Source organism: Carassius gibelio, chromosome A7, assembly GCF_023724105.1.
Source record: "Carassius gibelio isolate Cgi1373 ecotype wild population from Czech Republic chromosome A7, carGib1.2-hapl.c, whole genome shotgun sequence".
Lineage (NCBI taxonomy): Eukaryota > Metazoa > Chordata > Actinopteri > Cypriniformes > Cyprinidae > Carassius > Carassius gibelio.
Genome location: NC_068377.1, coordinates 40318777 through 40390865, shown reverse-complemented (window position 1 = coordinate 40390865; position 72089 = coordinate 40318777). Strand labels below are relative to the sequence as shown.

General features: G+C 39.2%; 2 protein-coding genes across 2 annotated transcripts in view; both read left to right on the top strand.

Moving 5' to 3' along the window:
• Window positions 1-34560: 34560 nt before the first annotated feature.
• On the top strand, window positions 34561-49193 carry LOC128017568 (fucolectin-4-like). Its single transcript, XM_052602972.1, has 5 exons — window positions 34561-34588; window positions 35119-35398; window positions 35492-35631; window positions 47058-47140; window positions 49071-49193. The coding sequence occupies exons 1-5, from the start codon at window positions 34561-34563 to the stop codon at window positions 49191-49193; spliced, it is 654 nt and encodes a 217-aa protein (XP_052458932.1).
• Window positions 49194-69524: 20331 nt separating this feature from the next.
• The window catches only part of LOC128017567 (fucolectin-like), a 13265-nt gene continuing 10700 nt past the window's right edge, over window positions 69525-72089 (top strand). Inside the window, exon 1 of the mRNA XM_052602971.1 lies at window positions 69525-69666. Within this exon, the coding sequence (XP_052458931.1) occupies window positions 69525-69666 (142 nt within the window). The remainder of the gene's footprint in view (window positions 69667-72089) is intronic.

The window sequence follows — 72089 nt, the reverse complement described above, 5'->3', positions numbered from 1 at the left end:
GAAAAAAGTTCTTCACCCAAGGCAATGGGGAAATGGAAAAATTATTACCACTTTAGTGTCTTTAAGAATTTGTGGTCCGATATATATGTAATTCCTAATAAAGTCAAAGAAACTCACTTTAAAATAATAAACAGATACTATCCATGTAATGACTTTATTAGTAGCCTAAGTTTAAAGAAGGGTTCTCGCCATTATGCAGTTTCTGTGAAGAAGAAAATGAAACAATTGTACACTTATTTTTCAGTTGCAAGTATACGAAATTATTTTGGTCCCAAGTTCTTGGTTTCTTTTTGAGTTATTTTATACGTTTGTAACAATAACTGGTGTAATGGTCTTGTTTATGGATTGTGATTCTGGCTTATTGGAAATGGATAATATAAATTACATTTCTTAAACTATTTGGAAAATACCATATACATAAACCAAAGTGTATATCGACTGTACCAAATGGTATTTCCCACTGATCTGAAGATTTTTATGACATAACTTCAATACCGGAACAATCGAAAAGCTCTAAAGACATTTACAATGCTGAAAAGGATACTGAATGTAATAGAAACATGATTGATTTGTGATATAGAATGTAGAAGTTTGTTATTTTTGTTTGTGTTGGATTCAAATGTCTCTGTATTCACCTTTGTTTTGTTATTTGGTAAAAAAAAAAAAAAAAAAAAAACTCTGTAAAATAGACTCTGGCCCGCCTATATCGGATAACCCGATGTGATTGGTGCAGCTCAGATAGAGGGGCATATTTAATGAGCATTATACCAGAGTTTAATACTAATTACTTTTTTTTTTAATTTGTTCTATATTTCATATATTTATATAATATATATTCGACAGTAAAATACATAATAAAAAAAATAAATAAAACATTTTTTCCCGAGGGTACGCACAGAGTTTTTTTATTTTTATTTTATTTTATCCTATTTAAAAATATAAATTATTATCCATTCAGCAAATGCTTTAAAAAAAGCTTTAAAAACACTTTATTGTATTCCAGATGCTTTTAAAGTACTTCCCACTATAAATTTTATGGGCAGTTTGAATTTTAAATATTGTCATGAATTATTTGTATTCCCATTTGTAAAATAGCCAACAAATTAATTGTTGCGGGCTAACCCGATCTCATGATGAAATATAGCACGGTTTTCTGCTTCTATTTGGCGTAATATGTATATGAAGAAACTTACTTTGGCATGCAAAAGACTGATAAATTCATAATTAATGGCATGGCTGGTTCAGTCGACAGAAATGCGGGACAGACGGGCCTATAATAACTGCTGAAATGTTTGCAGGAGAAAACTCAGGTCAGTCTGAGCGCTCATGGTATGCACAGTCATCTTTAAGTTTCTAAAGAGTAATCGACGATGCGATCGCACATTTCACAAGATCCACTTCAGCTGTCACTAGCCAAGGGTGAATAAGCCTTGTGTATGTGCTTTAACTAAATACTGAATCACGCGCCACACTCAAGGCCATCGCTTCAAATCGCCTGTCCAATTCAGCCAGAAATGACTCAGTCCACCACATTTTTATTAGCGAGTTTATAAAGAAAACAACGAATATTTGTTAACTTGCTAAAGCTGGAAAATAACGAAAAGAGAGTCCTCTCATAAATAATTCATTTAACCCAAAACGTACTTTTTCTAACCACTAAAATAATAAAATAATACAAATAAAATTAGAAAATGTTAATTTTTTAATTTTTTATATTTTATTCATAGCTCAGACAAAATCATTATTGGCTCTCGTCTGGGGGGGGGGGGGGCAGTGCATTCATTTTTGCCCCTTCATTTCTATGTTCTATGTTCATTTCCTATTATTTTTATATTTAGGTAAAGCAGATGGGATACTGATTGCAGTTTTTGCTGCATTTGAATACGCTACAGCGTATTTCTATTCAATAAGATCTATTCCCGATAAATTTAAATTGATTTATTCCATTGATTTTTAATGGGAGATGGAGAAAAATTATGTGGAATATCGTGCTTTTCCAAACCGTTTTAGCATGTCAGGTTTGTAAATAATATTTAGCCTCTGCTATATTTAACTTTAATAAAACACCATACATAACTTTCTAAATCACTTTCTAAATCAGTCATTGATTGCAGTAATCAAATGTGGACTAGTTTGAGGATACAACCGAAGAATAAGAAGTTAAACTAAGGTATATAAAAAAACGTGTTCCAACGTGTCTTCACACGTAAACAACACGTTGGGAAGAGGATCAGTTACTCGCGCTTCCGACCGGTCGCCATTGGAACGTGTTAACAACACGGAAGCACATGTAGGAACGTGTTACATATGATTTTATTTAAATATTTCACTTGAAAAAACACAGTTTTACTTGCTTGGAAACTGTGTTATGTGCACAATTTTTCTCCCCATAAAGAAATTCTGTGGAATAATTTGAACATTTTAATCCGAAACAAATCAGTTTTTATGGCTAAGTGGTATGATAGAGGTATTGTTTTTGTTTTGGATTTATTTAGAAATGACGGCAGCATATTGGAATATGAAGAATTTATGACTTTGTATAATTTTCCTTTGCCTGCTAGAACTTTCAGTTCTGTCATCAAAGCTTTGTCTCCAAGTTATGTGCATTTATTTAAAACACACCTTTTCTTTAATGAGAGAAAAACTATTTTGCCCAAACTTTTATTGGATGGAGTTAGTATTCTTGATAAAAAATTTAATAGTAAACTTATAAAGTTATTGTTACATTACACTGTTTACACATCCCCTCGATGTAAATTTTTCTGGAATAATTTTTTGACTGTATTCACTGGAAGAAAGCGTGGTTACTCCCTGAGAAATATTGTATGTCCAATAAAATAAGAGAGGTACACTTTAAGATTCTTCATAATGTTTACCCAACTAACTCACAAATTTCCTCTTTTGTTGATATCTCTGACCTTTGTGTATTCTGTAAAGTTGAGAAAGAAACTTTGTTTCATTTATTCTACCACTGTAATCAGGTTAAGCCTCTTTGGCAGAGCTTGGGTCTTTATCTTTCTCATTTTGTCAAATGTGATTTCAACTTTTCATTGAAGGATATATTCCTCTATTTTTCTGGGAGTGACTGTGCTATTGATAGTGTTGTTAATTTCTTTGCGTTGCGTTGTAAATTGTTTATTCACAAAAACAAAATTTCTCAAGACTTTGCCTAGACTTGAGGCCTTTATTGCTGAGATTTCCCTTGTTGTTAAATCTCTTAAACCCATTGATAATAGTAAGAACAAGAAGTTTCTTAAGTACTATGTACAGTTTTTTCCTATTTGAGGAGGCTGTTGTCTTCTTTTCTTTTTTTATTATTATTATTAATGTTTTCATTGCAGTGCTGTATGTTGTATTTCTTTGTTAAAGGAATATCAATAAAAAAAAGAAAAAAAAATATTTTATTTAAATGATCATTACATTTTTTTTGGCTCATTGTTTATTAGTTGCAGACATAAAAATCAACGAACCTTAATTACAAAATAAGATATATTCAGCTGATCTTGTCTAAATATACATATGTTTTTAATAAACCTTTCCACTTTAACATTTATGATGATTATTTGTAAAAGATTATGATAATTTAGTAATTTTATTAGGATTGAGTAAGTGTTGAGATCTCTAAGTTCTTGAAACAAAAAATCATGCTTGATTAGATTTACTTTTTATTAGGCCTACTTTATTTGTTTGATATTATGTATAAAAAATAATGCATGTTTTTAATCTATAGGACAGTTTTCCTGAATTGCTAAAATACATTTCTTGGAACCATCACCCACTTTCTCAAAAATTTAAATACAAAACCAAATCTTCAAACTACATTCAGAGACCATCTGATGCTTTTCAAAATAAAGAAATTTACTCAAAACCATTTTATCTGTGCTCAAAATCAAACAATGCTTTCAGATCATACACAGCTCAATATCATAAACACTGCAGATCATTCATTAGATCATTCAGTCCAAATATATAAATCTAATATGAAAACCTTCTGGATCAAAAAGTAAAAAATAAAATAATAGACTACATTTATTTTGAGTGTTTTTTATGGACTGTGGGAACATTGTACATTGGGCAATAAAATTAACAATAAAAACTAGTTAAAATGATTATACTGGTCAAGACTATTGAATGTCTGTAGCCTACAGACTATAGGTAGTATTTCTGCTCTTTGAAAGTAAAACACATAGCCCCACAAGCACAGGATTCAGGAAAGTTGTTTTTGGGGTACAATATTTAGGCTATATGTATTGCCTATCATGTCCATTAATAGCCTTTACACATCAGCTTGTATACTTGTATGGTTAAAAAGCTGCAAATTTCAAGACGCTGACGTCACGTCAGGTCGTCACGTGGGTCAGCCGTTTGAAAGTTGAAGATGTTCGGATAGACGTTCGGATAGACGTTCGATCGGTTGGTCGGTCGTTCGGATGTTTGATTTTGGCACGGAGTACCCGCCATAGGCAGTGGAGCCAGCGAGAGCATAAATCTCACTTATGCAAAGACAGGTCTAGCACGATATAATACTGGACACTAGATAAGCCTCAACAAGCAAGTGGTTCCAGTACCCTGATAGCTTTAAGTAAAGACCTTCAGAAAGGCATTTAGTGGGACAGAAACCCCTTACAGAAGAATAGAAGTAGCGAAGGGTGCTCTCTTATAACAGCTAAAAATATCAGCATGCCCCTTTAAAGCAATACGACATATGGTCAATACTCAAATTCAGGCAAGAGCATTAGCCCTTGTCCAGATAACAGCTGCATCCAAAAACTTAGGCAGGTTACTTGCTGCCTCGCTGTCGTATCAGGCAATGACTTTGCAGGCAGCGTTTTTACAGGAAGGCACCTCACGAAACTGATTTGGGACAGGCTTCTGAGGCAGAGCAATGATTTAATGATCTACAGCAAAATATAGAGAGCTTTGGATATTTCATAACTGCAATATTAATTTCTCGCTAGAAATTACATAAAAAGTGGAAAACGTTGATCAAAAACATACATTTACACTAGGGCTGACCGATATGGACAAAATTTCATATCTCGATTTTCATGCCAGATATCTCGATATCGATACGATATTACTACATGTTCTTTTGCTAAGCACGACCTCCACAACACGTCACTGGTTTACATCATCTTTTCTGAATCCAAAATACTTCCAAATTATGGAAGATGATTTATGTTTTGGCACCAAGTCATATTCTGCACTGCCACCGGCCGCATTATCTCCCGCACTCTCTATGTACAGTGTGCATAGACGTTGGAACGGGGGGGGGGGGGGGGGGGGGGGGGCGGAGCTGCCAGAGACAGGCGCGCTCAGAGCCAGTGTTGTCACTTTTGTGAAAAAATCATTTTCAATTTTTAAGACATAAGTGTTCATTGACTCGATTGTAAAATCGAATTTCCATGTCTAAAAAAAAAGGTTTCCTTTTTCAACGTCAAATAACGGACGAACGTAAAGAGAGCGCTGGAAACGCACAAGTCAGCAATATTTCTTATTTATTGGCATGAAGTTTCGTGAAGAAAAGCAAACAGCAACAGGAGTGCAACATTCTCCAAAAAATATATATGCAGAGGGGCAGCTGCCATAACAAAAGAAAAACATCACAGCAGGCTTCAACCCGGCTGCATTTATGATTTAGGCAATTCAAAAATCTCCAAGATTATTTTTAATAATGATTCAATCCATGTAAAAAAAAAATAAAAAAAATAAAACTTTAAATGGACTTGAGAACAGGCCATGTGTGTTTTTTTATTGAACGTAACCGACACTAGGCAGGCATATTGTAATGCGCAAAAGGCGCAAAATAAGGCCATTACAAATTTATTGGACAGGAAAACAAGTCGATCAACATTTTCGGGGTCCAGAACAGAGCGTTTTTATATGTCCAGCTGTTGAGAAAACGCGCTCCGACCGCACTGATGTCCCAGGGACACTCAGGTACAGCTGCGCAAGGTGGGGGTATCAGGGCCAATTTCCACCACAAAAGCCGGTCGCTCTCAGCTTGCAATGGTCCTTTTCATAACTCGTCTACTGCGCGCGAGACCTCCAGACGCGTGTAAATGCGTCTTTTTTATTGAAAATGGGCCTTTCACACAGGACGCGGTATGCGCGGCGCTGCACTATAAAACCCATTCATTTCAATGGCTTGCGCCGCGCAAGGACGTTTTGTTGCTGCGTCGACCAAAGTGCAAGCGCAGGCGTTTAAAGACTCTGTTTGTCCATTATTTCTTTCTAAAGATACACGACAATGTATAAAGGGCTCCATTACCGTCTATGTTACATTATGGCCCCGTATAAACAGTTTTTGTAAAAAATAGGCTAACGATTGCGTCATAACCACTCGGCTCTCTGTCGCATTACCGTACAGACAGGAGGAGAAGCTCGCAGGCAATTAACTTAATATGGCGTACTGGCGTTACATTTTAAAATACTATACAAAATAATTAATCAGAATACTTACTCCTGCTCACTCACGACAAAGAACTCCCCGCTCAAGCTCGCCGTCTCTGCAAGATTAACGATGGCAGTTTGCACACACAGCCACTTAGAAGATTTACATCTGACAGACAGGTTGCTGACGTCGTCAAGCTTCGTTTGAGTCTGCGCGTCAGAAACAGAAGTGCTAAAAAACGCTAAAACTGGGCTTCATTTGTCTCAATTGAGTTCCAATGGGGTCGCTGTGTCCATTTCTTTTACTGTCTATGAAAGCAACACTGAACCCAGCTGCTGCGCTGTGTCACGTGACAAGCAATGACGTGTCACCATGGAAACGCCCCCCCCCCCCACAATATAGTTCCCACGTCCCTAGTGTGCGCGCGTTGGCTGTAGCGGTGCAGTCAAGGTCACTTGTAAAACTGATGTTTGTTGTGAATGCCAGAGTTGTATGCAGGGCGAGCACAGAGAGGGGAAATCTATATCGTCTATATCGTTGCTTTTTTCGATATTAATATCTTGAAAGTTCATATCTAGATATAGATAGTATAACGATATATCGTTCAGCCCTAATTTACACACAAAATGACCACCGACCACTGTCACAGAATAGAATACACAGGATTGTGGGATATCAAAGGCAGTGAAGGATACATCTATGCTGCCTTCAAAAACTGCCCAGATGAAGGCATTTTAGGAGACAGGAAGTAAAACTAACTTTTAATTTGGACGTGTCTTGATGCCTTCCTACCTTTAAATGTGTCCTCCAAAGGCAGCATTTTTCCGTTTTCGGATGCAGCCAAAGTTTAGCGCATATATGAGCAAAATTTATGATCTGTACATTTAAGTATCAAGCACTTTATCGATACACCAGTTAGCTTGAGCAACAGCATATCACTGATTTAAACACAGTGTGTTGGCAATAGTCGATAAGTTTAATGAAAGCATCCTCAATAGATGAGTGTATACTCATAGTACTTAATAGGTAGCCAGTGTCAGTGTGCGGGATAGACAGAGGACTCAGATGCAGAGTAGTGAAACGAGAATCCTTTATTCTCACCACAAAACACAAAATAACATAAACAATAATATTAATTGCTCAGGTGCACACAGAGATATCAGAGCTGGCCGGCACACTGTGGACCACTCACGTGGTCGGATCTCCGAACTACGGGTCCTTAAATAGGAGAACAGAGGGTAAGACTGAAGCATAGACACCACACAAAACACGGGCAAAGCCAAAACAAAGGAGTGGGGGGGCGAGCGTCAGGTGGGGGAGACGTTTAAAACCCCATTACTTCAGACATTTCGACTTTTACACCAATTATTAATACTAAACACAAACTCAAACACGTAATCAACAAATAAAACATTAAACACAAAAATACTACATTCAACTATTTAATTTATATACACGCAAAAACAAGGTACCCCCTACTAATATAAAACAATGGTTTGGGTGTTTGAGTTTGTGTTTAGTATTAATAATTGGTGTAAAAGTCGAAATGTCTGAAGTAATGGGGTTTTAAACGTCTCTTATTACCCATTTGAGAAGTCCCATGTGAAGGGGGTGGAGTCTGGCCTATATAAGGGCAGGCCAGATTAAAACGTATCACTTGTTTACCAAGTCGGAGCGAGAGAGCAACTGTGGTGCCTCAAGCGATCTTTTTGTAACGCCTGTATATTGTGGATACTTACCTGTATATTGACTTTTTTCATTTGGATTATTCCCTCTTTATTTTTCTGTTTGTTGTTTCTTTGGTACTTTGTTCACCTATATATATTTTTTTTCACCATTGACTGTGTATATTTTTTGGCACTGTAAATAAATTGCACTTGCACATAAGTGCTATTGCGGGCTGAGCCATCATTTAACATCTTTTACGGACATTCACAACGTCCCCAAGCGAGTGGTGGTTCTCGCTTTATCACAAAGACAAAGGTATACACAGAGTTTTGTGTTCAAGTTGACAGACTGAGACAGCAGAAAGCGGATCATGTTTGCTTTCATTATATTACAACAGCATGGTATTGTGAGTGCACAAAAATAAACCTAGAGTCTTTACAGATTTGAAAGATGTATTACTCTTATCTGTATGACCAAAAGTTTGGGATTATTTTATGAGCAAGTCAAGTCTGCTTTATTGTAAAATTTCCACATGTAAAGTACATACAGTACATTTACATTTAATCATTTAGCAGGCGCTTTTATCTGACTTACAAATGAGAATAAAAGAAGCAATCAGACCAATAAGAGAACGACAACAGTATACAAGTGCCATGACAAGTCTCAGTTAGTCTAGCACAGAGCATGCAGCAAGTGTTTTTTTTTTTTTTTTTTAAGAATATGATAGAGAAGAAAATAAAATGTAAGTGCTAGTATTAGTTGGTTGAGTGCTGGCAAAAAGATGAGTCTTTAGATGTTTTAAAATGAGTAAAGACTCAGCTGTTTGAATTGAGTTTGGGAGGTCATTCCACCAGCTGGACAAAGTCCAGGAAAAGGTCCGTGAGAGTGATTTTGAACCTCTTTGGGATGGCACCACAAGGCATTGTTCACTTGCAAAAGGCAGACTATAAGATTGAACAAGTGAGTTTAGGTAAGTTGGTGCCATGCCAGTGGTCGTCTTGTAAGCAAGCATTAGTACAGATCCAGTAAGATGAGTATTGAGGATTTGGAAGCTGCTCTTGCCAGTCCCAGGGCTTCAGTAACCGAGAGCAGAGCAGTCTCAGTTGAGTGGCCGCTTTTTAAGCTAGATTGGTTGCTGTCATGGAGGTTGCTCTGTACAAGAAACATAGATAGCTGGTTGAACACAACTCGCTTAAGTGTCTTTGCAATAAATGAAGGGATACCATTCTGTAGTTTTCTAGAAGTGGTGGATTTAGAGATGGTTTCTTAAGCAGTGGGCTTACCCGAGGGAAATGTTCCAGAGTGAAGAGAGGAGTTGATAATGTGAGTAAGTGAAGGTATGACTGAAGAAGAAATCGCTTGAAAGAGGTGAGTGGGGATCGGATCAAGTTTACAAGTAGTAGGATGAATGGACAGGATAAGTTTGGAAAATAGTGTCAGTTAGCACTGTTCGTGTACAGAGCTGAAATCTGAGAGAGTGAAGGAAGTGAGGATGAAACCATAGGCGAGATGGAGAGAGAGAGAGCGAAGGTTCCGTTCAAAGGTGACCTACGTTGGAGTGTGAGCCGCTTCAGGAGTAAGTGCTAGGTTAGCAGTAATGAGGAAGCGATCTGAGGTGTGCAGTGGAGCAACTGAAAAGTTGTCCGCGGAGCAACAGCGTGTATAGATGAGGTCCAGTTGGTTGCCTGATTTGTGAGTCGCTGTAGTAGACATTCGCTTGAGATCAAATGAGGTGAGCAGAGTGTTGATGTCAACCTGGGGTTTATCAAGGTGGATGCTGAAGTCACCAAGCAGCACCAGAGGAGTACCATTCTCAGGAAAGTTTTATAGCAGCACATCCAACTCCTCCAAGAAGTTTCCCAATTGACTTGGGGGACGATAAATGACCACAAAGTGGATTTTAACAGGGTGGGTTACAGTAATTGCATGTGATTCAAATGAAACGTTACCTGTAGGTGATGGATGAAGATCGAATTTCCATTCTTTTGATATAAGTAGACCAGTACCTCTACCCCTACCTGTCATATGAGGGGTGTGGGAACAAGTGAAATTAGTGGAGAGGGCTGCAGAAGTGGCAGTGTCTTCAGGTTTGATCCAAGTCTCACTTAGTGCCATGAGGTTGATACTGGAAAGAGAAGTAATAGAATAAATTAAGTCTGCTTTGTTAACAGCAGACTGGCAGTTCCAGAGACCAACTGGAATAGAGAGTGTAGTAGTAGAGGTCAGAGGGACAGGCCCTAGATTACATATATACAGATACTTGAAATTGCATTACTCTCAAAACTTTGGTGCAGACAAATAACACTAAAAGTAGAACATTAAATACAACAAAGTACAGATAAAATATAAAGTACAACTATACAAATATGTCTTGTAAAAAGATAAGAAAAACATCACAAGGCACATGGCAGATAGAGTACAAACCAAATTGACCTTTCCCTATTTTATGTGGACATTCCATGGGCATAACAGTTTTCTTACAGTACAGAATGTATTTAATATCCCCTTGCCCTCAACCTATCCATACGTCCTGCAGAATTTAATTTTTTTTATATAGTTTTGTATGATTGGCTTGTTTTACTCATGGGGACCAAAAATATTTATATATTTACTGGTGTTACTATATTTGTGGGGACATAATGTAGGGAATTCCATAATGTAGGGGATACAGATAATACACTGTAAAAGTTAAGTGTTATTTATTATACAATTAGCAAAAGCTTAATAAAGGCCTCTAACATTAGTTTGCTTTAGTCTTTTTCTATTCTATCTTTTTTCTATCTAGTTGTCATAACATGTCCTGGAGTGATCAAGAGGGGGTGGTAGATAGGCTCAGAACCCACATGTCATCCACAGAGGACTTTTATTAAATGCCAGTGGAGAAGTAGGGGTGTACATATTCACAGTAGTTGTAAAAAAAAGGTACAAACAAATTTACAAAATAACCCTAAAACTTACAAAACAAATAGACACTTAAACCAGTGCCAACTTTGGTATATAAACTGCCAAAGAAAACAAATTGCTACAGGCAGCAAAATCTACATACACACATTAAGCAGTATGCCCTAACCTCTCTCCCCAAGGTTCAGTTTAGACTGGCTTATATAGCCTAAGACCAGCTCATTACATCGAAGACCATACCAACTGCAGACCTTCAAAACCTTTGACGTCAAATATACATACATACAATAAAACATAAAATGCAATTCTTCTACATAAACCAAATGTAAACTATACCATAAGACATCTTTACATCACCAAGGGATAAGTACCCTCTGTATTAGTAGAAAATAGAAATGGTTTGACCCAACACAAAAAAAGGGAAGCTGTAGTCCCGCTTCCTCCTTTGAGGAGTCACCGGACCAGGATATGGTGAGTACACTGCGTGCCAGGAGGCTGTTTGCAATGTGCAGATAAATACAGATTGAAATAAATAACACGTAACTACAACTTGTCACTGTGTGGTTAAATAGGGAAAACTTAACTTAATCTAAGGGGAATTATGGCAGACATAACACGATGCGTTGACCACTGATATGTGCACCTATCTGCAATCAACACCAACCGCATGATATCTAAGTGTAAATAAATTTTAAAGCATAAGGAACCAGATCAAACACTTATATTTTAAACCTAATAAACTACAACAGTCACATGAATTACTCAAACATTAATAGCAAATGTAAAGATACATGAAACTGCTATCGCAGTAGTGATGAGGTCACCCTAGCACCCGTCATCACACTAGTTTTCTTATTTTATTTATATATATAGTAAAAAGAAACCAACATGTGTACTGCATTAAGTCTTTGGCCAATTCTCGCAGACATCTTTCAAGTTTCTGCTGCATAGATTGCTGCTGGTGTGATTATACTGCTAACTAAATGCACCTTGGTCTTGATTGAAATTGTCATGGCTGTCCAAATGGGCTTGAGTCTTTGGTAGACTGCTGCAGCTTTGCCAACTCAGTATGTGACATCATGCTCAGTATCTCCATCACTCATCAAAAAACTGACCAGATAGATAAACCTGTCCACTTCCACAATTTGTTGTTGACTAATATTCAAAAGGGCATATTTGGTGGTGTTGGTGGGATATCCAACTTGCATAACCTTGGTTTTAGTTGTACTTATGCAAAGGATAAGCAATTCTCTGTGCACACTGTCAAACGCCTTGACAAAGTCTATAAAATTGATGGATAGTTGTGGCTGAAATTCCAAACTCTGTTCGATGATGTTCCATAGAGTAAAGATTTGGTCATTGCAGGATCGACCACAACAGAATCCAGCTTGCTCTTCTCAAAGCTTCTTCTCAACTGCTTCTCTTAGGTGCCGTAGAAGGACGATGCAGAATACCCTTCCAGGAACAAATAGGAGCGTGATCCCTTTCCAGTTGTTGCAATCAGCGAGATTTCCTTTCTTTGGGAGTTTGATGATAACTTATCTTTGTCGATCCTCTGGGACTTGAGCTGTTGCACAGCATGTATTGAGGAGAGTCGTCAGTTTTTGGATGATGGGGTGGCCACCATGTTTTAGTATTTCTGCTGACATTATGTCTAATCCAGGCACTTTGTAATTCTTTAGCAGACAGATCACTGTTGCCGTCTCTATTGTTGTGATGGCATCCAGATTCACGGCCAGATCCTTGTCAGAAGCAGGTGGGTTGAAGGCGAAAAGCTCTGCTGACATTGGTTGGTTGAGCATGTCCTGGAAGTGTTCAAACCCACCTTCTCTCTTGGTCTTCTGCTGTCAGCAGTACCTTGCAGTTCTTATCTTTGATGCAAACTCCTTGTCCACTTCTCATTCTTGTCAGGTCTGGTCAGGTTATGTGACACACATAAAGCCACATCAAACAAACCTTTAAGTTTTCATGCTCAGTCAGGCCCGGATTGGCTAATCGGGAGCACCGGGAAAATATGACGTGATTATCTGTTGACTCCCTGGCCCCGCCCTCAACACGTCACCTTGCAAGTTGCAAAAAAAAAAAAAAAGTGAGATAAAAATGGATAACAGAAAGCGCAAATGCGGCGCTGAAAAGTCCAGAATAAATAAGAATAAAGCTTTGGAAACTGACGCGTCCAAATATTCTAAGCTGAACACATTCTTCCTCAAAAAAAAAAAAAAAAAAAAAAAAAAACTAACGGAGATGACGAGGCCGGTAAGTAAGCTAACGTTAAGGTAGGTAGGAGCAGTTCAAGATGCTAGCGACATTGCAAAACAACGTTGTTTGCAAACCACGTATCAAACTTTTTCTTGTAGCTTTTCAGCAGCCGCCACCTCTAGTCCCGTTCTGCTAAGAGCAAGGCCCAGTAACGTTACTAAGCTCCAGTCATAGGCCCAACACACCAGAATGGGCAGGTAGGATTGTCATTCAGAAGAACTAATAGTAATGAAAAGCCCTGATCAATGAAAAATGCCCTGAGATAATTAATGATACCTGATGATTCAGCAATACATTAATGAAACTGAGATGATACTGTCGTTAGAAAGTGCAATACATTTTATTTTAATCTTTATTTTTTATTTTGTTTTATATATTTGTTTTTATTAGATTTATTTTTTATTTATTTCAATGTTTGGATTTTTATGAATACTAAATCTTTAAGAAAAGAGATTCTTACACTATCCTGTTATTTACTGTTCTAATCTTCACTGTGAAGCAAAATTTTGGCACTACTTTTTGCACTGAATTGGAAATGATGATGTTTTTAAAAATACAATGAATTACAAGGCTGTAGGGAATTATATTCTGAGGTTTTAATTACATTATTTTAATATAGTCAGTTGTTAACTAAAGTGGGCATGTCTAAGGCATGCAACTCCAGGGCTGAAAATGAGTCCCAATCCGGCCCTGTGCTCAGTATTGATTCATGTTTAAGATTACTTTATAACTGGGGACACTTGCACTACAATAAGCTATTTGCACTACAGTCATTATATCTGCACTGTTTGTCTACTTCACTGATTTACATTTTACATTTACATTTAGTCATTTAGCAGACGCTTTTATCCACAGTGACTTACAAATGAGGACAATGCAAGCAATCTAAATCAACTAAAGAGCAATGATATGCAAGTGCTATAACAAGTCTCAGTTAGCTTAATGCAGTACACATGTTGGTTTCTTTTTACTATATATAAATAAAATAAGAAAACTAGTGTGATGACGGGTGCTAGGGTGACCTCATCACTACTGCGATAGCAGTTTCATGTATCTTTACATTTGCTATTAATGTTTGAGTAATTCATGTGACTGTTGTAGTTTATTAGGTTTAAAATATAAGTGTTTGATCTGGTTCCTTATGCTTTAAAATTTATTTACACTTAGATATCATGCGGTTGGTGTTGATTGCAGATAGGTGCACATATCAGTGGTCAACGCATCGTGTTATGTCTGCCATAATTCCCCTTAGATTAAGTTAAGTTTTCCCTATTTAACCACACAGTGACAAGTTGTAGTTACGTGTTATTTATTTCAATCTGTATTTATCTGCACATTGCAAACAGCCTCCTGGCACGCAGTGTACTCACCATATCCTGGTCCAGTGACTCCTCAAAGGAGGAAGCGGGACTACAGCTTCCCTTTTTTTGTGTTGGGTCAAACCATTTCTATTTTCTACTAATACAGAGGGTACTTATCCCTTGGTGATGTAAAGATGTCTTATGGTATAGTTTACATTTGGTTTATGTAGAAGAATTGCATTTTATGTTTTATTGTATGTATGTATATTTGACGTCAAAGGTTTTGAAGGTCTGCAGTTGGTATGGTCTTCGATGTAATGAGCTGGTCTTAGGCTAAATAAGCCAGTCTAAACTGAACCTTGGGGAGAGAGGTTAGGGCATACTGCTTAATGTGTGTATGTAGATTTTGCTGCCTGTAGCAATTTGTTTTCTTTGGCAGTTTATATACCAAAGTTGGCACTGGTTTAAGTGTCTATTTGTTTTGTAAGTTTTAGGGTTATTTTGTAAATTTGTTTGTACCTTTTTTTTACAACTACTGTGAATATGTACACCCCTACTTCTCCACTGGCATTTAATAAAAGTCCTCTGTGGATGACATGTGGGTTCTGAGCCTATCTACCACCCCCTCTTGATCACTCCAGGACATGTTATGACAACTAGATAGAAAAAAGATAGAATAGAAAAAGACGAAAGCAAACTAATGTTAGAGGCCTTTATTAAGCTTTTGCTAATTGTATAATAAATAACACTTAACTTTTACAGTGTATTATCTGTATCCCCTACATTATGGAATTCCCTACATTATGTCCCCACAAATATAGTAACACCAGTAAATATATAAATATTTTTTGGTCCCCATGAGTAAAACAAGCCAATCATACAAAACTATATAAAAAAAATTAAATTCTGCAGGACGTATGGATAGGTTGAGGGCAAGGGGATATTAAATACATTCTGTACTGTAAGAAAACTGTTATGCCCATGGAATGTCCACATAAAATAGGGAAAGGTCAATTTGGTTTGTACTCTATCTGCCATGTGCCTTGTGATGTTTTTCTTATCTTTTTACAAGACATATTTGTATAGTTGTACTTTATATTTTATCTGTACTTTGTTGTATTTAATGTTCTACTTTTAGTGTTATCTGTCTGCACCAAAGTTTTGAGAGTAATGCAATTTCAAGTATCTGTATATATGTAATCTATGGCCTGTCCCTCTGACCTCTACTACTACACTCTCTATTCCAGTTGGTCTCTGGAACTGCCAGTCTGCTGTTAACAAAGCAGATTTAATTTATTCTATTACTTCTCTTTCCAGCATCAACCTCATGGCACTAAGTGAGACTTGGATCAAACCTGAAGACACTGCCACTTCTGCAGCCCTCTCCACTAATTTCACTTGTTCCCACACCCCTCATATGACAGGTAGGGGTAGAGGTACTGGTCTACTTATATCAAAAGAATGGAAATTCGATCTTCATCCATCACCTACAGGTAACGTTTCATTTGAATCACATGAAATTACTGTAACCCACCCTGTTAAAATCCACTTTGTGGTCATTTATCGTCCCCCAAGTCAATTGGGAAACTTCTTGGAGGAGTTGGATGTGCTGCTATAAAACTTTCCTGAGAATGGTACTCCTCTGGTGCTGCTTGGTGACTTCAACATCCACCTTGATAAACCCCAGGTTGACTTCAACACTCTGCTCACCTCATTTGATCTCAAGCGAATGTCTACTACAGCGACTCACAAATCACGTAACCAACTGGACCTCATCTATACACGCTGTTGCTCCGCGGACAACTTTTCAGTTGCTCCACTGCACACCTCAGATCGCTTCCTCATTACTGCTAACCTAGCACTTACTCCTGAAGCGGCTCACACTCCAACGTAGGTCACCTTTGAACGGAACCTTCGCTCTCTCTCTCTCCATCTCGCCTATGGTTTCATCCTCACTTCCTTCACTCTCTCAGATTTCAGCTCTGTACACGAACAGTGCTAACTGACACTATTTTCCAAACTTATCCTGTCCATTCATCCTACTACTTGTAAACTTGATCCGATCCCCACTCACCTCTTTCAAGCGATTTCTTCTTCAGTCATACCTTCACTTACTCACATTATCAACTCCTCTCTTCACTCTGGAACATTTCCCTCGGGTAAGCCCACTGCTTAAGAAACCATCTCTAAATCCACCACTTCTAGAAAACTACAGAATGGTATCCCTTCATTTATTGCAAAGACACTTAAGCGAGTTGTGTTCAACCAGCTATCTATGTTTCTTGTACAGAGCAACCTCCATGACAGCAACCAATCTAGCTTAAAAAGCGGCCACTCAACTGAGACTGCTCTGCTCTCGGTTACTGAAGCCCTGGGACTGGCAAGAGCAGCTTCCAAATCCTCAATACTCATCTTACTGGATCTGTACTAATGCTTGCTTACAAGACGACCACTGGCATGGCACCAACTTACCTAAACTCACTTGTTCAATCTTATAGTCTGCCTTTTGCAAGTGAACAATGCCTTGTGGTGCCATCCCAAAGAGGTTCAAAATCACTCTCACGGACCTTTTCCTGGACTTTGTCCAGCTGGTGGAATGACCTCCCAAACTCAATTCAAACAGCTTAATCTTTACTCATTTTAAAACATCTAAAGACTCATCTTTTTCGCCAGCACTCAACCAACTAATACTAGCACTTACATTTTATTTTCTTCTCTATCATATTCTTAAAAAAAAAAAAAAAAAAAAAAACACTTGCTGCATGCTCTGTGCTAGACTAACTGAGACTTGTCATGGCACTTGTATACTGTTGTCGTTCTCTTATTGGTCTGATTGCTTCTTTTATTCTCATTTGTAAGTCAGATAAAAGCGCCTGCTAAATGATTAAATGTAAATGTACTGTATGTACTTTACATGTGGAAATTTGACAATAAAGCAGACTTGACTTGCTCATAAAATAATCCCAAACTTTTGGTCATACAGATAAGAGTAATACATCTTTCAAATCTGTAAAGACTCTAGGTTTATTTTTGTGCACTCACAATACCATGCTGTTGTAATATAATGAAAGCAAACATGATCCGCTTTCTGCTGTCTCAGTCTGTCAACTTGAACACAAAACTCTGTGTATACCTTTGTCTTTGTGATAAAGCGAGAACCACCACTCGCTTGGGGACGTTGTGAATGTCCGTAAAAGATGTTAAATGATGGCTCAGCCCGCAATAGCACTTATGTGCAAGTGCAATTTATTTACAGTGCCAAAAAATATACACAGTCCAATGGTGAAAAAAAATATATATAGGTGAACAAAGTACCAAAGAAACAACAAACAGAAAAATAAAGAGGGAATAATCCAAATGAAAAAAGTCAATATACAGGTAAGTATCCACAATATACAGGCGTTACAAAAAGATCGCTTGAGGCACCACAGTTGCTCTCTCGCTCCGACTTGGTAAACAAGTGATACGTTTTAATCTGGCCTGCCCTTATATAGGCCAGACTCCACCCCCTTCACATGGGACTTCTCAAATGGGTAATAAGAGACGTTTAAAACCCCATTACTTCAGACATTTCGACTTTTACACCAATTATTAATACTAAACACAAACTCAAACACCCAAACCATTGTTTTATATTAGTAGGGGGTACCTTGTTTTTGCGTGTATATAAATTAAATAGTTGAATGTAGTATTTTTGTGTTTAATGTTTTATTTGTTGATTACGTGTTTGAGTTTGTGTTTAGTATTAATAATTGGTGTAAAAGTCGAAATGTCTGAAGTAATGGGGTTTTAAACGTCTCCCCCACCTGACGCTCGCCCCCCCACTCCTTTGTTTTGGCTTTGCCCGTGTTTTGTGTGGTGTCTATGCTTCAGTCTTACCCTCTGTTCTCCTATTTAAGGACCCGTAGTTCGGAGATCCGACCACGTGAGTGGTCCACAGTGTGCCGGCCAGCTCTGATATCTCTGTGTGCACCTGAGCAATTAATATTATTGTTTATGTTATTTTGTGTTTTGTGGTGAGAATAAAGGATTCTCGTTTCACTACTCTGCATCTGAGTCCTCTGTCTATCCCGCACACTGACACTGGCTACCTATTAAGTACTATGAGTATACACTCATCTATTGAGGATGCTTTCATTAAACTTATCGACTATTGCCAACACACTGTGTTTAAATCAGTGATATGCTGTTGCTCAAGCTAACTGGTGTATCGATAAAGTGCTTGATACTTAAATGTACAGATCATAAATTTTGCTCATATATGCGCTAAACTTTGGCTGCATCCGAAAACGGAAAAATGCTGCCTTTGGAGGAAGGCATCAAGACACGTCCAAATTAAAAGTTAGTTTTACTTCCTGTCTCCTAAAATGCCTTCATCTGGGCAGTTTTTGAAGGCAGCATAGATGTATCCTTCACTGCCTTTGATATCCCACAATCCTGTGTATTCTATTCTGTGACAGTGGTCGGTGGTCATTTTGTGTGTAAATTAGGGCTGAACGATATATCGTTATACTATCTATATCTAGATATGAACTTTCAAGATATTAATATCGAAAAAAGCAACGATATAGACGATATAGATTTCCCCTCTCCGTGCTCGCCCTGCATACAACTCTGGCATTCACAACAAACATCAGTTTTACAAGTGACCTTGACTGCACCGCTACAGCCAACGCGCGCACACTAGGGACGTGGGAACTATATTGTGAGGGGGGGGGGGGCGTTTCCATGGTGACACGTCATTGCTTGTCACGTGACACAGCGCAGCAGCTGGGTTCAGTGTTGCTTTCATAGACAGTAAAAGAAATGGACACAGCGACCCCATTGGAACTCAATTGAGACAAATGAAGCCCAGTTTTAGCGTTTTTTAGCACTTCTGTTTCTGACGCGCAGACTCAAACGAAGCTTGACGACGTCAGCAACCTGTCTGTCAGATGTAAATCTTCTAAGTGGCTGTGTGTGCAAACTGCCATCGTTAATCTTGCAGAGACGGCGAGCTTGAGCGGGGAGTTCTTTGTCGTGAGTGAGCAGGAGTAAGTATTCTGATTAATTATTTTGTATAGTATTTTAAAATGTAACGCCAGTACGCCATATTAAGTTAATTGCCTGCAAACTTCTCCTCCTGTCTGTAGGGTAATGCGACAGAGAGCCGAGTGGTTATGACGCAATCGTTAGCCTATTTTTTACAAAAACTGTTTATACGGGGCCATAATGTAACATAGACGGTAATGGAGCCCTTTATACATTGTCGTGTATCTTTAGAAAGAAATAATGGACAAACAGAGTCTTTAAACGCCTGCGCTTGCACTTTGGTCGACGCAGCAACAAAACGTCCTTGCGCGGCGCAAGCCATTGAAATGAATGGGTTTTATAGTGCAGCGCCGCGCATACCGCGTCCTGTGTGAAAGGCCCATTTTCAATAAAAAAGACGCATTTACACGCGTCTGGAGGTCTCGCGCGCAGTAGACGAGTTATGAAAAGGACCATTGCAAGCTGAGAGCGACCGGCTTTTGTGGTGGAAATTGGCCCTGATACCCCCACCTTGCGCAGCTGTACCTGAGTGTCCCTGGGACATCAGTGCGGTCGGAGCGCGTTTTCTCAACAGCTGGACATATAAAAACGCTCTGTTCTGGACCCCGAAAATGTTGATCGACTTGTTTTCCTGTCCAATAAATTTGTAATGGCCTTATTTTGCGCCTTTTGCGCATTACAATATGCCTGCCTAGTGTCGGTTACGTTCAATAAAAAAACACACATGGCCTGTTCTCAAGTCCATTTAAAGTTTTATTTTTTTTATTTTTTTTTTACATGGATTGAATCATTATTAAAAATAATCTTGGAGATTTTTGAATTGCCTAAATCATAAATGCAGCCGGGTTGAAGCCTGCTGTGATGTTTTTCTTTTGTTATGGCAGCTGCCCCTCTGCATATATATTTTTTGGAGAATGTTGCACTCCTGTTGCTGTTTGCTTTTCTTCACGAAACTTCATGCCAATAAATAAGAAATATTGCTGACTTGTGCGTTTCCAGCGCTCTCTTTACGTTCGTCCGTTATTTGACGTTGAAAAAGGAAACCTTTTTTTTTAGACATGGAAATTAGATTTTACAATCGAGTCAATGAACACTTATGTCTTAAAAATTGAAAATGATTTTTTCACAAAAGTGACAACACTGGCTCTGAGCGCGCCTGTCTCTGGCAGCTCCGCCCCCCCCCCCCCCCCCCCCCCCGTTCCAACGTCTATGCACACTGTACATAGAGAGTGCGGGAGATAATGCGGCCGGTGGCAGTGCAGAATATGACTTGGTGCCAAAACATAAATCATCTTCCATAATTTGGAAGTATTTTGGATTCAGAAAAGATGATGTAAACCAGTGACGTGTTGTGGAGGTCGTGCTTAGCAAAAGAACATGTAGTAATATCGTATCGATATCGAGATATCTGGCATGAAAATCGAGATATGAAATTTTGTCCATATCGGTCAGCCCTAGTGTAAATGTATGTTTTTGATCAACGTTTTCCACTTTTTATGTAATTTCTAGAGAGAAATTAATATTGCAGTTATGAAATATCCAAAGCTCTCTATATTTTGCTGTAGATCATTAAATCATTGCTCTGCCTCAGAAGCCTGTCCCAAATCAGTTTCGTGAGGTGCCTTCCTGTAAAAACGCTGCCTGCAAAGTCATTGCCTGATACGACAGCGAGGCAGCAAGTAACTTTCCTAAGTTTTTGGATGCAGCCGTTATCTGGACAAGGGCTAATGCTCTTGCCTGAATTTGAGTATTGACCATATGTCGTATTGCTTTAAAGGGGCATGCTGATATTTTTAGCTGTTATAAGAGAGCACCCTTCGCTACATCTATTCTTCTGTAAGGGGTTTCTTTCCCACTAAATGCCTTTCTGAAGGTCTTTACTTAAAGCTATCAGGGTACTGGAACCACTTGCTTGTTGAGGCTTATCTAGTGTCCAGTATTATATCGTGCTAGACCTGTCTTTGCATAAGTGAGATTTATGCTCTCGCTGGCTCCACTGCCTATGGCGGGTACTCCGTGCCAAAATCAAACATCCGAACGACCGACCGACCGATCGAACGTCTATCCGAACGTCTATCCGAACATCTTCAACTTTCAAACGGCTGACCCACGTGACGACCTGACGTGACGTCAGCGTCTTGAAATTTGCAGCTTTTTAACCATACAAGTATACAAGCTGATGTGTAAAGGCTATTAATGGACATGATAGGCAATACATATAGCCTAAATATTGTACCCCAAAAACAACTTTCCTGAATCCTGTGCTTGTGGGGCTATGTGTTTTACTTTCAAAGAGCAGAAATACTACCTATAGTCTGTAGGCTACAGACATTCAATAGTCTTGACCAGTATAATCATTTTAACTAGTTTTTATTGTTAATTTTATTGCCCAATGTACAATGTTCCCACAGTCCATAAAAAACACTCAAAATAAATGTAGTCTATTATTTTATTTTTTACTTTTTGATCCAGAAGGTTTTCATATTAGATTTATATATTTGGACTGAATGATCTAATGAATGATCTGCAGTGTTTATGATATTGAGCTGTGTATGATCTGAAAGCATTGTTTGATTTTGAGCACAGATAAAATGGTTTTGAGTAAATTTCTTTATTTTGAAAAGCGTCAGATGGTCTCTGAACGTAGTTTGAAGATTTGGTTTTGTATTTAAATTTTTGAGAAAGTGGGTGATGGTTCCAAGAAATGTATTTTAGCAATTCAGGAAAACTGTCCTATAGATTAAAAACATGCATTATTTTTTATACATAATATCAAACAAATAAAGTAGGCCTAATAAAAAGTAAAAGTAAATCTAAAAGATATTCCTTTAACAAAGAAATACAACATACAGCACTGCAATGAAAACATTAATAATAATAATAAAAAAAGAAAAGAAGACAACAGCCTCCTCAAATAGGAAAAAACTGTACATAGTACTTAAGAAACTTCTTGTTCTTACTATTATCAATGGGTTTAAGAGATTTAACAACAAGGGAAATCTCAGCAATAAAGGCCTCAAGTCTAGGCAAAGTCTTGAGAAATTTTGTTTTTGTGAATAAACAATTTACAATGCAACGCAAAGAAATTAACAACACTATCAATAGCACAGTCACTCCCAGAAAAATAGAGGAATATATCCTTCAATGAAAAGTTGAAATCACATTTGACAAAATGAGAAAGATAAAGACCCAAGCTCTGCCAAAGAGGCTTAACCTGATTACAGTGGTAGAATAAATGAAACAAAGTTTCTTTCTCAACTTTACAGAATACACAAAGGTCAGAGATATCAACAAAAGAGGAAATTTGTGAGTTAGTTGGGTAAACATTATGAAGAATCTTAAAGTGTACCTCTCTTATTTTATTGGACATACAATATTTCTCAGGGAGTAACCACGCTTTCTTCCAGTGAATACAGTCAAAAAATTATTCCAGAAAAATTTACATCGAGGGGATGTGTAAACAGTGTAATGTAACAATAACTTTATAAGTTTACTATTAAATTTTTTATCAAGAATACTAACTCCATCCAATAAAAGTTTGGGCAAAATAGTTTTTCTCTCATTAAAGAAAAGGTGTGTTTTAAATAAATGCACATAACTTGGAGACAAAGCTTTGATGACAGAACTGAAAGTTCTAGCAGGCAAAGGAAAATTATACAAAGTCATAAATTCTTCATATTCCAATATGCTGCCGTCATTTCTAAATAAATCCAAAACAAAAACAATACCTCTATCATACCACTTAGCCATAAAAACTGATTTGTTTCGGATTAAAATGTTCAAATTATTCCACAGAATTTCTTTATGGGGAGAAAAATTGTGCACATAACACAGTTTCCAAGCAAGTAAAACTGTGTTTTTTCAAGTGAAATATTTAAATAAAATCATATGTAACACGTTCCTACATGTGCTTCCGTGTTGTTAACACGTTCCAATGGCGACCGGTCGGAAGCGCGAGTAACTGATCCTCTTCCCAACGTGTTGTTTACGTGTGAAGACACGTTGGAACACGTTTTTTTATATACCTTAGTTTAACTTCTTATTCTTCGGTTGTATCCTCAAACTAGTCCACATTTGATTACTGCAATCAATGACTGATTTAGAAAGTGATTTAGAAAGTTATGTATGGTGTTTTATTAAAGTTAAATATAGCAGAGGCTAAATATTATTTACAAACCTGACATGCTAAAACGGTTTGGAAAAGCACGATATTCCACATAATTTTTCTCCATCTCCCATTAAATCGGGAATAGATCTTATTGAATAGAAATACGCTGTAGCGTATTCAAATGCAGCAAAAACTGCAATCAGTATCCCATCTGCTTTACCTAAATATAAAAATAATAGGAAATGAACATAGAACATAGAAATGAAGGGGCAAAAATGAATGCACTCCCCCCCCCCAGACGAGAGCCAATAATGATTTTGTCTGAGCTATGAATAAAATATAAAAAATTAAAAAATTAACATTTTCTAATTTTATTTGTATTATTTTATTATTTTAGTGGTTAGAAAACGTACGTTTTGGGTTAAATGAATTATTTATGAGAGGACTCTCTTTTCGTTATTTTCCAGCTTTAGCAAGTTAACAAATATTCGTTGTTTTCTTTATAAACTCGCTAATAAAAATGTGGTGGACTGAGTCATTTCTGGCTGAATTGGACAGGCGATTTGAAGCGATGGCCTTGAGTGTGGCGCGTGATTCAGTATTTAGTTAAAGCACATACACAAGGCTTATTCACCCTTGGCTAGTGACAGCTGAAGTGGATCTTGTGAAATGTGCGATCGCATCGTCGATTACTCTTTAGAAACTTAAAGATGACTGTGCATACCATGAGCGCTCAGACTGACCTGAGTTTTCTCCTGCAAACATTTCAGCAGTTATTATAGGCCCGTCTGTCCCGCATTTCTGTTGACTGAACCAGCCATGCCATTAATTATGAATTTATCAGTCTTTTGCATGCCAAAGTAAGTTTCTTCATATACATATTACGCCAAATAGAAGCAGAAAACCGTGCTATATTTCATCATGAGATCGGGTTAGCCCGCAACAATTAATTTGTTGGCTATTTTACAAATGGGAATACAAATAATTCATGACAATATTTAAAATTCAAACTGCCCATAAAATTTATAGTGGGAAGTACTTTAAAAGCATCTGGAATACAATAAAGTGTTTTTAAAGCTGTTTTTAAAGCATTTGCTGAATGGATAATAATTTATATTTTTAAATAGGATAAAATAAAATAAAAATAAAAAAACTCTGTGCGTACCCTCGGGAAAAAATGTTTTATTTATTTTTTTTATTATGTATTTTACTGTCGAATATATATTATATAAATATATGAAATATAGAACAAATTAAAAAAAAAAGTAATTAGTATTAAACTCTGGTATAATGCTCATTAAATATGCCCCTCTATCTGAGCTGCACCAATCACATCGGGTTATCCGATATAGGCGGGCCAGAGTCTATTTTACAGAGTTTTTTTTTTTTTTTTTTTTTACCAAATAACAAAACAAAGGTGAATACAGAGACATTTGAATCCAACACAAACAAAAATAACAAACTTCTACATTCTATATCACAAATCAATCATGTTTCTATTACATTCAGTATCCTTTTCAGCATTGTAAATGTCTTTAGAGCTTTTCGATTGTTCCGGTATTGAAGTTATGTCATAAAAATCTTCAGATCAGTGGGAAATACCATTTGGTACAGTCGATATACACTTTGGTTTATGTATATGGTATTTTTCAAATAGTTTAAGAAATGCAATTTATATTATCCATTTCCAATAAGCCAGAATCACAATCCATAAACAAGACCATTACACCAGTTATTGTTACAAAAGTATAAAATAACTCAAAAAGAAACCAAGAACTTGGGACCAAAATAATTTAGTATACTTGCAACTGAAAAATAAGTGTACAATTGTTTCATTTTCTTCTTCACAGAAACTGCATAATGGCGAGAACCCTTCTTTAAACTTAGGCTACTAATAAAGTCATTACATGGATAGTATCTGTTTATTATTTTAAAGTGAGTTTCTTTGACTTTATTAGGAATTACATATATATCGGACCACAAATTCTTAAAGACACTAAAGTGGTAATAATTTTTCCATTTCCCCATTGCCTTGGGTGAAGAACTTTTTTCATTAGTTAAAATTCTTCTGATAAATATATTATTTCTTTTTTTATCCTTAATGGAAAGGCCCTCAATAGTCAGATTGGGAAGAGAACCAATTATAGGATTATACATCTTTTCGTTTTTTTATAAGATAAAGTAATTTCGGGGAGATACAATGAATAAGTTTAAGAAAATCTTTTGAAGACAAATTTTTCCCAAGATAATTAACAAATTCATTGTAATTATATAGGTCAGCTGATTGATTTATCAAATCTGTAACAAAAATCTTTTTTTGACGATTGAAAAATCGTCAATCGTTCCAAAAAATGGTCTTGTTTTTTAATAATATATATTGGTTATTCCAATACAAGAATAGGGAGAGAAATTGTGTTTGTAAAATATTTTCCATGCATTCAAAGCTTGTTTGTGAAAGTTAGACCACTTTGTTTAGGAGTTTTGTACATTTAAAATCACAAGCAAGTAGAAAGTTAAGACCACCACATTCTTTGAAGATTAAATTGTGAATTATTTTTTTTTACGGAGCTGTCAACACAGACAAAAAGATGTCTGCATACTTCCGAGTCAATACACAAGTATTATTCTTAATCACTGTTATATTATCAGGTGAAAACTGACATTTCATTTCATTTCATTTCATTTTTCATTTCATTTATTTATTCTCTTTTCATGGTAATGCAACACAAAATGCCACAACAACAATCCAACAAACACAACAAAAATACATTCCATGACAAGAAGAACAGGAGTAGGATGAAGAAAAAAAAATCTTATAAACTCCTACCCCATTCTTATATTAAGAAAGTTGCAAATTAGATGGCCTCACCGACATGAATAAAATAAATAAATAAATAACAAAGCCAAATAAAAAAAAAAAATAGCTTAGACCAGATGTAATTGTAACACATCATCAGACAGGGAATCCATTTTGCAGGCTTTATTGAAAGACTCGAGGTCGTACAGGCAGGGATCAGGACCAGCAAACACAACAGTAGAGATAACCAGAATCGTCGTCAAACACAGGCAGAAGTTCAGAGGTAACAGGCAAGATTCAGAGTCCAATAAACAATCCAAGGTCAAGTGGCAGGCAGCAAAGGTTCAAGAGACGGTAAACAAACAGAACTGGTAACAGGAAATCAAATACAGGAAATAACGCTTGGAAATGTCAGCCGGAGCAAAACAAGACTTCGCGTTTGACTGATGTGATTGTGCAGCTTATATAGCCGTACTAATGAGCTGCACCTGTGTGGTGATCAGAGTCCAATGCACGGGGTAGATGGGAAGTGTAGTTGAGAGAGAGTGCATAAGAGTCAATATTCCGGAGATGGAGCCCTCTGCTGGCCAGTAGAGGGAATCACGGGGTTCGTCTCCGTGACAGAGCCCCCTCCCTGCGAGCGACTCCTGGCGCGAGATGGTAGACGACGTCGGGGTCTGCCGCGTGGTCGAGGGGCCGGTCTCTCCGGATGTAACCGATGAAACTCTGTGATTAGGTTGGGGTCTAGTATGTCATCAGCATTGACCCAGGATTGTTCCTCCGGACCGTACCCCTCCCAGTCGACCAGATACTGCAGAATGCGTCCACGACGTCTGGAGTTAAGAAGTTCTCGCACCTGGTAAGTTTCCTCAGTCTCTATCTGGACGGGCTGGGGACTCTGCTCACGGGACCTCCCCTCTCCCTCTTCTCCAGGGGCAACAGCGGGCTTGAGCAGAGATACATGAAACGTAGGAGAGATGCGATAGGTGTCAGGTAATGCAAGACGGAATGACACAGGAGTGATCTGATGTGTAATTTTGAATGGACCCACGTACCTCGGACTCAACTTCTTGCAGGGTAGTCGAAGACGGAGATCTCGGGTAGAGAGCCACACCCATTGACCTGGTTGGTATACCGGCCCAGGACGCCGACGGTGGTCAGCCTGTTCCTTTTGACGACGGATGGCTCGTTGAAGGTGTACATGGGCTTGGTTCCAAGTCTCCTCACTGCGTTGCAGCCAGTCCGTGACGGCGGGTACGTCGGTGGGTTCCCCAAACCAGGGAAACATGGGAGGCTGATAGCCTAGGATGCATCTAAAGGGGGTGATACCAGTAGCTGGCTTGACCAGAGAGTTCTGTGCGTACTCAGCCCAAAGGAGGTACTGGGCCCAATCCTCTTGGTTGGAACTACAATAAGATCTCAGGAACCGGGTGAGTTCCTGATTGAGTCTTTCGACCTGACCGTTGGATTGAGGGTGGTAACCGGAGGTCAGACTCACGTTTACATTGAGGGCTTGGAAGAAGGCTTTCCAGAGACGAGACGTGAACTGAGGACCTCTATCGGAGACGATATCTTCAGGTAGTCCGTAGAGACGGAAGACCCAGTTACATAGTAGTTCAGCAGTTTGCAGAGCAGTAGGCAGTTTGGGCAGGGGAATAAGGCGGCAGGCTTTGGAGAATCGATCAATCACAGTAAGGATGACAGTGTTACCTTGAGAGACAGGTAGATCAGTGATAAAGTCTATTGCAATGTGGGACCAAGGTCGTTGTGGAATGGGGAGTGGTTGGAGTAATCCGGCTGGCAATTGGCGTGGAGTTTTGTGCGCATTACAGGTTTGGCATTGCTGGATGAAGGCAATGGTGTCTTTGGGCAATGATTCCCACCAGAACCGGTTCTGCAGCAGATGAATGGTGGCCGTGATACCTGGGTGGCCAGATGAGGGCAGACAGTGCGTGTGGTTGAGTATTTGATCGCGTAGAGTGGGTGGTACGTAAACCTTATCAGGAGGGCAAGTTGTTGGAGGTGCATGTTGAGAGTTGTGTTGCTGGATAAGCGTCATGATGTCCCATTGTACGGGTGCAATGATTACCTTGAAAGGGAGTATGGATTCAGGTTCGGATGAGATCTGTTCATCTTCGTGGATACGGGAAAGTGCATCTGCCTTAGTGTTCTTGGAGCCTGGACGGTAGGTAACTGAGAAGTCAAATCGGGAGAAGAACAGTGACCATCTGGCCTGCCGTGGATTGAGGCGCTTGGCTGAGCGCAAATACTCAAGGTTCTTATGATCGGTTAGTACGGAGAAAGGAAAGTTGGCCCCCTCCAGCCAGTGTCTCCACTCCTCGAAGACCGCTTTCATAGCGAGAAGTTCACGGTCTCCAACGTCGTAGTTACGTTCAGCAGCATTGAGTTTGCGGGAGTAAAAGGCACATGGGTGGAGTTTAGCAGTAGAACTCTGGCGTTGGGAGAGAATAGCCCCGATACCAGTGTTGGAGGCATCCACCTCGACGAGAAACTGAAGAGATGGGTCAGGATGATGGAGTATGGGGGCGGTCACAAACCTTCTCTTTAGTTCCTGGAAAGCTTGAAGAGCAGCTTCAGCCCAGTGTAGCCGATGGGTTCCTTTCTTGACCATAGACGTGAGGGGACTAACCACAGAGCTGAAGTTCCTGATGAAACGGCGATAGAAATTAGCAAACCCCAGAAAGCGTTGGAGCTCCTTTAGTGTCCTTGGTACTGACCACTTGAGAACGGCATTGACTTTGCTCTCATCCATGGCGACCCCCTCTGGGCTGATGACGTACCCCAGGAAGGTGGTAGAGGTGGTATGGAATTCACACTTCTCCGCCTTAGCATAGAGTTGGTGTTCAATGAGTCTTTGCAGCACAGCTCTCACATGTTGGACATGTTCCTCCAGGGTATCTGAATAGATTAAGATATCGTCAATGTATATGATAACCGTTCTATTTAGCATGTCTCTGAAGATGTCATTGACAAAGGATTGGAAAACCGAAGGACTATTGACCAGTCCAAACGGCATCACCCGGTATTCGTAGTGCCCATTGGTGGTTGAGAAAGCTGTCTTCCACTCGTCCCCCTCCCTAATGCGGATGAGGTTGTATGCGCAGCGCAAATCCAATTTGGTGTAGTACTGTGCAGTACGTAGCTGTTCCAATGCAGAGGGCACCAGTGGTAGAGGATAGCGAAACTTTACTGTTATTTCATTGAGTCCACGATAATCGATGCAAGGGCGCAGACCTCCATCCTTCTTGCGGACAAAGAAGAAGCCAGCTGAAGCAGGAGAGGTGGATGGACGTATGAACCCCTTCTCCAGCTCCTCCTTGATGTACTTGGCCATAGCTTCTGACTCGGGTAATGATAATGGGAATATTCGACCCCGGGGTGGTGATGAGCCTGGAATGAGATCAATGGCACAATCATGGCTGCGGTGTGGTGGTAATGTGTTTGCTTGTACCTTGCTGAAGGCGGTGACGAGATCGTGATACTCCTTGGGCAGATTGGGAATGCTGGTGGACTCCGGGTCTAATGTGACAACTTGTACATTCATGGGAGAGATGGTCGAGAGGCATGATTTCTGACACTGGGAGCTCCATCTAAGAATTTGTCCCTCTCTCCACGACACCTGAGGATCATGCAGTCTGAGCCAGGGCAATCCCAAAATAACAGGGGTGTTAGATACAGGGAGCACGTAGAATTGAATGGTTTCTTGGTGTAGCAGACCGGTTAACATTTGCAGCTCTTGGGTGCGGTGAGTGATCAGTCCAGACCCTAGAGGGCGTCCATCTATTGTGGCTACTCGAACCTTGTCGGTCTTGATTACCAGAGGGACTGACACACAGTTAAAAGGTACACTCACCGATTTCAGAGTGTGAGAAGAGCGACGAGAGGGGCAAGTGATTCGTAGATGTCCCGAAGCGCCACAGTAGAGACAGAGTCGGTTAACCCTGCGGCGGTGACGTTCCTCATCAGTCAGATGATAGGAGTTGATCTGCATAGGTTCTGTAGTTTCTGCGGGTCGCGTTACCGCAGCGGGGAAGAGGCGTTGAGCACTGACACGGCGAGAGCGTTGCAGATTATCAATGGTTATAGTCAGTGAGATAAGATCACTCAGAGTCCTCCCTTCATCACGGCAAGCGAGTTCGGTTTGCAGCTCGTGATTAAGCCCCTTGCGAAACAATACCTTCAGCGTGTCACTCACCCATGACGTCTGAGCAGCCAAAGTACGAAAGTTCAAGGCATATTCCGCTGCTGTTAATCCTCCCTGCGACAGTTCAAGCAAACGCTCACCCGCTCCTTTCCCCTCTCGGGGGTGATCAAACACCTCACGGAATCGTATCAGAAAATCAGTGAAAGTGGTGAACGCCGTTCCATCCTCGTGCCATACAGCCGTTATCCATTCCAAAGCTCTTCCCGTTAATAATGAACACACGAAGGCGATCCTACCAGCATCAGTGGTGTAAAGGGTGGGTTGTTGTTCAACGAACAGCGAGCACTGTAGTAGGAAGCCCTTACACTTGGTAGAGTCCCCGTCAAATTTCTCCGGGTAAGCCAGTCGTGGATTAACGTGAGTTGGCGTTTCTGCCGTGTGGGAAGCGGTGACCGCTGCAGGTGGGGGTGACGTCACGGCAGTGCTGTGGAGGTTTTGAACAGCCTTTACCAGTTCTTCCGCGGTTGAAGTGAGACGATTCAATTGATGCTGGTTAGCAGCGATTTGACTTGCCTGGGCTACCATAGTAGCACACAGATGATCGTAAGCCGCTGGATTCGGTTTTGGCGAAGTCTTCTGTAACACATCATCAGACAGGGAATCCATTTTGCAGGCTTTATTGAAAGACTCGAGGTCGTACAGGCAGGGATCAGGACCAGCAAACACAACAGTAGAGATAACCAGAATCGTCGTCAAACACAGGCAGAAGTTCAGAGGTAACAGGCAAGATTCAGAGTCCAATAAACAATCCAAGGTCAAGTGGCAGGCAGCAAAGGTTCAAGAGACGGTAAACAAACAGAACTGGTAACAGGAAATCAAATACAGGAAATAACGCTTGGAAATGTCAGCCGGAGCAAAACAAGACTTCGCGTTTGACTGATGTGATTGTGCAGCTTATATAGCCGTACTAATGAGCTGCACCTGTGTGGTGATCAGAGTCCAATGCACGGGGTAGATGGGAAGTGTAGTTGAGAGAGAGTGCATAAGAGTCAATATTCCGGAGATGGAGCCCTCTGCTGGCCAGTAGAGGGAATCACGGGGTTCGTCTCCGTGACAGTAATCTACTTTCAATTTTAACAATTTTCCTTTATTATTATTATTATTATTTTATTTTTTTTTATTATTATTACACATTAAGGTAAGTTAGTGGACTTATACTCATCAAATTAAATCAGATAACTCAATCAGTTAAGCATAAAAGGTTCATGGCTCTAGACTACATGACTTTACAAACATTTCACATATTAAATAAATATAATTCAGTTTCTATTTCAATGTGCCTCGCTGTTTCTATGTAGTAGCCTATATCTATTTTCACACAATTAAAGGCTCTCTTCAACCTGTTAAATGTTTTAATCAGACTAGTTAAATTAACATTTGACTTCTAACAGAGGTTGGACCTGTCCCACCACTCAATATTGGAAGAATATTAAAATGGCTTTTGAAATTTTGCTTTTGTATTTGTAGTAAATAAAAATGACCAAATACATTGTGAATAATTTGTGTTCATTTAACAGCTGCGGTCCTTATATATCTCTACCCTTCCATCTGGCATCCTCCCATTAATCCAGGCATCCAGTATCTGGTTCATTTTCGGAAGGTGCGATGATGGGATTATGTGTGTCATCGATGCATCCAACCACACTGGAAATCATAAAGCAAATTATAATTATTACTTTCAGAGGTCACAACAAGATGTTATCAAGTGAACATCATTTATCAGATTATCCTAATTTAAACCGATTTCTCAACCACTGACCTGCAATCTGTGAATCTCCTCTTTGATGGATCTCACTGGTTTGTGTTCAAGAAACAACACAAAAACTCTCCAAAAGAGCGTGAGAGCAATTGCACACTTTCCTTCCTGCTCTGATACAGTTGCCTTACTAATGTGCACTGCATCTCCGATGTTACATGAAAAAAATGTGCAATAAATGAATGTAGGCCTACTTTTAAAAAAAATGATTTTCTTACATAGCCTTTTATCCATTCAAAATATCTAAACATTCTTAAATCAAGATGCATTTACTACATAAGAAAACGCCCCTTTATGCCCCTTTAGCACTTTATTTAATAATACGTTTACAAAATGAGAACACAAGAGACAGTGAAAATGACAGAATTTATATATGAGAGTTCTTCAGAGTAAAAAAAAACCTAGCCCAAGAGTCAGCGGAGTCAGCAAAGTAAATTTCAGAATGAAGATGAAATCATGGTAAAAATGAACAAAGTAGCCTAGGCAATAGATTATACTGGATAATATTAACTGTGTCTTTCTCAAGGTGTTATTACATGAAAAGTAAATGGCCAACTAATGACAACATGGTCCATGGCATTGAAGACTTTGAAATTAAAAACCCTTTATCTTATAACTTTTAACTCTTACTTGTAAAACAACATATCAGACAATATACAATTAATCAGTTTGACAAATAAAAAAAAAAAAAGGAAGAATACAACAACATTAATTAAAAGCCTACCACTGTAGCCTATACAGTTACAATAGGTGAATCTGGTGTTTGAAACATTAGAGTCATGAAATACACAGAAAGTCATGATATAGCCTACAGGTGGTAATTTGGTCAGTTCATCACTTAGCCTACAATAGGCTTATTCAGGGAAGTGCAGGAAATGGTTGAGTATTATTTTAGGTATAACATCTGTAGGCATATTTAGTGCCTATCATGTCCATTTATAGCCTTTACACATCAGCTTGTATACTTGTATGGTTATAAAGCTGCAAATTTCAAGATGCTGACGTCACGTCAGGTCGTCACGTGGGTCAGCCGTTTGAAAGTTCAAGACGTTCGGATAGACGTTCGATCGGTCGGTCGTTCGGATGTTTGATTTTGGCACGGAAATTTTTTTGATTTTACCCGCCATAACTGCCAGCCTCCGATGACTGGTGAAGGCTTTATACTTGTCACGTTTGCCGTTGTACATGGTCACACGGGTGCTTGAAATCCTTGAAAATGCTTGAAATTTTTTTCAAGGTAAAGAAAAAATGCTTGGATTTAGATAAAGTGCTTGAAAATGCAGTGCACTGGTTCATTATAATAAGCTTTCTTACTAGTTAATCATTGTTTTTCATAAAATAAGCAGCATCGCTCGAGTCTGTCTTGTGCGCGTGTGGCTTGAGTGTGCTCTTTGTTAACACGTGCCCTTTCCCTGTCCTCCGATTGAGGACAGAAACAAAAGGAAAAAAAAAAACTTCTTGCCGGAGGTTGCTGCTTCAGTCAGTGATGCCTCAAAATGACAAATTATGGTGAACCGAGAACTAAATATTTGAGTAGCGCCCTGTTAAGTCTGCTTGGCTTTGTTTTCCATGGGAGAGTGTGCGCTTCGAGCATATAAAGGTAAACTAAATTTTCCCAGCTCTGTTAAACTAAATCTTAAGACTGTCGCGATTAAAGAGAAAAGTGAAAATGAATGAAAGTGTTTTTGTGGTGTACATTTAAGAACAGCTTACAATACTGATTTTTGTTTAGAACAATGTAAATTGCTAATGTGCCTTTAAAAATCCAAACGATTTACAAGTAAGTTGTGTCTGTGTTGTATCTGTGAGTGTGCTTTAACTGAGGTAAGAGTATGTATGTAAAAGGAAATTTACCACAGTTGTAAAGTGCTGGAAATTTTAATGTCCTTGGAAGTAGTTGCATTTTACTTGGAAGGTGCAAGAACCCTGGTGTACTATTCTGTGAAATCCTTTAGGTCCTCATCTTCATTTGCATTTTGCCAGATTTGTTTAGTAAATCAGACTTGATCTGAGAGGTGTTCTGAGAAAAGCAATTCTGGAGGTCCTGTGATGTGTGAAATATATTCAGCAAGAATGGAGACTCGAGCTGCTAAGAGAAACACAGATAAAAGGAGGGATGCATGCTCTTGTCATATCTGACCATCACAGGTATCTGGTTAATGATCTTTAACAAACAAGATGGAGGGACTCTCTTATCTGTTCTTACTTTTGGGTGAGTATAAATGACACACATCAGTCTGATGATGTACAATTATAGATGCTGTTTAGCTATTCTTTATTATTTTATTTTTTTTAAAGAGTCAAATGCAACACAACCTTGATGGACATCCCAAAAAGCAATGGACATATTTTGTTTTTGTAACAGGTGTCTTTTTCATTCAGGGGAGTTCAGAAAACTTGGAAGGTAATGTCCCATTAGTTAACATGCATTAAGTAACATTAACCAATACACAACTTATAGTTTTTATTAATATTTGATAATGTTGGTTATAAAATACAACTGCTTGTGGTTAGGTCATGTTAGTGTAGATCCATTTAAAATATTAACTTCAGATTTTAATGTAGTAGTAAATGGAATAGAGTGTTTTGGACTGGAATTTAATATTTTGACCCAAATCAAATGTATTGAAACTTCTCACAATTGAGTCTTGATCCTCTGTCTCTTTAAATGTTTCTAGAGAATCTGGCATTAAAAGGGACGGCTTTACAGTCATCCACATATTCCATCTATGGAGCTGCAAACGCCATCGACGGCATCAGATACGCTCCAGGTGAAGCCTCAAGCTGCTCCCACACAGATATCGAGCTCAACCCGTGGTGGAGGCTGGACCTGCTGGATTCTTACTACATTTACAAAGTGACCGTCACCAACAGAGTTGACTGCTGTCCGGAGCGAACGGCTGGAGTAGAGATCCGCATCGGAAACTCTCTGGAGAACAACGGCAACAACAATCCCAGGTGAAGTTATGAAAACAGTTATGAACGTGTCAGGAGAACTGGATTTGAGCAGGTCAGCTGATTGTATCGTGGTTTCTCTCTTTCTCTCTGTAGATGTGGTGTCACTTCACTTGTTCCAGCAGGCAGTTCTGTCAGTTTCTCTTGCGGTGGAATGGAAGGTCGTTATGTGAACATGTACATTCCTAACATCCAGGAGTATCTCACACTGTGTGAGGTGGAGGTTTATGGAACAGGTAATTTGTGAAATTTCACGCGGAAAAAAATAGGTCCATCCATTGTTAACAGTGTAGAGGTGTATGAAGCACAGCTCACAAAGATGTCACTTTCAAGCCCAGCATCTTTCTGTTGGTTGAATTTGCATTATCAACTTGAACATGCGGTAAAATCTACGTGGGGAATTTTTTTGCCCTCATGGGAAACTCTGGATCACACAGATTCTTATTGGAAGTACAGTTTTTTTTTTTTTTGCGAGCAGCAGTGTTGCCAACTTATTTTCAGGGAAAGTTGCTAAAGGCAGGTTGATTTGTTGCTAAAAGTTGCTAAATGACGTTATGATATCATTGGGTGATGATGTCATTACATGATGCAAAATTTCGTCACTGCGTAGAATATACAGTGATATTACTCAAATCTCAACAATCAATCAATCAATCAATCAATCACCTTTATTTATATAGTGCTTTAAACAAAATACATTGCGTCAAAGCAACTAAACAACATTCATTAGGAAAACAGTGTCTCAATATTGCAAAATGATAGTTAAAGGCAGTTCATCATTGAATTCAGTTATGTCATCTCTGTTCAGTTTAAATAGTGTCTGTGCATTTATTTGCAATCAAGTCAATGATATCGCTGTAAATGAAGTGACCCCAACTAAGCAAGCCAGAGGCGACAGCGGCAAGGAACCGAAACTCCATCGGTGACAGAATGGAGAAAAAAACCTTGGGAGAAACCAGGCTCAGTTGGGGGGCCAGTTCTCCTCTGACCAGACGAAACCAGTAGTTCAATTTCAGGCTGCAGCAAAGTCAGATTGTGCAGAAGAATCATCTGTTTCCTGTGGTCTTGTCCTGGTGGTCCTCTGAGACAAGGTCTTTACAGGGGATCTGTATCTGGGGCTCTAGTTGTCCTGGTCTCCGCTGTCTTTCATGGCTGTAGAGGTCCTTTCTAGGTGCTGATCCACCATCATCTCTGGATACGTACTGGATCCGGGTGACTGTAGTGATCCTCTGATCTGGATACAGACTGGATCTGGTGGCCACGGTGACCTCGAACAAGAGAGAAACAGACAAATATTAGCGTAGATGCCATTCTTCTAATGATATAGAGAGTACGGTGTTATGTGAAGTGTTTCCGGTTCCGGTTTACCTAATTAATGCAGCCTAAAAATCCTTTAACGGATTTGGATATTAAAAGCATATTAGTATGTTATGTGTATGCCAGGTTAAAGAGATGGGTCTTTAATCTAGATTTAAACTGCGAGAGTGTGTCTGCCTCCCGGACAATGTTAGGTAGGTTATTCCAGAGTTTAGGCGCCAAATAGGAAAAGGATCTGCCGCCCGCAGTTGATTTTGATATTCTAGGTATTATCAAACTGCCTGAGTTTTGAGAACGTAGCGGACGTAAAGGAGTATAATGTAAAAGGAGCTCATTCAAATACTGAGGTGCTAAACCATTCAGTCTATACCATTCATCTATACGATGTTTGATAGGGAGCCAGTGCAGTGTGGACAGGACCGGGCTAATATGGTCATACTTCCTGGTTCTAGTAAGAACTCTTGCTGCTGCATTTTGGACTAGCTGTAGTTTGTTTACCAAGCGTGCAGAACAACCACCCAATAAAGCATTACAATAATCTAACCTTGAAGTCATAAATGCATGGATTAACATTTCTGCATTTGACATTGAGAGCATAGGCCGTAATTTAGATATATTTTTGAGATGGAAAAATGGAGTTTTACAAATGCTAGAAACGTGGCTTTCTAAGGAAAGATTGCGATCAAGTAGCACACCTAGGTTCCTAACTGATGACGAAGAATTGACAGAGCAACCATCAAGTCTTAGACAGTGTTCTAGGTTATTACAAGCAGAGTTTTTAGGCCCTATGATTAACACATCTGTTTTTTCTGAATTTAGCAGTAAGAAATTACTCGTCATCCAATTTTTTATATCGACTATGCATTCCATTAGTTTTTCAAATTGGTGTGTTTCACCGGGCTGCGAGGAAATATAGAGCTGAGTATCATCAGCATAACAGTGAAAGCTAACACCATGTTTCCTGATGATATCTCCCAAGGGTAACATATAAAGCGTGAAGAGTAGCGGCCCTAGTACTGAGCCTTGAGGTACTCCATACTGCACTTGTGATCGATATGATACATCTTCATTCACTGCTACGAACTGATGGCGGTCATATAAGTATGATTTAAACCATGCTAATGCACTTCCACTGATGCCAACAAAGTGTTCAAGTCTATGCAAAAGAATGTTGTGGTCAATTGTGTCAAACGCAGCACTAAGATCCAATAAAACTAATAGAGAGATACACCCACGATCAGATGATAAGAGCAGGTCATTTGTAACTCTAAGGAGAGCAGTCTCAGTACTATGATACGGTCTAAATCCTGACTGGAAATCCTCACATATACCATTTTTCTCTAAGAAGGAATATAATTGTGAGGATACCACCTTTTCTAATTAACAAGTTCTCTGGGGTCAAGTTGTGTTTTTTTTATGAGAGGCTTAATAACAGCCAGTTTGAAGGTTTTGGGGACATATCCAAATGACAATGAGGAATTAATAATAGTCAGAAGAGGAGTATGATTTCGACAATGAGTAGGTCCTGAAACATGTTGTCTAACACCAATAGAGTTCAGAATGTCTATAAATGCTGATCCCAATGCATCTTTTTCATTATCGACATGGATATTAAAATCACCAACTATTAAAACGTTATCTGCAGCCAGAACTAACTCGGATGTAAAATCACCAAACTCTTTAATAAAGTCTGTATGGTGCCCTGGTGGCCTGTATACAGTAGCCAGTACAAACATAACAGGGGATTTATCATTAACATTGGTTTCTCTGGATAATGTTATATGAAGCACCATTACTTCAAACGAGTTATATTTGAAGCCTGCCCTCTGAGAAATCCTGAAAACGTTGTTATAAATTGAAGCAACTCCTCCCCCTTTGCCTTTTAGACGCGGCTCGTGTTTATAACAATAATCTTGGGGGGTGGACTCATTTAAAATAATGTAATCATCAGGTTTTAGCCAAGTTTCTGTCAAACAGAGCACATCTATATTATGATCAGTTATCATATTATTTACAAAAAGTGTTTTCGTAGAAATGGATCTGATATTCAATAAGCCAATCTTTATCATTTGTTTATCCATATTGCATTTGTTTTTTATTTGTTGAACCTCAATTAAATTGTTAACCTTAACTTGGTTTGGACGTTTTTTGTATTTTCTAGTTCGTGGAACAGACACAGTCTCTATAGTGTGATATCTAGGTGAAAGAGTCTCTATGTGCTGAGAATTAACTGACCTCTGTGACGGGAGGCAGCTAGCAGATGGTCGGTTTAGCCAGTCTGTCTGCTTCCTGACCTGGGCCCCAGTTAGTCAAGTATAATCACTAAGACTATGTGCCATATTTCTAGACAGAAGGGTGGCGCCACCCCAGGAGGGATGAAGACCATCTCTTTTAAACAGGTCAGGTCTGCCCCAAAAGCTCGTCCAATTGTCTATGAAACCTATGTTATTCTGTGGGCACCACTTAGACATCCAGCCATTGAGTGATGACAATCTGCTATGCATCTCATCACCACGGTAAGCAGGGAGGGGACCAGAGCATATTACAGTGTCTGACATCGTGCTTGCAAGTTCACACACCTCTTTAATGTTATTTTTAGTGATGTCCGACTGGCGAAGTCGAACATCATTAGCGCCGGCATGAATAACAATCTTACTGTATTTACGTTTAGCATTAGCCAGCACTTTTAAATTTGCCAAGATGTCAGGCGCTCTGGCTCCCGGTAAACATTTGACTATGGTGGCTGGTGTCTATATTCACGTTCCGTACAATAGAATCACCAATGACTAGAGCACTTTCATCAGGTTTCTCAGTGGGTGCATCACTGAGTGGGGAGAACCTGTTTAATGTTTTGATCGGAACAGAAGAGCGGTGTTTTGACCCACGACTACGCTGCCTCACCGTCACCCAGTTGCCCTGCTGCAGGGGCTCTGTTTCAGGAACCGAACAATGTACAGGAATCCCTGAGCTAGACGCATCCAAAGCCATATCTAGAGCCCTAACATTCTTACTGTCCTCAATTAAAGTTTGGATGCGTGTCTCTAATTCTGAAATCTTCTCTGTCAGCCTTACTATTTCCCTGCATTTATCACATGTGAATCCCTCATCAGCGACAGAGATAGATAAACTGTACATGTGGCAAGAGGTGCAAATAACAATTGCAGGAGAAGCCATTACTCACCGTGCTTGATGAAATATTCTTACTGCGGTTGTTTGATGAACTTGTGGAAAACTGCAGCGTGAGAGAGGAGAGGAGAAAAGAAAACGCTAATGACAAGCTAACGAGTGCTAACGAGTGCATATTTCAAATAATATTTCAAATATGATTTGAAATATGTTCATTTTAAATATGTTTGGAAAAATAATATACAATTGTTAAATATATTTGTAAATGTAATATATATATATATATTATAACTTTTTTATAACCAGTTATTTTTATATTTAAATTCAACATTGAATTATTGAACAGTTACACATTTTTGAAAAATTACATTTAATGTAGTAAAACTATACATTCTGAACAGTTATAGTTTGAAGCATTAGTTTGTTAGTATGCCACACAGAAAGGTCCATAAAAATTGGGCAAAATGTACTGTTAATATGAAAAAGATTTCTTTATTGATTTTTCACAAGCATTTTACTATTGCAGCTAGCAATTACTGATTCACATGTGATGTGTGTACTGCTAGACACCTCTCTCCAGGCTGAGGTACTGTTTGGTTGGCTTGCTGTTCAATGGTTTCTTATTTTCTGTGTGATTTAAAGGTAAAATACATGTCTTTTATAATTTGAGAAACTTTTCAAAAGTTGTTAAAAGTTGCCAAATACATTTTTAAAATAGCCGAATTTGTTGCTAGGTGCCTCAGTGAGGGGACAGAAGGAGAAGATGGGAGTTTTAGCTGTGTGTGTGTGGTTGGTCCTGTGTGTGTGGGGCTGAGAACTGACTACTTCTCGTTCTGGTTTTGACAGTGGTGATATCATCAGCTGTTATAGAAGTGGTGGGAGGAGGTGGAGGAGGCAGAGGAGAGAACTTAATGTTTTGAGAGATTACTTGTGTCTGGAGGACTGTTGATCTTGTTGTGGAAATATGACTTCAGCAGAGAAAGATGAAAGCAAAGACTGATACATACTCAGGTCTGACAGAGCTTTTGATTTGTGCCATTTTCTCGCTGCTCTGAGTTTTGTCCGATGCTCATGAAGAACATCAGATAACCAGGGGTTAGAAGGGGCAGCTCGTGCTCGTCTGGAGGAGAGAGGATAAATATTGTCTAGACAACAGTTTAAAGTAGAGCATAAAGTGTAAGTTGCTGCATTCACATCCAGAGATGAGAAATGGGTAGGTGTGGAAAGAGAGGAGGAAAAATGGGAGGTTGAAAGGAAACGCAGGTTTTGTCTAAAAGTAACCGGTATAGGGGTAGGTGGCACACAGGTAGCAAAATGTAGTTTAAATGTAATGAAGAAATGGTCAGAGATATGTAAGGGTTCTACTAAAATGTTGTCTGGAATACAATTGCGTGATTTGTGGATATAATTTGGGCAGGAGTTAAATTACCACAACCTGGAGTTTTATAGAAGCTATTAATTAATGGCATGAGATTCAAATGAGTTATAATTGCATAGGGGAGAGTGGGTTGAGTATTTCCACTTGTTAGAAATGAGCAGACCAGTGCCCCCACCCTGGCTAAACTGACGGGGGGTGTGAGAGAAAGAGACAGTTTGTTAGAGCAGATGGGGTTGCTGAGTCTTCTGGACAAATCCAGATCTCAGTCAAGCCCAAGATGCTGAGTGTGGATTGTAAAGAAAAAGCAGAAATGAAGTCTGCTTTGTTGACAGCTGACTGACAATTCCAGAGACCCGCAGAGAAAGAAAGATGTGCAGTAGAGGATTAAAATATAAGATGCAGGTTAGCAAGATTGTGCTGTGTCTGTGTGTGACATTAGAGCTTTGTCGAGAGACAACCGGAATGATATGGAGACACATCACAGAGAAAAAGAGGACAGGAAAGCAGAGTGTGTAAAGGAAGGATACAAATTATACTTAAGTGTGCTAACAGTTTCGTTGCTCTGTGAAGTCACCCAGGTAAAGTTGCAGGTCTTTACACTGGTTGGTCTTCACACAAGAAGGCTGGACACGAGGCCTGAACGCTTCCACCGATGCTACCGCGTCAGTGCACAGACATCAAATAAATACACATTCTAAGACACTAAAGTGAAAAAAGCTGTGGCCGCCTCTAATTAGCACAGCCAATAGTCTATAGCAGGGCAATTCCTCAAATCGAAACTACAGTTCACACTTTAGTGCAGGAAGGGAGCAATGCAAAAAACACTTCTTCTTAGCCAATAGCAATTAGTATAATTACCAGTAAGTGCTATCAAAAATACAAACTACAGCGAAAATAAAAAGTAGAAATGGGTAGATAACTAAATATTCCTTCCTAGCTGCAAATAATAATTATTAGACAAGCGATCCAATGCCCCGCCTTTCTGAAACGCATCGATTTTTACAAAACTCATCGGTCTGAAAAGCGAGGTGTACACTGATTGGCCAGCTATCCACTGCATTGTGATTGGCCGAATACATCAAGCGTTTAACGGAAATGTTACGCCCCTTAACATACTGTGATGCTGTGTCTCGGCATGATGAGACAAAACCCACTACAAACGAGGCATTTATTGCATCCAGTGGGGACATAATTACTGTTAATGATGAGTTATGTATTCTTTACGGATTGTGTTACATATTGCGCTGCATAAACATAAAACCCATGTCTGCATTTGCAATCAGACAAATGACAAAAGACAAGCATTACTATACACTGCTCAAAACTCGCGTTTGAAATATCAGTGGCAAATTATTTAAATATGTAAAAATTCTTACAGACTGTGAGTAAGAAGCACCAGACTGTCCTTGAAAAGTTAGAATTGCCTCATTTTATAGAAACAGACATTGTAGTCTTCCCTCCCAGGAAACAGTCCTCCGTAAAATGTGCTGCACACATCTGAATATTTGGGTTGAACCACTGATTTCTAGTTGTGTCCTCTTTTGGAAGACCAAACAAAGTAGTTTCGCTTTCACAACGAACAAACATCATCTCCACAACATGGCAGCGACAGCATCAACAGAGAGAATGTTATGCCTTCTCTTTTTTGCGTGAACATTTTGGTTGTGTTATGCAAATTTTCCCACACCGTGAAGTAGAGATGTGGGGGCGTGTTTAAACAAGGCATTTTTGGAGGTAGTGGTTGACTTTTATAAAGATTATCTCTTTGGATATGAGACTTTAGTCTTTGCATCTTTACAGATCTTCTTTAGACACCAACAGGGGCGGGACTACGTGGTGGCCACCCCAGGTGCCCCCCCTTAAGATGTCTTGTGATTGGTTAATTTTATGGCCAAGCATTTTATGGACTCTACTGAAGTTCGCGATTCAAAGAAGTGCAGCGTCGTCAGAGAAACAACGCTCGTCGCGGACTTGGACGTTTACTTTATCAAGTGTGGGAAGTCGAGACACTAGTGATGGGAAGTTCGGATCATTATAACGAATCGTACTTTTGAATCGCGTTCAGCAAAATGAACGAATCATTTTTCGAGTCATTTCGTTCATTTTAAAAATTAATTAAAATGAAATGTTGATCACACTAAACAATACAAAATTAAAATACTATAAAGATACAGAAAAGATTAATTCTTTACCTGGGTCTTCAGTCTGTGAATAACTCACCTCTTGTCTGACAAGTCTTCGGGTTCAAGTCATTCCTTAATCACATGACAGATCCATGCGCTATTTCTGACATTTCTGTCACTGTGTTTTTGTTACTGTTTGTTGAGGATCTGTGGTGTGTTATTATTTTATAAATAAATAAAACCTTGTTATAAATAAAATATTGATTAATTTGTCTTTTTGACTGTCTATAAGTAAATAAAAAGTAAATAATAATCCACGTATTTATAGCCTAGTTTAATTTTTTATCCAATTTTGAGTTTGCTGGTACAATAATTGCTTTTCCTAGGCAGACTTGACAAATTGGTCTAATATATGTATAAGGTGCTTGCTCAAAAAGGACATAATGACATAAATTAAAAGCAAATAACATTTTTAATCCTAAACAAGTAACACTACAGTTACAGTATATAGTATAAAACTGAAGGGTGAACTCAAAAGACATAAATCATACAACAAGGTAATTTTTGAAGATTAGAATCCACTGTAAAAAAAAAAAAAAAAAAATGATGATGCCATAATAGAGAGGACTCGTTCTTCCCTAGTCACATTAAAGATTCGTTCAAAATGAAAGAATCGTTCAAGAACGACACATCACAAGACACCAAACAAAGAGCTTGTAGGTAACCTTTCATGTATGGTTTAATATGTTTGTATGGTTTTCTCAGATCAATGTTTTTCCCCCGTCAGGCTTTGCTCGAGTTGGTCGTGGTTGATTTCAATCAAATGTTCAATCAACGTTTAATAAAACACAATAAAAGTAAAATATGCTATCAAACAATATACAGTCATGGTGATTTGCATATTTTGTATCAGTTTATTTTGTGACAGTGACCACATAGCAAGATTGCACCAAATGACAGTATGCACAGAATGTCTGGTGACACGTTACTAATGCATGAAAGTCAGTTAGATAGTCAGTTAAATTGTCAGGCCTAACTTAGTCATTTACACATGAAATGACATGGATGCATTCTGTGCATTTCATTCACAATTAGATTTTTTTTTTTTTTTTTTTTGAGATTGACAATAACAGACACACATAAGTGTTTATTTTGAAGGCAGGGAAGAGAGCAGTGCCAAGCAATGAAAAAAAGTTTATTTCAAATATTTTTTTTTTTTTTACATTTATTCTCAAATTTAACTTAATGGATATACAGTATTGTTCAAAATAATAGCAGTACAATGTGACTAACCAGAATAATCAAGGTTTTTCGTATATTTTTTTATTGCTACGTGGCAAACAAGTTACCAGTAGGTTCAGTAGATTCTCAGAAAACAAATGAGACCCAGCATTCATGATATGCACGCTCTTAAGGCTGTGCAATTGGGCAATTAGTTGAATTAGTTGAAAGGGGTGTGTTCAAAAAAATAGCAGTGTGGCATTCAATCACTGAGGTCATCAATTTTGTGAAGAAACAGGTGTGAATCAGGTGGCCCCTATTTAAGGATGAAGCCAACACTTGTTGAACATGCATTTGAAAGCTGAGGAAAATGGGTCGTTCAAGACATTGTTCAGAAGAACAGCGTACTTTGATTAAAAAGTTGATTAGAGAGGGGAAAACCTATAAAGAGGTGCAAAAAATGATAGGCTGTTCAGCTAAAATGATCTCCAATGCCTTAAAATGGAGAGCAAAACCAGAGAGACGTGGAAGAAAACGGAAGACAACCATCAAAATGGATAGAAGAATAACCAGAATGGCAAAGGCTCAGCCAATGATCACCTCCAGGATGATCAAAGACAGTCTGGAGTTACCTGTAAGTACTGTGACAGTTAGAAGACGTCTGTGTGAAGCTAATCTATTTTCAAGAATCCCCCGCAAAGTCCCTCTGTTAAAAAAAAGGCATGTGCAGAAGAGGTTACAATTTGCCAAAGAACACATCAACTGGCCTAAAGAGAAATGGAGGAACATTTTGTGGACTGATGAGAGTAAAATTGTTCTTTTTGGGTCCAAGGGCCACAGGCAGTTTGTGAGACGACCCCCAAACTCTGAATTCAAGCCACAGTACACAGTGAAGACAGTGAAGCATGGAGGTGCAAGCATCATGATATGGGCATGTTTCTCCTACTATGGTGTTGGGCCTATTTATCGCATACCAGGGATCATGGATCAGTTTGCATATGTTAAAATACTTGAAGAGGTCATGTTGCCCTATGCTGAAGAGGACATGCCCTTGAAATGGTTGTTTCAACAAGACAATGACCCAAAACACACTAGTAAACGGGCAAAGTCTTGGTTCCAAACCAACAAAATTAATGTTATGGAGTGGCCAGCCCAATCTCCAGACCTTAATCCAATTGAGAACTTGTGGGGTGATATCAAAAATGCTGTTTCTGAAGCAAAACCAAGAAATGTGAATGAATTGTGGAATGTTGTTAAAGAATCATGGAGTGGAATAACAGCTGAGAGGTGCCACAAGTTGGTTGACTCCATGCCACACAGATATCAAGCAGTTTTAAAAAACTGTGGTCATACAACTAAATATTAGTTTAGTGATTCACAGGATTGCTAAATCCCAGAAAAAAAAAATGTTTGTACAAAATAGTTTTGAGTTTGTACAGTCAAAGGTAGACACTGCTATTTTTTTGAACACACCCCTTTCAACTAATTGCCCAATTGCACAGCCTTAAGAGCGTGCATATCATGAATGCTGGGTCTTGTTTGTTTTCTGACAATCTACTGAACCTACTGGTAACTTGTTTGCCACGTAGCAATAAAAAATATACTAAAAACCTTGATTATTCTGGTTAGTCACATTGTACTGCTATTATTTTGAACAAAACTGTATACAGGGATGACAAAAAAAACTAAATTAATCAAAAATGTGCTTTATTATGGCATTTGTTTACAAGTTACTTTATTCAAGTTAAAAAATAAAAATAAAATCAATAGGATTTACATAATATACTGTAGAATAGTAATATACTGTTTTTTGTTTGTTTTTTTGCTCACTGGCAGCCACCCCACCCCAGCATGGCCCCTCCACTGAAAATGCTCTAGACACGCCCCTGGGCACCAAGAGCTTGAAACACTCCAAAGAGAAAGAAAAATTGAAATCTCATCATATGACCCCTTTAAGCAAAACACTCTACATGTGCTGCCACCCATCTCTTTTGTTGACTAATTGCTGCTCATCCTAAATTTTAATGACTTCATCCTAAATTAAAAATTGAATTAAACATTTAATTTAATTTAACATCTTATTGACTGAAAAAAAAAATATATATTTTTTTATATATATTTTTTTTTAATAAATATATATATATTTTTTACTTATACAATTCAACAAAAAAGGTTAAAATGTAGCAAAAATCAGTGACGTGACATACAGCTAAGTATGGTGACCCATACTCAGAATCCGTGCTCTGCATTTAACCCAAACAAAGTGCACACACACAGCAGTGAACACACACACTGTGAACACACACCCGGAGCAGTGGGCAGTCATTTATGAGCAGTTGGGGGTTCAGTGGATTGCTCAAGGGCACCTCAGTCATGGAATTGCAACCCTGAGACTCTCTAACCAATAGGCCACAAAATGTTTATGAATTCCTTATTTATATGTTCAATTAGTAAGATAGTAAAACTAATTAACATATATGATATGTTTCTCCCACAGTCAAGAAGCAGGTGATCCGAATGCAGGTGAAAGCTGCTGAGAATGTGGATGAAGCTGAACTGAAGGAGCTCGTCTTAAACAAGGTGGATTTTATATTACTCATCTGATTAAAATTAATTGTTGAACATACAGCAAACAGAAAACATCAGGGCCCGTATTCATAGAGAATCTTACTGCAAAAAATAGCTCTTAGTTACAAAATTCTAAGAAAATTCTTAGAAATGTGGGCATTTACTCTTAAAATTAAAGAAAAAGTCCTAGTAAAGAAAAAAGTAATTCAGAAAGCATCTTAACCCTTAAGGTTAAGATGACCTTAAGAGGTCTTAAGGTCAAACTTGTTAGGAGCACAGACGATGACTTTTAAGAGGCTTAAGAGTTTCTTTAGCAGAGGAGAAAATGGCTCAGAGACGAAGAGACAGAAGAAATGTCTTGCAGACAATGGATGACAGTGAGTTAATAAGACGCTATAGATTAGATTGTGCAGGGATCATCTTTGTGACTGATCTTATTAGAGATGTGCTAACATCTCCGACACAGCGCAGAAATGCCATAGCGCCAGAAATTAAAGTAATCACTACATTACGATATTTGGCAACTGGGAAAATGCAACAATGCAATAGTGATTCGGGTCTGTCACAACCTTCTGTAAGCAGAGTGATCACACAAACAATTACAGCACTTTCAGAACATCTTTTTTAGGGGTGCTCCAATCACAATCGGCCGATCGTTAATGCGCATCTCGTCAGTAAAGCTGTTACTACACAGAGCCGTTGTTAATAGAGAATATGCGCAAATCCACTTCATTTTCAGCGTTTTTTGGCGCATCTTCTCAGTTAACAACGGCTCTGTGTAGTAACAGCTGCTCTATGTGAAATCACGCACCTGATGGAATTAACCGCTGATTAGAGAACCGGCTTTACTGATGAGATGCGCATTAACGATCAGCCGATCGTGATCGGAGCACCCCTAATCTTATTGTGTCTCATTTAGTTTCCACTGGACATTCCCACCTTGCAGGCTCAAAAAACTGCATTTATGAATATAGCAGGCTTATAGGTGCGCACAAGCAGGGGGAATGAACCGTTAATAGTTTGGGCTATACGCTCCCATGTCTGCTTCTTGTCCCTTGCTGTGACACCCGGCCCGAATTTTCCTTTAAGAATGGCCTTGTGTTCATCCTCTAACTGGGCTAACAGTAAACACTGTTCCTCTGTCCAGTTTGGCTTTCTCGCCCTTCTTGGTTTTGATTCCATGTTTGATACATTAAAACCAACATTCAAACCGCCACTTAAATAGAACGGCAATCACTGTAATTGGAAAGATTTTTTATCATTCTAAGCCAATCAAATACATTATAGGAAATTAAAAGCATGGTAAATAAAGTAAAAAGGATTTAGATACACACATATAATTTGTGTTTGTGTGTGTGTGAGAGAGCGAGAGAGAATGATCAAATAGGAAAAATTACGCCTGTAAATTCAAAGTGAGAATTAGAATAGACCCTATACTTAAAATCACTCTTTTTTTTCCTTCTTGTACAACCAACCAATCACAGTCTTCAAAAGATTGTGTCATACATAGCAACGGGGTCAACCCCGCCTCCTCACTAAGATGAAAGTTTTTGTCTTTTCCTTACTCAGAGTTGCTCTCAGATCGGTCCCAAACCACTCTTAAGCTAAGACTCCTACGTAAAAGTTTTTAAGCTAAATTAAGAGTTTTCTGAGAGGATTCTTAGAATCTTCATGAATACGGGCCCAGGTCAGTTAAGACATCAGTCTAAAAATAAGATTTAAGAAAATCAGATCAGATTCCCCCACCAGTCTGAACAAAAACCCACCTCAGTCAGTCCTTATGTAAAGACAAAACACAATGTTTTGTGTTTGGAGTTTTGCCCAATTGTGCTCTTTCTGTAAGATTTGTAAAGTAAGAGATGTTAATTTTGAGCTGAAATGCCTCAAACTTGTCGGCGTGGGATTTATCCACTGAGTAACTGAAGACTGTTTCTGTGTTTAGTTAAATCAGACGCTGAGCGATCAGGACGTCACACTGACATGGAGGACACAACCCAACGGGAAAGTCTTCCAGAAGAACAGGACTGTACTGAAACAATCTCCTGTTTGTTCTTCTTTGAAGTGAAATTTAGTTTATCTAATGAAATTCATTCTTAGTTACAGATATCTGAATTATTACATTAGATTATTGCATTAGACTAACAATTTATAGTAATTTCTCAAATTTCTCATTGATTCATTTAGATGAAAGGTATCTACACCTAAATATGAGCGAAAAAAATGGCAGGATTTTTTACCATTGTAGTTAAACTGCTACATTTGCCTTCTTTAAGAATACATAAATGCCTTTGGGAGGATTAAAAAATAAATAAAATCTTCTCACAAGCAAAAAGTACCAACCTATTAAACACTTTTCAGCACTTAAAGGGATAATGACATGAGAAATCAAATTTGTTTGTACCATTAAAGGGTCATGAACTGGTTTTAATGTTGTCTGATGTCTACTCTACATACAAAATCATCCAAATCAAAAGAAATAGTCTATTTTCTACCCTGTTTTTCAGACCAGCTCAAGAAATGCTCTGTTTTTATGGGCGTGCTGTATTGAAGACGTGGAAGTAAACGCCCACACCTGTGATTGGATAACAGTTTTGCAGAGTAAACTACCTTTCTGTGTGTCTGTTTGACAAGCTACGTCCTTCATAGTGGAGCCTTCTTTGACTTTGGTTAGACACATCCACTTCTTCAGTACATATCAAGCGATCTCTAACAAAGCATGTGTTGGTCCATTCCTGTCAGATGCAATATAGACGGCACAACATTGCTTTTTAATATGGCTGGGTATCATGTTCGATACTTTTTAGGCACTGACCGAATTGCCTCAGTACTATTGAGTATTGAAAACACCTCTTTCCATTCTGTACCAAATTTAGATACATAAGGAGTTCATCTCATCAACGTCAGTGAGAATGTGCTATTTGTAGCATTTTGATTAAAAAAAAAAGTTATAAATCATATCAAGCTAATCGTTACAGCAACTTTTCAGACCCCTTCAGCAATTTTTTTTTTCAAAAAAAGTGCCTAGCAACAAATCTAGTGTCTTGCATAAACCTTATCTAGTTTGCATCTGATCTGTTCATTGATTGACTGAGAGGAGCAGCACTTTCAGTTAAAATACAATATGTTGCTTCTCACCTGAATGATCAGTTTACATGTAGAAATATCTGAAATCACAGCACAGTTACTCTCTTTATCTTGAGTGAGTTTGTTAAACAATGTTTGACAGCTTGGAAGTGACTCCCAACTGAAAAATTTAACTGGCCAAAGCTCAAGAAAGCAATTTCACAGTGACTAGTTCAAAACACAACTATTTTAGGACTGATTTTCTGTTTTCTAGTTCCTCTTTTTCTCCGTTGTATTTTTTTCTGAATTACATTTTAATGGTTTATGACATTTTAATTCTCGAAAAGGATGTCCATCTTTATATATTTGTATAAATTTTTTCGTTTATTTATTTATTTTTCAAATATTCTGTTTTGTCTCATTTAATTCTTTGGGATTTTGTGTTAATGTAATTTAGTACAGTTTATTAACAAATATTATTGTAATCAGATGAATGCACAACATTTTAACAATTTAATTCCTATTTTAAAATGTAATCAAATAAAATTTGAACAGTTCCTTTCATTTATGGCAATCAAAGAGCTTCACAATAAAGGCTTATGGTTTATGAAATGGTGAAATGCTCGTGAAGTGACTCTCAGATGAAGTTCATCATGTAGTGAGACACAGTCGAGCTCCCTGATGGCAGCAGACTGAATAAGCTGTGTGATGGGTGTGTGGGATCATCTGCCATGCAGAGTACTTTGTGAGTGAGTCTTGAAAAAACATGAAACATACATGGAATAGAAACAATGTAAAGATTGAAGGTAGAGTTCGACTAAGTTAAATAAAACGAAAAATAGTCAAGCATCTTGCATGGATCTAAAACAAAAAAGTATCAGACACGCTCTGTCACGTTCGGTGATACAGGAAACAAGGAGAGATCCAAGTGCAGGTATGATGTTTATTTAAGGGCAAATCCAAAGGGGTAAACAGTCCCGGCAGGGTCAAAACCAGAATATCCAAACAACATGAAAACAGATAAGAACACACGGCAAGGGCAAGACTACGGATAGCATGAAACATAGACAAGGACTCCGTGACACATACTCAGACAGACAGGGTATAAATACACAGAAGGTGATGAGGGAACTGGAGACAGGTGGGGAATAATCAATTAACTCAAACAAGGAGGAAGGTGACCAAATAAGGGAACAGACAGTTAATAAAGTGCCAGACACCGTGGGAAAGGAGGACACCTAGTGGAAACCCAGGGAACACAACCCAGACACTGTGAAAGTACCCCCCCCCCCCTAAGGAGCGTCTCCCAGACGCTCCACGACAGACACAAAACAGAGACCAGGAGGGAGGCGGACAGGTGGAGGCTCAGGGGGAGGGACGGGGGGCCAGACTAACAGAGGGGAACAGGAACAGGAGTGAACACAAAAACAAAAAGCAAAAACAACATGAAGCCCCCCAGGGCAGAGCAGAAGACCACCACATCCTTGTGGTCGAGGCCAGAGTCCTCTAGGGTGGGGAAGAAGACCACAACAACCGTGTAGTCAGGGCGAGAGTCCCCCAGGGCGGAGCAGAAGACCACCACGTTCTTGTTGGGGAAGCCTGAGTCCTCCAGGGCGGAGCGGAAGACCACCAAAACCGTGTGGTCCGACCAACGGGAGGACGACAATCTGGCAATCCCATGGTGTGCCTACTGGACTCCAGAAGATCGGTGCTGACCCGACACTGCTCATGAAGATCATTGGTGACTTGTATTTGCTCATGAAGATCAATGGTGACTTGACTCTGTCCTTGAAGATCACCGGTGACTAGCCCTGACTCTGGAAGGTCAGCAGTGACTAGCCCTGACTCTGGAAGGGCAGCGGTGACTAGCCCTGACTCTGGAGAGTCCGCTGGAACCTGACTCCACTCTGGAGGGTCCGCTGGAACCTGATTCCACTCTGGAGGGTCCGCTGGAACCTGACTCCACTCTGGAGGGTCCGCTGGAACCTGACTCCACTCTGGAGGGTCCGCTGGAACATGACTCGACTCTGGAGGGTCCGCTGGAACCAGACTCGACTCTGGAGGGTCCGCTGGAACCAGACTCGACTCTGGAGGGTCCGCTGGAACCAGACTCGACTCTGGAGGGTCCGCTGGAACCTGACTCGACTCTGGAGGGTCCGCTGGAACCTGACTCTGGAACCTGACTCGACTCTGGAGGGTCCGCTGGAACCTGACTCGACTCTGGAGGGTCCGCTGGAACCTGACTCGACTCCGGAGGGTCAGCTGTGACTGTCATCCTGTGCAGCGGCGAGCAGCCATCCTGGGCAAGCAGCCATCTTCGGCCATGACTCTGGACAGGGGGCCATCTTGGGTTGTGGTGCTGGGCCGGCGAGCATCTTGTGCTGTGGTGCAGGACCGGTGGCCAATCTGGGCATTGGCGCTGGGTTAGCGGCCATCTTGTGCTATGGCAAAGGGCAGACAGCCATCTTGTGCTGTGGCGCAGGACTGGCGGCCATCTTGTGCTGTGGCTCTGGACCAGTGGCCATCTTGGGCTGTGGCGCTGGCTCAGCAGCCATGACGTGAACCGTTTTGGGAATCTCTAGGATCTTTGACAGCATATCGAAGTAATCAAGAAATGTGTCAGCGGCCATCTTGGGCGTTTGCGCTGAGCTGGCAGCCATCTTGCACCGTGGCACTGGACTGGTGACCACTTTGTGCTGTGGCGTTGTGCTGGCGTCCACATTGCCTCGTGGCGCTGGGTTGGTGGCCATCTTGTGCTGTGGCGCTGGGCTGGCGGCCATCTTGCTTCGTGGTGCTGGGTTGGCGGCCATGTTGCCTCGTGGTGCTGAGCTGGCGGCCATCCTGTACTGTGGTGTGAGGCTGGCTTCCATCTTGCTTCGTGGTGCGGGGTTGGTGGCCATGCACCGCAGCAGCGCTGGGTTGGCGGCCATCTTGTGCTGTGGCACTGGACCTGCGGCCATAATGGGCAATGGCGCTGGCTTTCTCCATCTGCCATGGTGAGACGGCAGCTCTGGTCCCTCCCACATGAGCCCCGAGTCGAAGGGGGGCCATGGTGGAGAGCGATGCTGAGCTTCCTCTCATCCACTCCCTCCTCGGCGACCTCCCCTGGTCCCGCGAAACACAGCCAGGCGGGTTCCCTCAAACCGATTGCTTCTCTCCCGCTCGGTGGCTGGGGAAGAAGCATCAACCGACATACCGCTGGATCTCGTTTGTGACGGAGTCCTTCTGTCACGTTCGGTGATACAGGAAACAAGGAGAGATCCAAGTGCAGGTATGATGTTTATTTAAGGGCAAATCCAAAGGGGTAAACAGTCCCGGCAGGGTCAAAACCAGAATATCCAAACAACATGAAAACAGATAAGAACACACGGCAAGGGCAAGACTACGGATAGCATGAAACATAGACAAGGACTCCGTGACACATACTCAGACAGACGGTATAAATACACAGAAGGTGATGAGGGAACTGGAGACAGGTGGGGAATAATCAATTAACTCAATCAAGGAGGAAGGTGACCAAATAAGGGAACAGACAGTTAATAAAGTGCCAGACACCATGGGAAAGGAGGACACCTAATGGAAACCCAGGGAACACATCCCAGACACTGTGACACGTTTGTTAAAAGATTTTTTGTCAAAATCTTGAAACATTACATTTTAAAAACAAGTTAAAGTTTGTTACTGATACGAGTTAGAAAAAAATAAAATAAAAAGAGTAGTGCATCTTACTCTGATCTAAAACAAATGAACAAAAAAATATTAGACTGTTAAGCAACAGCTAATGGTACTAAACTTTGTAGCATTACAATTTTAAAAACGTTGTGTTTATTACTGATAGAAATGTAGAGAAAACAAAATAAAAAGAATTGTGCATCTTACAACGATCTAAATCAATCAAACAAACAAAAAGTACCAGATTTGTTAAGAAACAGCATAAAATACTTGTCAAAATCTATTTTGTAGTGTACCATTACAATTTAGGAAAGTTAGAGTTTAAATCGAGTTTAAAGTTTTAAATCAAAGCTAATGTTTGTTACAAGTTAAAAAAAAAAAGAAAAGAAAAAAAGAGTTGATCATCTTACCATCTTACCGAATATTTTGAAGAGAAGGTTACGCCATTTGTTGAAATATAAAGAAGAAAGCAGTAAAAACAAGACGGGGACTCTTTGATTTGATTTGATCTATCAGTTGAAACAGACATACATATTAAATGTCTAAACTTTTACAACATCATAGGAGATGCAAATATTTCGTCTCACGCACCGCAGTGAAACGAGAAAGTCTGAAGATGGGATGCAGAATCAGTGGTGCGTCAATATCAGATCAACGAAGGTTGTAAAAATAAGAAGGCTAAATAAATAAAAAATTACTTTTGAAGATGTTTCTGAGGTCGCGACCTAATGAGTTTTGTGGGATCTGACATTGTGAACTTTGGTGTTGTATCAGGTAGAGGTCAGTGATCAAAACAGATCACTTTTCTAAGATGTTCTGTGATCAAAGGATCTCCATTGCATCTATTTTATGGCATGCTCCTGTGAGTGTGAACTTTGTCAAAAGTTTAGGCAAAAGTTCAGTGGTGGGTCAAAGGATGTGTAGCCTTTTGAACCTTTTTTATGACCGTTGGATTTGCATATGGTATCTGGTCGAATTATTAGGTAAAGTTCTTGAAGATAATATATTTTTTAAAAAAAACCTTGAAGGTTTATGTATAATGTAGATCTGGTGAATATGATTTCACAAATGTTCAGGAGAGATTCTATAGATAGAGACAAAACAATAAGAACTAAGTGAAATAAATAGGGCGGGTCAAGGTGATTGTTTTTAACAAGGCAGTCTATGATGTAGGAAAATGTTTAATTGTAGATAATTTAGTTTAGTTTAGTTACATTTATTATTTTTATTCACACCTAGACATTTAAGCCTCAACACAAACATACATACACACACACACACACACACACACACACACAGAGAAACACAAGACATGCATGCGAACAAAACATGCACAAACATAAACATACATGCAAACATACACACAAACACATACAAACGTACATTAAAATGCAAACATACACGCACACACACAACATGTGCACAAACACATAAACATAACATAAACACAAACACACACACTCAAACAACCCCCTGCAGTTAAACATTTAGACTTGTAAGATGTCTCATACAGACCTTTTACAAATAAAAACTTTTAGAATCACACTGGGTATCTCTACAAGATGATGAAAAGCAGTATGATTAAACAATTATATAACTTTTGTTTTTGTAAGTTTTGTAGATTTTTAGATCTTTCAAACCTAAAACCATGATGCTCTAAAGCCAAGGATAAGCAGTCAAGTGATCTTCTGATGAATGCTTGGCCATTACAGAGATATTTCTTTATGAATTGATGACCTCCCTAAGGTCACAAAACGCTGAATTTTGGTAGTTCCTAGGATAGCAAAGTCCACTAAAGGAGGTAGAGCTTTTTCACATTTGGCTCCATAACTCTGGAATAGCCTTCCTGATAATGTTTGTGGTTCAGACACACTCCCTCTGTTGAAATCTAGATTAAAAACGCATCTCTTTCGCCAAGCATTCAAATAATGTATCTCTTAAATTGTGAGTGTAGTTGCATCTGATCAAATGCACATTCTTATTCTTTAGCTTGGGTTAAACTCATTATTTTACTTTGTTGGAACAGCACCTACGCTAATGATGTCTCTATATGTTTCTCTGTTTCTGCTGGGATCTTCATCCCGTGGTAACAAGGATTTACACAAGCTCCAGTCTGGATCCAGAAACACCTGAGAAGAGATGATGCTGACCCTCAGAGGACCTCAGATGATGCTAACCCTGAATCAACAAACAGAACTAACAACTATTGCTACAAGTGTGAATTCATCATATAATAATTGCTGTTAATAATATTCATCGTCTGGCTGACTATGTCTTGTATTAATTTGACTTGACTGAGTCAAGTCACCGGGGATCTTCATGAGCAGAGTCAAGTCAGCACCGATCTTCTGGAATCCAGTAGAAACACCATTGGATTACCAGAGTTTCGTCCTCCCGTTGGTCTGGCCACACGGATGTGGTGGTCTTCTGCTCCGCCCTGGTGCGCATTACGTGATGTCCTTCATGGACTTATGTTTTTGTGTTTTTGTTTTCTTTTGTTTTTCTGTCTGTTTCCTTCTTTGGACCTGGCCCTCCATCCCTCCCCCTGATCCTCCGCTGGTCCACCACCCTCCTGGACTCCTTGTTTTGTGTTAGACTTCTCTTGTCTCTGTCTTCCCATTTTACCTGGTTGTCTTGTCTCTGTCTCCCCATTCTACCTGGTTGGTTTGTCTGTGTTTCTCCATTTTACCTGGTTGTTTTGTCTCTGTTTCCCCATTCTACCTGGTTGGTTTGTCTCTGTTTCTCCATTTTACCTGGTTGTTTTGTCTCTGTTTCCCCATTCGTCGTGGTTCTCCAGTCTCTGTGTATCATGTTTTCTGGCCCTCCGTCCCTCCCCCTAGTCTTCCGCCGCTCCACCTCCCTCCTAGTTTCTTTATCTGTTGGTTTTCCCTTCAGGTGGAGCATCTGGCAGCTGCTCCATGGAGGAGGGGGTAATGTCATGCTGTCAGTCTCTGTTTTCCTGGGTGTCCACTAGTGAGCTCACTTCTCCTAAGGCACTTCACCATAGGCACTATAATTCCTCTAGTCTGGTCCTGTCTTCACAGTAATTGCACTCCAATTAATTGCACCAGGTGCAGGCAATCTATTGTCATTAGTCTCCTTATAAATACCTGTCTTTCCCTGTTGTTTGTATGGAGTCCTTACCCTTCGTGTTACCTTTGTTCTCGTCTCCCAAGACTTACACTTGCTATCTCGTCCTCCGAGTTCCTGTTCCGTTTCATCCGTTCCCTCTTTTGTTTTGTTTGTCACTTTGGACTGTTTGTTTTGGATTACCCTTTTTGTTTAATAAACGTACCTGCAATTGGATCTCTCCCTTTCCTTGTGTTTTCCTGATGCACGAACGTCACAATAGCACGCTATGATTGGGACAGGATTTTTCTTATTCCCAATGTTGAGTCTGCCTGGAAATACTTTTACGATGGATTCCTATCAATCATCAACAGGCATGCACCTTTTAAAAAATAAAGGTGTTAAAAGGTAGGTATAATCCCTGGTTTTCTGAAGCCCTTTCTGTCCAAATTAGTGAGCGGAATGTTGCTTGGGCAAAAGCTAGACAATCTGATGTTGGCTCCGATTGGATCCGTTTTAGGCAGCTCCGGAATAAATGCACGGTCGCTATTAGAAAAGCAAAGTCTGATTATTTTATTAAAAATACTACTATTAACTCACATAATCCCAAGAAATGTTGGCAGAATATAAAACTGATATCAGGTAGTAAAAACTTATATTTTTTTATCTTTCTTTAAATACTGGTGTTATCCCAGAAATTTGGAAATCAGCATTTGTTGTTCCTTCATTAAAAGGGGGGGATCCCACCAGTATTAATTTTGACACGAAATTTTTATTTAGTTTTAGTCTTAGTCTTTTGACTATAATTCTTTTTAGTTTTAGTCAAGTTTTAGTCATCTGATTTGTTTTAATTTTAGTCTTATTTTAGTCGACTAAAATTGCTTGGTATTTTAGTCGACTAAAATTGCTTGGTATTTTAGTCGACTAAAATAAGACTAAAATCAATAACAGATTTACTAGACAATTTTTTACAGCTGGTATAGGAAACAAACTTAACCAAAATATATAAAACACAAATTCAACTTTATTTCAACACAACTGTGTCTTTATTTCGATTCAAAAGCTTTTATGCAGCAACAAACACTGTCATGATAATGTAAACAATTACTAGCTGACAAATGACCATCAATAAAAGAAAAATAACGTTAGGTCCAGGACCTTAAAGCTTACAGCTGAGCTGAACAATAAGTGCATACATTTAAAGTAAATATTTAATAAGTTGGCGGCTAGGTGGATAAAAAAAGTAACAAGATTTTATAAGGTATTAATTTGTCTAGCAATATTGTATGTTTTAAATACTACAATATTGCTAGATTTGTATGTATAATGATAGGATGTGAACATTCATGTTTCACATGACTAATATAGAAATATTTGTGATATTGTCAACAAGTAGAACATTATAAAATATACTAAACATTAGTATTAATCAAATGTATTTATCATGATATTACGTATTAGTATTGTTCTCTCATCTAATTTGAAGAAGGGGCTATTTTACAGTACTTTTCAGTTCGTAATATTTAATGCTACAACATCTACGCACTGCACTATTCCAATTTTGCTTAGCTCAATAAACAAAAGAACATCGTTGTGAAATTACATTTGAGAAAATGTCCGGGTGGCTCGTCTGTAAATGTCTTTTCAAATTGGTTGTGTTCTTGCCACGAATGAGCGCTCCGCGTGCTTTACGCTTTGTTTTGTTTTGTTTGTCGTCAAACGTGAAGTGAGCTGTGGACATTTTGTCGCTCTTTTAGACATCACCTCTTCGAATGCCGACTTCCCGGGAGCTCATTTAAAAACTGAAAACCTTCGCTTCACGTCTCAATAAGTCAGGCTCTGATTGGTTCTCTTCTCTCATGCAGTCTGTTCTGTTTTGCTGGTTCTTTTGCTCATTCCTCGCATCTCTCCCGTCTGCTGATTTGATTTTCGAAGCAGCGCTTCCTCTGGACAGCAAGCCTTGTCTAAGCTTCAGTCAGCCTTTAAAATCATTCAGTTAAGGCTTCACAGTTTAAAACTTGTTCTGAATACTGATAAAAGAAGATCAAGCCCTTTTTTTCAGAACATGCTGCACAACTCCTTGTTCAAGCTCTTGTTCTGTCCAGGCTGGACTATTACAATGCCCTCTTGGCAGGTCTTCCAGCCAATTCTATCAAACCTTTACAATTAATTCAGAACGCGGCAGCAAGATTAATTTTTAATGAGCCTAAAAGAATACACGTCACACCTCTGTTTATCAATTTGCACTGGCTTCCAATAGCTGCTCGCATAAGGGTCATTATACGAAAACGTGCCATTTCCCACTTTTAATGTTTGATTTTCAAATTTCTGTTTTGAAAATCTTTAAGCCCCTTTTTGGATTAAGTAGATCCTTACCTCTCAGGAAAATGTGCCGTGCCATCTCAGGCTATCTTATTTTTTTCATTTTTTTCATTTAACTAATTTAAATATGTGTTTTTGGTCAACCCTGTTACCAACATATTAATTACTTTTTGAAAAGGTTTTAAATACATGTATAGAACAAATCTGATATACTGTGGAAGATATACTCCCCCTTGTTACATTAAGAGTGTTTGTGAATTGAGAATATTGAAAGTTTTATTTTTTTAAGGGGATGAATACGTTCATTTCCAAATTACACTCTCCCAGCATCTTCTGTTTTAAGAAAAATGTATGGAAACAAAAATTAAACACCTCAATTCAATTTTGAGTGGATTATTAGCCTCTCTTACTAAACATTTACAATTAATTGATTACATTTTTATTTACATTTTTTAAGTTATATTAGAATATTATACAAGTAACAGGGTTGACACATCAGTTACAGGGTTGACAACAGCTACCGTATTGATTATACTGCTTGTTTGAGTTACAATTATGGTTGTAATGGAGTCTTAATTGGACATTCATAAACCTTTAATTCAACATGACTAATCAGCATATTATGTAGACGGCTCTATTGAGATATTTTAGCATAAAAATGATGAAAAACCGAAACTTATCTGTTTGCATGAACTTTAACTTTAAAATGTTTTAACTGTTGCCCCGCCTTCTCCTTCTCAAACCTCATACTTTCTATGATATTGTGCTGAGAAAACACAGATTTACCCATTCTGTGTTGGTAGTGGCGTGTACCACAGTTTGCTTTGCCAATTGAGAAACTTGATTGGTAAACGGTTTGCCAGAATATACCCTGACCCAGATCTATCCCGTTAGTGAAGCATTGGTTTCCACACTGATTTCATTAAATAAATAAATAAAGGAAATTATTATTTTAAAAGATTCACGAATAAGAATCATCTGTTCACGAATTGGATCGTGAATTTGCATTACCGAGCCAAAGATGATACTGAACATTTCGAATGAATAAAGAAGTTCATCTGTAAACCACATAAAGCTATTGTTTGACTTCATAAACCTTTATTTTATGCATGCTTCGTATGGATCTGTTGACTGAATGCATAGTGTGATTTCTAGGAGAATGTTTGTGTCGTTATGTGCTTGTAACGGGAAAAAATCAGTCGCGGTATTGTTTGAAATCCCCAAACTTAAATATTAAATTAATAAATTACATCAAAATAAAAGTAATCACTGGTAATCTAAAATAGTTTTCAGATGTTACTGTAATCTGATTAACCCTTATTTAAAATGTAATTTTAACGAAATACAGTTACTCATATTTTGTATTTTACATACGTAACGCTGTTACATGTATTTCGTTACACCCCAGCCCTGATTATTTATGATTGTGTAGCATACTGTAAATGTAAGTAGTTCACATGCCATCAAATAATCATACAAGTCACACAAGCTTGATTTATTTTTTGACAAGAAAACTTTTTCAAACTATTTGGATGGAGTGCATGTATGGAGAGTATCCCAAATGCAAACTTAAAAGCTTGTTAATTTATTGACTTCTCATAATAAAAAAAATAATGACTTTTGATTTATAAAGCACATTTATAAAACCCAATGCACTTGTGTGTATCAGTATAGATCAGTAACCTCAACATATTTTAGCCTATCTATCAGTAGAATAAATAAAAAAACATGATTTTTAGGGATAAAAACTGTAAAAACATGTATATTATGTATACTATTTGTAAGAAAAGTATGTCTGTTAAAATTCTCAGTCATCCAGGTCATAGTTATCCAAGAAGGGTTGGCTCAGGGGTGACAACCCCACAGAGGTTAAATGGCTGGCACTCCCCATCAGTCATTTAGAAATGAAGAAACCCCTTGGATGAGAGGCAATAGCTTCAAATATGGACGTACCTAGTCCAGTTGCCCTTGATTTAACCCTTCTTGTGTATACAACATGGGTAAGACACACAAAAGCGTACTTGGGTCAACCCTCTTACCCTGGAATGGTTACAGGGTTGACGGTAACAGGGTTGACGAAAAAGGTTATTGCCGGCCATTACTAGCCATGAGGTATAGGTAATGACACTACATTAAGTGCCTTAATGAGAGGCTTAAATATTATCATATATGTAAATTTTTAAATATGTACAAAAAACTTTTTAACATATGCTTTTCTGGTAACAGGGCTGACACAATGAGCGTGTCCCTGTCTTTCAGACATTACATAACCTCAAAGAAAATTCATTAAAAAGAAGAGAACACTTACTTGTCTTCTACCATCAACTTCATGAAAGTCAGATAATGTCACTTCCTGGAACTGATGCAACTTTTGGAACAGTCCATTATCTTTAAAGAGGTGTTTTTATAAAAAGTAACAGGGTTGACGAGAACCTAGGGACCCGACTAAATTGTGTGTTTTTTTATTTTATTTGACACGTTAAGAATAAAATCCATTTATGACTAATGAACTGACACTTAAGGCTTTATACAAGTATATGTTTTTTTATGATAGTTTGACTTTTTTGGGCTCGATAGCAAGTAGAAGTAGAAAAATCTTACTGAGGGACAGGCCATTTTCAACATTTCTTCAAGATGCTTTGTACAAAAATGTGATTAAAATCCTTTAAAAACCAAAGAAACAGAAAATAATTTATTCTTATATTATGAGACATTATGGAAACTAAAATATAAAATATTCTATTTCTTTTATGTTTTATTAAGATTTACAGAGCTTTTTTTTCCTGAGGGACACAAAATGGCACGTTTTCGTATAATGACCCATAAAATTCAAGGCATTGATGTTTGCCTACAAAACTAACACTGGCTCTGCACCCATTTAGCTAAATTCGTTACTTCAGACTTATGTGCCCTCTAGAAGCTTGCGTTCTGCAAGTGAACGTCGCTTGATTGTGCCATCCCAAAGAAGCACAAAGTCACTTTTACAGACTTTTAAATTAAATGTTCCCTTCTGGTGGAATGAACTGCCCAACTCAATCCGAGCAGCTGAGTCCATTAGCCATCTTCAAGAATCGGCTTAAAACACATCTCTTCCATCTTTATTTGACCCTTTAACTTTAACACTCACTATTCTAATTATATTCTTTAAAACAGTGCTTTAAATGGGCCGGTACGCACCGGTACTCAGTACCGGCACGTCCAAATATAGTTCTTGAGCATACCTCCACCTCTCCGTGCACCCAGAACATGCTTTTAGCGTACCGGTACGCTCATTTGGACATCTGCTTTAATAGAGGTTTTAATCCTTTGCCTGCGCTGCCGCTTTTCAGAACGCCCTTCACAATGCACACTTCCTAATTCTTCCTAGTATGGAGTGTGAATCATTTGAACCAGTTCAGGAGTTCGGAGCAGGTTCGCGAATCATTTGAGTCAGATCAGGAGTTCGGAGCGGGTTCGCGAATCATTTGAGTCAGTTTGGTGATCACAAATCATTTGAATCAGTTCGGGAGTTCGTAGCGGGTTCGCGAATCATTTGAGTCAGTTTGGTGATCACGAATCATTTGAGTCAGTTTGGTGATCACGAATCATTTGAGTCAGTTCGGGAGTTCGTAGCGGGTTCGCGAATCATTTGAGTCAGTTCGGGAGTTCAAAGCGGGTTCGCGAATCATTTGAGTCAGTTTGGGGATCGCAAATCATTTGAATCAGTTCGGGAGTTCGGAGCGGCTTCGCGGATCATTTGAATCAATTCGAGAGTTCGTAGCGGGTTCGCGAATCATTTGAGTCAGTTTGGGGATCGCGAATCATTTGAATCAGTTCGGGAGTTCCTAGCGGGTTCGCGAATCATTTGAGTCAGTTTGGAAGTTTGAATGCACTAGCTCTTTCTAAGGGTATTTTTTTTCAAAATCCTTTTGCACATTTTATTTATGTTCAGTAGTTCTTTCTAGCTCAAGCAAATCCACAAACTAATAAAATTATTTATTATTAAGGTCGCCTGTTGACTGCTGTATATAAAACCACTTCAATATAGTTGTTGTTACCTCAAGGGGATGAGGGCAGTCATAAAAAAAAAAAAAAACAGATTTTTTGTTTGTTTTTTGCTTATAGTACCGGCACCTCTTTTGGGCCACTTAAAGCACTGTGTATACCCACTTGTTTTGTTGCTTGCAAAATCTGTAATTTACTATCAGGAATCGTTCCCTTTAAATGTGTACCATACAGTTGAGAAACAAGTGGTTCTTTGTTGTAATTGGTGCATTATCAGTTCTGTCATCTTACATTTTCCCGCCCATCATATACTGAGTGCGCGTGTCCTACAGCGAGACAACTCAGGGTGTTGGTTACATGGTAATGCAATGCCTGATTTTAAAATGGGTTTTGAAGGATGAATTTTGAGATTTTATGTTTTCAAGTGATATATAACTTCTGATGATTTCTAAAATGTGATAGAGAAAAAGGCAATGAGGAAGTCTTTTTTTTAAACAAAGGTCAAAGCTCCTTTTGTAATGTAGATTTCTGAGGGTGCACTCTTGTCATAAATTCATCTATTACTTTTCCTACATAATTTTTAACAAACAATATTGGTAAAATATATATTTGGGAGTCTTAGACCTTTCCAACGATATATAGTTTGTCAAGATTAGATTAGATTTGATTGTAATATAGTATAGTCAACGTAGGCGTCCCGTATACGGGACGGGGTGACAATTAACAGGTTAAAGCCAATATATAAAATACATTAACATTGTTTCCACTTAACAAATATGTGGACATTAAAATAATGGACAAAATACAATTCTCTGAACATGTACTGTAAAACAGCAATACTTTTTTCTGCAATGTACATTCACACTGAAGAGCAGCATACTGAAATCCTGTGAATTTAAATATGTTGTTGCAAAAAGTGCTGTCACTTCAGATTTCACATAAGAATTCAACAGCAGAACACTGCACTGACTTTGCATTAACACTCAATCGCAGAATACTGCGCTGACTTCAACTGAACACTCAAATGCAGAACAATGTACTGACTTTGCATTAACACTCAACTGCAGAGCACAGCAGCGACTTCAGCTCTGAAACAGGATGTTGAACATCAGCTGTACTGGCTTTGTATTACTGCACAAAACCCCACTCAAAAGTCCAAAAGATTTTCCAAAGTCCAGAATTTTTTATTTTTTTTTTGGCTATAATAGATTAGCACCTCTTTTGGGCCACTTAAAGCACTGCTTTAAAAACTCTAACTACCTTTCTAATCTTTTTGTATTCTATTTTCTTTTCATTTATTATGCAATTGTATATGTATGTGTGTGTGTATGTGTAAAGACCTCTAGCTAGCTTGCTCTATTCTTTTATTTTTTTATTCTATCTGTTTTCTTTTTATTTATTATATTAGTTAAAATCCCATGCTACGTGTACTGTGTTAACCTAACTGAGACTTGTAATAGCACTTATATATCATTGCTCTTTTGTTGTTTTTGATTGCTTCCACTGTCTTCATCTGTGAGTCGCTTTGGATAAAAGTGTCTGCTAAATGAATAAATGTATATGTAAATGTAATGTAAATGTAAAACCAAGTATATGTTATTTTCCAATTCAAAAAAACATGAAAATAATTTAGTATCTCTTCAGACCTTTCAAGGTACAGTGATTGAATTAGTAAAAGAGTACAAATATCTAGGCATCATAGTTGATGATGCCCTATTTTTTAGCTCTCATATCACTCAACTGAAGAATAAACTGAAAATCAAGTTTGGGTTTTGTCTCAGGAACAAGTTTTGCTTTTCTTTTAATATAAAAAAGAAACTAATCTCTGCTACTTTTCTCCCTGTCCTTGATTACGGTGATGTTGTATATCATTTTGCTCCTTCTTATCTTCTCTCTTCCTTTGATGCCGTTTATCATGGTGCTCTAAGGTTTATATCAAATTGTAAATCCTCAACTCATCATTGCACCTTGTATCACAGAGTAGGTTGGCCTTCTCTGTATACCAGAAGAAAAATGCACTGGTACTTAATTATTTACAAAGCCATCTTGGGATTGTTGCCTTCTTATCTTTGTTGTCTTATGCAACAGAAAATTATCAAGAATTATTTTCTTCGTTCGCAAAACCCGAACTGAGCTAGGTAAGAAGTCTTTTATGTATGCAGCGCCGTTTGATTGGAATTTCCTCCAATCTAAATTAAAATTAAAAATCTGCTGACAAATCAGTTATCCGACAAATGGAAGTTGATCTAACTATATGCAACTGCTTTTAAGTGTTTTTAATCTGTTTGTGTGATGTTTATCTGTGATGGAATTGACTGTACTGCTGCACATTTTGGCCAGGACACTCCTGTGAAAGAGATTTTTAATCTCAGAGAGCTTTTTCTGGTTAAATAAAGGTTAAATAAAAATAAATAAATAAATAAAAAATCTAGAGCTACTTGCACTTAGCCTACTGTAAATAGGATCTATCGCTAAGAAAGTATGTTAATTCCACTTAGTGTAAATAGCCACTGCTGTATTTTTCTTACTCTATTGGCAGATCATTTGTAAAATAAGAAAAATGCACTTACAATATTATTATTATTATTAATATTATTATTTTATATATATTTTTTTGCCCATTACATACCATAAAACGATTAGCTATTAATTAATTAATCTAACTTTATGCCAGTTTTCACCTTTGATATTACACCACTGAGAATTATTACATTTGTATTGAGTCTGAAGTATGCAGACAGCTTTTTGGCAGGAGCTTTGGCCATGGTGAATCATAAAATTAATATTAGTGATAATGGCTTTTTATAGTTGCAGTGCACGCGCTTAACTCAGAGTCAGTCAATTTAGAGTTGATTAAAACAACTCATTTCAGCTGTTCTGTAACCGAAAACTCAAGAGTTTCCCATCTCAGGGTAAGTCAACTCAGAGGTCAAGTTTAAACTCAGAGTTGGTTGAATCTCCTTAGTGAAACAGGCCCCTGATGTCCTTAATAATGTGCTACGTCCTTAATAACAATGGATGAAATGTTTAAATCCCTACTGATGATTAAATCTGGAGTCCAACCTTTGTGTGTGGGTCCATGCACATGCTGAATCAGGTCAAAAGTGTTTAGAACTATTATCATTTCTTTTGTAGTTTTATTTTCTGCATTATCTATGTGAATATTTAAATCCCCTTGAATAGAAAAATAGTCAAACTCTGAGGAAATCATTGATAACATTTCTGTGACCTCTTCAACAAATGCTGGAGAGTATTTTGGAGGCCTGTAAATAATAATAAACAGAATACGTGGAGCACCCAGTAGATCAGCTATTGCACCTTTGTCAAGGAGCCCTATCTACTGAAGAGTATGTTGAACAATTCTGTGAGTTAGTATATCAAGTTCCTCTAAACGATGAAGCTTTGTTTAAGGACTTGCTTCGTTTTGGACTCAATGAACCAATTAAATGATGAACAGGCCAGTCGGCTGAATCGGGGCGTCCACAAGGCAGACCCTGCCCCGCTCTTTCATATCGGACAGGGTCAACAATAACTGCCTCTCTGCGGCCACCATAGCTGCCCAATCGCTCGGACGGTCTCCTTGGTGGCTTGTAGGGAGAGATCAGCGGTCCTTCTTAATTCTGATATATCATGGGACTTGATCTCCTCTCCCTCATCTAGCTCTTTAAGCAGGTCGGCTGCCATGGTGTGCAGACACACACCAGCCTGACCTGCAGCCACATACCCTTTGCCCATCAAAGCCGATGTTGTTCTGAGTGGCTTTGAGGGCAATGCCGGGCCTTCAGAGATGATGGGGCCAGGGAACAGATAGCTCATGAGCGTCTGTTCCACCCGGGCTATCGCTCTATAGCCGTGCTCTCCCATCCCCACTACATTGCCATAGTAGTCAGACGAGGGGATGTAGAGGCAGGCTGAGAATGGGCGTTTCCATGACCTGGCGATCTCATCATCCAGGCCGGGAAAGAATGGCAGGCCCCGGCTGGGAGGTGGCTGACTCACGGGCAGGAAGTGTTCATCAAGCTTGCTTCGCTGCGGTTCGGTTGTTTCTTCGGCAGGCCATTCAATACTTAATTTGGCTCAATATCTTCCGCCCATGCTAGTAACGGGGCTGAGACACTCGCCGCCCCTGCGGGGGCCTCTTACACTAAAAGTATAGATTCCCTTAGTAGTAAAGATTCCCTTAGTAGATTATTTAGTAGCGTGGAAATGCCAAATGTATCTCGATGGGTCCTGCACATAGTAGAAAAAGGCTACCGTATTCAGTTCGGCTCTGCACCGCCAATATTCAACGGGGTCATCCCGGCAGTAGTCAGCCCCTGGCAGGGTCTGGTTATGGAATAGGAAGCGAAAACCCTATTAGAGAAGGAGGCCATCGAGATGGTCCCTCCTCAAGACAGGGAGTCCGGATTTTACAGCCGTTATTTCATAGTTACAAAGAAGGATGGGGGGTTGCGTCCGATTATAGACTTGAGGGTCTTAAATTGTTCAGTTATGAGGTTGAAGTTCAAAATGCTCACAATCAAGCATGTTGTAGCTCAGATCAGGTCCGAGGACTGGTTTGTCACAATAGATCTCAAAGATGCATACTTCCACATATCCATCCTTCCACAACACAGAGAGTTGCTGAGGTTCCTTTTCGTGGGCGAAGCTTACCAATATTGAGTACTTCCCTTCGGCCTTGCACTCTCACCCCGCACGTTCACAAAATGTGTAGACACGGCTCTGGTTCCCCTGCGCATGCAGGGCATCCGCATTCTCAACAACATCAACGATTGGTTGATTTTAGCTCAGTCAGAGCAGGTTGCGGCTCGGCATTGAGATGTCTTTCTCGCACATATGGGGGAGCTGGGTTTGAGACTGAACGCCAAGAAGAGTGTACTTTCTCCGGTTCAGAGAACCACCTATCTAGACGTAGTATGAGATTCGACCGCAATGCAGGCATGATTGTCCCCTGCTCGTATCGAGTCGATCCTCATCTCAGAAGAGATAATCGGAGAAGACCAGTCATTTACTGTCAAACAATTTCAGAGATTGTTGGGTATGATGGCAGCTGCGTCCAACGTGATACCTCTTGGCCTGCTATACATGAGACCCCTACAGTGGTGGCTCAAGACCAAGGGATTTTCCCCGAGGGGCAATCTACTTCGCACCATCAAGGTCATGCGGCGCTGCCTCCGTGCCTTAGACATGTGGAACAAACCTTGGTTCTTGAATCAGGGCCCGGTGCTGGGAGCTCCTTGTCGCCGTGTAATACTAGCGACGGGCGCGTCTCTCACCAGCTGGGGTGCAGTAGTGAGTGGCCACCCTGCCCGTGGTCTGTGGAGCGGTCACCCTCTAACATCTAAACACGCCAGAGGTGGTGAAGCAGATATGGAGAGTATTTGGCAGGGCTCAAGTAGACCTATTTGCGACTCAAGAGACATCACAATGTCCCCTTTGGTTCTCTCTAGTACATCCAGCTCCTCTGGGACTGGACACTATGGTACAGACCTGGCCGAGGCTTCGTCTGTACGACTTTCCCCCTATTGCTCTGCTCCCAGGAGTTCTGGCGAGAGTACGCCGGGACGGGGTCCGTCTGTTATTAGTAGCCCCGTTCTGGCTGGACCGAGTATGGTTCGCAGACCTGGTCTCACTCCTCCATGGGAGATACCATTCAGGAGAGACCTACTCTCACAGGCGCAGGGTACGATAATTCACCCTCGCCCGGAGTTGTGGAAGCTGTGGATGTGGCCCCTGAGGGGGCATAACTGTTACCAGCTGGTCTCTCAACTGAGGTTGTTGAGACCCTCCTCCAATCCAGAGCTCCCTCAACGAGGAAACTGTAAGCCCTGAGGTGGAAACTCTTCGATTCATGGTGCAGAGACCGCCAGCTAGACCCAACAAACTGCCCAGTTGGTACAGTTCTGGAGTTTCTACAGGCTAGGCTCGCAGCACTGTTGACCTACTCCATGCTGAAGATTTACGTGGTGGCCATTGCGGTCTACCACGCCATTCTCGATGGCCAGTCTCTGGGAAGACACCCCCTAGTTACACGTTTTCTCCGAGACCTCCAGTAAGGTCCCGTATTCCCCCGTGGGACTTGGTTGTGGTGTTAGAGGCGATGTGCAAACCCCCGTTTGAACCCATTCAAGATATTTCAGACAGACATCTTACACTTAAAACCTCCTTTCTGTTGGCTATCACCTCTCTGCGGAGAGTAGGAGATTTTCAGGCCCTCTCTGTGGCCCCCACTTATCTTGGGTTTGCACCTGGCATGTGAGGTGAGAAGACGCAGAGGCTGATTCTCATGAGAAAGGGACTGGGTTCGAGTCTCACAGAGGAACGACGGTCTCCTGTCGGGGTCCTGATGCCAGTATTCAGTCATGAGCTGCACCATCTCATCCAGACCTTTGGTCTCGCAGCAGTCTATGGAGGCAAAGTCCTTTCAGGTAAGTCGTGCCGCTCGGCCGCCATCTTGGCAACGCCTCTGGGCAGCTATTTCAGAATAACAAGACCAGCTCCTATCTAAATGAATGGGCAGAGAGTCAGAACTGCACTTTCACTGGTCACCGGAACATAAAAACAGTATGTATAGAAATGTGACGGGTAGAGGAAATAATTCTGCTGTATGGGTAAAAAGAAAAAAAAACTTACCCCACCACTTTTTTTATTATTATTTAGTTTGTAGCAGAATTGGACTAAGAGTTAATAGTTAATGTATTTCACCACTAAACCTGTAGAGGGCAGTGTGGCACTTTACTGGGTAATTAGGATACGACAGCTCGAGTTCCGGGTCATATTAAAACTGCACTTGAGTATTAACCATCCATCATTGTTACAAAAAGAAATGTTTGGAAATTATGTGGGAATGTGTAGGATAATAGGACGAGATTTAGGTTCGAGAAAATGTTAAAATGTTAACATTTTTGCTTTTGCATCTGGGACCTGTCTATCCCGCACCCTGACACTGGCTACCTATTAAGTACTATGAGTATACATACCTAGTTCTGTCATCAGCCAAGTCAAGAAATCACAACAAAAGTTGATTAAAGCTCTAAATTGTGCATGTATATACAGCACATAAAAAAGTCTCTCAAATGCATGTACTAAAATATTTCACATTTATTTACATTTATTCATTTAGCAGACAATTGTATCCAAATAGACTTACATATGAAGACAGTGGAAGCAATCAAAAACAACAAAAAGAGCAATGATATATAAGTGCTATAACAAGTCTCAGTTAGGTTAACACAGTACACGTAGCATGGTATTTTAAATAATATAATAAATAAAAAGACATAGAACATAGAATAAAAAAAGAATAGAGCAAGCTAGTTAGAGGTCTTTACACATACACACACATATACAATTACATAATAAATGAAAAGAAAATAGAATAGAATACAAAAAGATTAGAAAGGTAGTTAGATTTTTTTAAAGAATAGAATTAGAATAGTGAGTGTTAAAGTTAGAGGGTCAAATAAAAATGGAAGAGATGTGTTTTAAGCCGATTCTTGAAGATGGCTAAGGACTCAGCTGCCCGGATTGAGTTGGGGAGGTCATTCCACCAGGAGGGAACATTTAATTTGAAAGTCCGTAAAAGTGACTTTGTGCTTCTTTGGGATGGCACAATCAAGCGACGTTCACTTGCAGAATGCAAGCTTCTAGAGGGTACATAAGTCTGAAGTAACAAATTTAGGTAAATGGGTGCAGAGCCAGTGGTAGTTTTGTAGGCAAACATCAATGCCTTGAAAGAGCTTGAACAAGGAGTTGTGCAGCATGTTCCGAAAGAAAGGGCTTGATCTTCTTGATGTTGAGTAAAGCAAATCTGCAGGATCGGACAGTTTTAGCAATGTGGTCTGAGAAAGTCAGCTGATCATCAATCATAACTCCAAGGCTTCTAGCTGTTTTTGAAGGAGTTATGGTTGATGTGCCCAACTTGATGGTGAAATTGTGATGAAACGATGGGTTTGCTGGAATCACAAGCAGTTCTGTCTTGGCAAGGTTGAGTTGAAGGTGATGGTCCATCATCCAGGAAGAAATGTCTGTTAGACAAGCTGAGATGCGAATAGCTACCGTCGGATCATCAGGATGGAATGAGAGGTAGAGTTGAGTGTCATCAGCATAGCAGTGGTATGAAAAGCCATGTTTCTGAATGACAGAACCTAATGATGCCATGTAGACAGAGAAGAGAAGTGGTCCAAGAACGGAGCCCTGAGGCCAAGATACTTTGAAGGACCTATCTGATAGGTAAGACTCAAACCATTGAAGTGTGGTTCCTGAGATGCCATTTGCCAGTAAGGTTGATAGGGGGATCTGGTGGTTAAGATCAAGCAGGATAATTACTGAAGATTTGGATTTTTCACATTTTCATCACCATCTGCATGCTTCATCTATGAGAATGCAATGTTGGAGAACAAGCATTTGGGAGTTTTGAGAAGGAAGGAATAATACAAAAATGTTCATATTCACTCAGTATTACTTGATCTATTTCACAAAATTTAGTAGAAATTAATTGTACTTAGTTGTGTACAGTCCAGTACATTATAATCAAACACATTTTATATTGAAATAATGAAGATTTCTGTGCCTGTGGAAGTGCCACCTCAGGCTGGTTGCTGGCCCTTCTCTGGCCACCCCTATAAAAACATGCTTGCTCCGCCACTGAATAGATCATACATTCAGTCTCATACATTTGAATTCTGTGAACAGAACAGTTTTGGACATGGCAAAAAGGATTTACAATTCATTGTAAAATGGGCATCTGATGCCCACTAAAAATATATATATATATTTTATATATTCTAAAAATATGTTTGTTTGCTAAATTTGTGTACATACATTTTCAATTTAAGCCTAAACATATTTT

Coding starts and splice junctions, on each gene's coding strand:
- LOC128017568 (XM_052602972.1), top strand. CDS start 34,561: ATGCTCTTGTCATATCTGACCATCACAG. Junction 35,632..47,057: donor GGTGGAGGTTTATGGAACAG/GTAATTTGTGAA, acceptor TTTCTCCCACAG/TCAAGAAGCAGGTGATCCGA. Junction 47,141..49,070: donor AGGAGCTCGTCTTAAACAAG/GTGGATTTTATA, acceptor TTCTGTGTTTAG/TTAAATCAGACGCTGAGCGA.